Source organism: Mesoplodon bidens (assembly GCF_964165515.1).
Source record: "Mesoplodon bidens genome assembly, contig: HAP1_SCAFFOLD_698, whole genome shotgun sequence".
Lineage (NCBI taxonomy): Eukaryota > Metazoa > Chordata > Mammalia > Artiodactyla > Ziphiidae > Mesoplodon > Mesoplodon bidens.
This window is the reverse complement of record NW_027672657.1, coordinates 31,757-103,845: the sequence shown is the minus strand read 5'-3', so window position 1 is coordinate 103,845 and position 72,089 is coordinate 31,757. Positions and strand designations below refer to the sequence as shown.

At 40.0% G+C, this 72,089-nt stretch overlaps 1 protein-coding gene across 1 annotated transcript; it reads left to right on the top strand.

Moving 5' to 3' along the window:
* Positions 1-27,169: 27,169 nt before the first annotated feature.
* LOC308609851 (neuromedin-U receptor 2-like) lies at positions 27,170-40,806 on the top strand (the record flags this gene model as incomplete). Its single annotated transcript, XM_081259140.1, is given in 5 exon segments — positions 27,170-28,142; positions 28,146-28,163; positions 35,066-35,150; positions 37,610-37,735; positions 40,511-40,806. Coding segments are annotated over 5 exon segments (1,221 nt in total). The 5' UTR covers positions 27,170-27,446.
* Positions 40,807-72,089: the final 31,283 nt, after the last annotated feature.

Here is a 72,089-nt window from a genome sequence, read left to right as displayed (position 1 = left end):
ACAAAAACAGATAATCAAAAAGCAGCAATACTCCAAGGAATGTATCATGTAATGGTATGTCAGGTATTATTACGAAAAGCTTTGTCACTTATTCACTGTGGAGACATAAAGTGAACCATGTCATCTCTCTGGGCCTCCATCTATCCGTTAGTAAAATGAGAATGTTAAGAGTTAGGACAATTCTAAGATAGTTTATTTAAGTGTGAGAGAGAATTTCTAAGCATCCTTGACAATGAGCTGTATTATTGGTCAGTGGCTGAAGCCAGAACTAGTTACGTGTGAAGGTTAAAGGACTGGTCATATCACTGGTGTAAGGGGGGTGTGTGTGTCATAATACTCTGATCTGTCAAATATGAAAAAAATGATAGCCACCTATCTGGATTTATATCAGGATCCTGGGAAGCACGGTCCAGTCACAAAACTTCATTGAAATATGCCCCCTCCTCACTTCTCAGAGCATGAAATTTATCTAATAGGAAACAAGTGCTGTCATTTTCCAGTTACATATAAGGTATATAATTCTGAGATCCAGGCAAGTAAGAGGAGGGAAAAGGAGAGCATGAGAAGAAGGCTAGGATGTGCAGGAGAGACATCTCAGGATGGATGAAGACTGGGAAGGTCTGCATTTCCCCAAAATGCCACCTACTTCATAGTTTTACCGCATACTCGCTTTCTGACTTCTGCATTGTAACTGAGAAAGTCATAGCTATTTTTGTATAATATGTGGTGACCAGTGCCCAAGAGTTCTTAGATGATTTTAAAAAGTAAAATGTCTATTGTTTATCTTCTTATAATGTCAAATATGCCTTTTTGTATTCACTTTAGTATTCTAGAGCTGGAAGGGATATTAAAGATCACAGTCCAAACATCAACTTTACAGATGATGACACAGAAGGTGAATATATCAGAAATAGGTAAAAGTAAGACTCTGATCTAGATTAGAATCCTCCAGTTTTTACTCAAGAAATAAAAGAAATAAAAATTGCAGGTAATGACTGCTTTTTATGGATGCATAACTAAAATATTAGTAGAAGTTATATCGGGGTAGAGGAAAAAGTGAACGATAATTATTTTCATTTTCATAATTGAAAAGTTTGCAGTGAGTATGAATTTTTCTTATAATTAGGAAAGATGACATGGCCATTTTCATTAAGCTGTTTTAACTAAATAAGTAATAAATGAACTAATCCTTTTATGTATTGACTTACATACACTATTTATTTAGTGTATGCTAGTGTCCATGGAAGTTTTCCAATTTGCAGTGACTTTATCACTCTTTGTACTTGTAACTCTCCAAAAAAATGACTTCACTCATTGTAGATAACTTTATTTCAAACCATATGCATCACTTGGGAGTTGTTAAAATCTTTAAATAAATGACTGAAATTTGAAAACAAAACGAAAAACTCTAAGTTATGCATCTTGATTGCTTACCATGGGCCAGAGATAGGCAAAGTATTTTACATGATTATTTGACTTAACCCTGTCAACAATTTATGACCTTGTTACTATTATGATGCTTCTCTCATAGACAAGGTACCTCATCTTAGAATGGTTAAGTCATTATCGCAAGTCTTACTGAATTCAAATCCAGGCTCCTGGTTCCATAGTCTCATCTCTTAACCACAAGACCGTACCCTCCCAGTTTTGCCATTGGATGCAGGGTAATGAGTACTAAAAACTGAATCTATGTCAAACATTTCCACTATTTCCAAAACTGGCTCTAAATGAGGACCTTCCTGCCAGGGCTGATGTGTGTGTAATCTGGGATGAAATGGGAAATTTGGAGGAGTCATGCTGGGAAAATTCTGGCAGACCTACAGAACAGAGCAGATGGAGAAGAACGTGAGGACATAATACTGTTCCCTTCTGTTTTGCCAGCACTCTTGTCTCCTAATGTACTCCTGAAAGGACCCAGCACGCATCAAGAGCAGAGACTATTTTGGCAAGACATTTTGAAGCTTGGTTTCTCCTCAGGGATTGTAAAGTTTATAGTATGACTGTAAACTGATTAACAGGAATTCTAGTTTTAAACAGTATACCCAGACGTGACTCAAGATGACCAACTGCTATTTTAAAAATAATTGCCTTGTGAGGCTGTCTAGATGAACTGATGGAAGGGAAGTCAACAATTTAGGTTAGATAATGCTCCAGGTGGAAAAGATCTTTTTGGCTCATCTAGTCCAATCTCCTCATTATGACCATAGGAGAAACTGAAGTGCAAAAGTAGGGCATCTAACTTATCCAATATCATATTGTAAGCAGAAGCCTTTCTAAGTCTAGAATTCAGATTTCCTGACTTCCAGTCTTGTGTTCTCATCACCAAAACTTGTGGTTTAGTAAATCCTGTATGCCAAACTGAACATATGGCTCAAGCAAGCAGAGGAAAAATGTAAAAGAGAAAACAAAGAAGTCTGTTTGATCGAGACCAGGAAGCGGTAGCCATAGAAGGGATGAGCCAACCTCCTCTCATATTTGTAGCTGAGAGAATAACTAGGAGAGGTGCTGTTAGAGCATATTCCCATCTATCATGAATCTAAAACTCAGAGAGTGACATATCGATTCACTCATTTGGTCATGGAGCAAATTTTATTGAGTGCTTGCTAGGTGCTAGTCATTGTGCTAGATGCTGGAAACACAACCATAAATGGAATGTAGTTCCTATTTTCATGAAGCTTACATCCCAAAAGAGCAGACAGACCAAAGAAGATAAATCAAGTAAACACGATAGAAGAAAGTGATTATTACAAAAGCAATACAAACTGAGATTGCTGTGAAGGTAAGAAACCAAAGACTGTAACACAAAATAATATGGTACACTTGCTTTTAGGAAGGGTGTTCAGGGAAAATCTCTGAGCAAGGGACATTTAAGCCGAGAACTGAAAGAGGAGAAAGAGGCAGTTTTGCAAGGCTCCAGGGGAAAGAACATTAGAGGCTGAAGTAGCTGCACAGGGAAAGACCCTGAGGCAGGAAAGGAAGGCATGCTGGAGGAACTAAAAGAAGTCTTTTGTTGTTGAAATGAATTAAATAAGAATGAGAAAGGAGAAAGATGAGGTAGAAGTGGGGAGAGGCCAAATGGTACAGGACCTTGTAGAACAAGTTGAAGATGTTGGGATTTGTTCTAACAGCAAAGGGAGACTAATGGAGGATTTCAAGCTGGGGAAGGACACGATTCTTTCTGCAGTTTATGAAGATCACTTCTTCAAGATCAGATTGGCTACTTTAAAACCCAGCCAGGACTAAAACTCTGGAATCCCAACTCTGCATGGTGATGAACATGTCAGTTCTCTCTCTCAAGTTCACCTCTCATCATTAGTGGCAACATTAAGTGAACTGATGGATATGAAATCCCTTTGAAGAAGCAATCTGAGCTAAACTACCCCTCAAGAGTAAAGAAACACCTCATATGTTTCTCCACACTGTCCCAGCACACAGGGTGCAGAGTAAAGACTGGAGATGGTGATAACCTCTAACCCAATTCTCTTACATTTTCTCCTCATTTCCTTACAACAATCCTAACAGGATATGCAATTCTGAGCTTGATGCATAGATGAGGAGACTGAGGCTGAGAGAGGTTAAAATAACTTCTCCATCAATAGAAAATCTGCATTTGTTTCTAAGACCTTTGGTCTCTATCCCAAATCTCATTATAATCCTTATCATGTCTCTTCTCAAGCAGAAAGCTCTTAAGATCATCAGCCTTTGACAGTGGGTGAAAAGGCAATACAAAGTTCCAAACCACCCTTAATATTAATAAAATAGATATACATTTCTACCAAGATTTGCCAATGTCTCCAGGAGACCCACATGTTTTAGTTTACATTGTAACTAAGTTTAATAGTAATACTCTGATATCATCCTACGGTGAGAGGTCACCAAGACTTATTACAAATAGCAATTGAGCTCTAGAAGGGACAGAGAGAAATATATCAAAGGATGCCTGTGCTAATGGGTTTGGAGACTAAGAAGCCAGAGATAAAAGAGTCTTGCTGTCAGCTTGACTGGGACATGTATTGAGAAGCCTGCTCTGAGCAATGATACTGCTTATCTCCTCAAGGGTTCAGGCCCATTAGTAATAACTTCAAAGTGAGCCAGGCTCTATTAGGAGGCTTAGGTCAGTAGCTTTAAATGACTAAATCAATCTTAGTGTTGAGAGGGATCTCTGGATTTATTTTTATCTCCATGAACTTTCTTCCCACCAAGGAAGAAAAGGTTTGTTCTCTGAAAGCCTTTGGTTAAAGAAGAATTTAGTGGAAGAGAATATCAGAAAAAGAGAAAGAAAAAAAAAATGTTTCCCATTCTACAATAGATTAATCAACTTGCCTCTTATTTACTGGGTGCCTTAAAGGGGCTCTTCTCATCTCTAGGCCTGTTTCCTCATCGACAAGTGAAAAATTCATTTTAGATTTTATCTAAGGGTTCTTCTGCTCTAATGGTCCTTGATCTTGATACAAACACCCAAATTAACTATTCTCAATAGATCATGAATCTGAGATATTCAGAGTCAGTAAAGTGTTTATAGGAAACCATCCATGAACTCCCAGTTCCAATTGTTAACAGTGATGCATACTCGTGACACTTGGGGTACTGTAGCCTATGCAGTAGAGAAGAGCACAAGACTGTCTGTTCTTCAAGGAACTGGGTAACCTGTGAGCCTTCATGAAATAGCTATGTGAGGGCCTGCATCCATCCCATTTGCTGCTAAGGCCTCCTCTCCAGTAGCTCCAATACCTCTTCATTGAAGAAGCTCATACATGAGGAATAGAGGAGAAGGATTTACCACTCTTTACTGATCCACTGCCTCTAACTTGGGATAAGTTCATGACGGTCTGTATTTTCAGGCTTATGTTCTAGGATCACCATGGCAACACTTCCCATCAGTAAAAAGTGAGATGGCAATGAAGGCAGCTGCTGTATAATGAGCTGGGCATAAACAAAGGCAAAGCTTCTAAAGGGTAAAGGGGAAGGAACACATATTTGTATTCTGGGCTTTATCAGAAGGGTTTCCCTGGGAAAGGTAAATTGTTTATATGCAGTTCTTATGTTAAGACTTAGAGTCAAATGTTACATTTTTGTTGCTGATTTGTGGCATTGTCATCAGGCTTGATCCCTGAAACCTACTATAAATTGCATCTTGATTATCCAGATAAGTGTTTCTCACTCATATTTTAAACGTGCCAATATGGGGGAACTCATTTGGTGGTATATGGAGCTTTATTTGTCTGCAGGGTCCAAGTCTATCTTTTCCTTACTTGTAGTAAATTAGAAGGAATCAAAGAGCTGAAAATCTTCTGGCGATGCAGGAGGGAGTATCAGGTGGGGAAACCCAACAGTCTTACTTCATCTTTCTATCCTCACTATGCAGCACAAGGCCTTGCACTTGGTAGGCACTAGCCACTGTTTACCAGATGCATAGATGGATTGATAGACAGACAGATGGACATCAGGTTTCCCTTGCTGCTACTCTTATTATGCCGTTTTGTGCCTCTGCCAGTAAATGTTGTCTACTTTCTCTATTCCTGCCTCCTCTGACTGGGTAATCAGTCTGATGCTGCAGCACCTCTAGGACTGGGATGTAACTTAGCCATTAGATTAATATAACCAGAGTCTGAATGACAGTTCTGTCTGAATGACAGCGGAATGACAGCTCTGTCTGAATGACAGCTCTGTGATGGCTAGTTTCCCTATTGCATGCCTTTCTGCCTGAACTGCAAGAACGGCTGCTCCATCATTTCCATAGTTGGGTACTACTTACTACTGCATACCGGGACCCTTACACCAGTCACTTGGTGACACTTCAACTTGCTGCCGTCTTCTTCCAGCAGTATGTTCTGCCTTCTAGACAAGAATCTGTCAGAGTACCACCACAGTCTATGTTTCCTTCCAGTGGGTGTGACTACACTCAGTCATCTCAGAGGCCACACATCTCAAACTGCTAGTCAGGAGCCTTGTGGCAGAAGAGAAGAGCTTCCATGTTTCCTGATATGCTTTACCTGGGGTCCACTCTGCATGGACCTGCTTGGAATGTCTCTATTGCATTGTCTCTCCATGAATAGCCAATAGGACAATTCAAAAACTACTACTTCCTCAACTGAAAAACTAAAAACTGAATTTTGAAAAAATTCCGACCAGACAGACCTGGGTTCTCGCCTCAGTTCTACCAATTATTAAATCTGTAGCTTAAAGTAACAAACTCTCTGAGCATCACTTTCCCTATTTGCAAAATGGGATGACACTAATGGAAATATTTTGAAGAATAAACTATATAAAATGCTAGGAATGACTGACCCTCTTAGAAGGAAAAAAAAGCCCAGCTGAGAACAAAGCAATCACATACACCATTCTTTCTCCCTACTCTTTGTGGTTATAACTGATATCCCAGGCATATCTTTCATTCCTCAAAGACTTTGGTACCTGGTTGAGAGTATTCCTCTCTACAAAGTCCATCATCATGTTGGATGTTTCACCTCTACATGTATAAATCCATTCAACACCCTGGCCATTCTATTTCACGACCATCTCCATCTCACCTCTAGTGACCCCCTCCACTCCATCTGAGACAATCTGTCTTGCACCATACTCTAGATTTTTCCTTTAACCATAACTATTCTCTTTCCAAAATCACATATTTATGAATCCCATTCAAGCCATAATTTCCTGTTTTTCCAGTTTGCATCTTCAACTCTTCCCAATGCAACAACCAGTTCATTAATTCTTCATTAATCCCCTTTTTTCTATTTATTTCTCTTATTATTTTAGTCTCCATGATCAATTATTTAAAATGCTCAATGATATTCAAACTCCGTTGTTTCTCTGCTTTTTTTATTACACTTTTCAGACAAACCTCTATCTTCATTTGTAAAACTTTATCTACTGTCTCTATGACTATAATCTGACAGTCAAGTATGATTGGTTAAAATCATAGTGTAAGGAAGAGTAGTTTAGTAAGACATCCATGCTTTAAAGAAACACTAGTTCTCTTGTGGAGCTACGAAGCCTACATAACTCACCACATTGTCACTACGAGTAGATTCCTCAATAGGAGAGTCTTCCCTCTCAATCACTACTATATCCCGAGGCCAGAACAATGTCTGGCTCAAGCAATCTGTGTTGACTGACTGATTGACCAGCCTAAAGCGGGCCCTCATTAACCAAGCAACCTTACAACATTTACTGATTAACTTAGTTTCCTACTTGCTGATAAGCCTGAGTTGTCCTCCACCCTCCCCAAACTTCCACCTGACCTCTGACCCTTCCTCCACTTCAACTCCCTCTGCCTGTCATCTCTTTGATGACTCTCAGCAGCAATCATTTCTTTGTACTTCACAAAGAAACTAGAAGCCACTAGACACTGGCTGGAGGCCCTCTACTTTCTGCTACAAAATCTAGAAACCATCTTCCCTTCTCTCACATTAGAGGAGCTGTCTTTTCCCCTTAGTCTAGGTCAATTCTCCCAACTATAAGGTGTATGTCCCCCTTCCCACCTAGTCAGGAATCTTGCACACACACAGTGTTCCTTTGCTCTTTTCATGTTCTCTTTCATCTTTCTTCCATTTTTCTCTTTCTTTCAAAGGGATCCTTTTGGCTTTTAAATAAGTCTCTTCCATTAAAATTTGTAATAATTACCAGAACTCAAAATTATCCTCTAGTCTCAATCTCATCACTCTTCTTCCCCTTCATAGCCAAACTTCTCAAAATAACTTCTCCAATTGCTGCCTGTTAATAAGTCCCCATTTCCTTACTTCCCTCTGACTCCTAAGATTCAGTGCAATACACACCCACCACCACTATGATTATATAGTTTCACAGAGTCAAGAATAATTGTGTCTTGACTTCTTAGAGGATCTCTTAGGCTCTTGGGCGAGGTTCATATTCTATCTTGCTATTAAATGTTGGAATTTCTCAATGCACCAATCTGTATCCTGTTCTCATCTGCAGTCTTTCCCTAGGCAACCTCACCCACATCGACAGCTTTAATTATCCTCTACAAACAAAGTCTCACACATTTACATCAGTAACCAAGATCTTCTTTATGAGTTCTACTTACCTATATTCAGCCACTTCTGGATTTTTACACATAGCTGTCATCAAGATTTATCAAAGCCAACATGCTTAAAATTAAACATAATTTCCCCCCTAAATTCAGACCTATTCTCAGGTTCTTTATTAATATGAATAGACCTGTATTTGGGCTGGTATAATTTAATAGATTGCCCTCCATTCAGTTACACAAGCCCAAACCTAGGAATCATAGTGGACACTCTCCTCTCCTACACACACTATATCCAAACCGCCAAGTATGTCTGTTTTACTCCTTAAATATCCTCCAAATCTAATTCTCTTTACCTCTACTCCACAAACCTAGTGTAAGCCCTCCTCATTCATCTCACTGACTCCTACAATTGTTTCCTGATACACCCTACAACCACTCCTAACACCTCAAACTATTCATACGGCAACTGGAGGTACTGTTTCCAAATGTAACTTTGGTCATGTCGCTCCCATGCTTACGATCCAACAGCTTCTCACTGTCTTAGGCTAAACACCAGAACCCTTAAAATGACCCAGTAAGTCCCACTTGACTGCACCACACGCCCCAGGATGTTTTCATACCCAACTTTCATTTGCTCTCCGCATTCCAGGCACATGACCCTTCATGTGGTTTCTCAAATAAATCATGCTTCCACTAGGCATGGATTCTTTTCATGCTCATCTGTGCCTAAAATTTTATCCCTGAGCTCCCTTCACCTGGTTAATTCCTACACATCCTCCAATATCCTTACCTCTTCAGAGACATTTTTTGTCCTGCCAGATAAGACCAAGTCTCCATATTACATGCTTTCTATGCCCAGTGTATTTTTCTTTTCATCGCACTTATTCCAATTGTCACCATACATCAAAATTTAAGTGTTTATTTCATTAAATGGCTGTCCTGCCACCAGATTCTAAGGTCCATGGGGGCAGAATTATACCTAGCATAGTGTTTGATAAATAGTTTAAATATTAATACCTGAATAAATTACTCAGTAAATCCTGGTGGTGGTCGTGGTAAGAGTAATTGTAAGAGTGGAGCCGTAACACTCTTTCTATGTAGACAAACAAATCTACGGAAAGAGAATAGCCAAGCCCAGCCACGTTCTCTTTTGTAGCTAACCATGTTCTCATTTTTCTGAGTCCTAAATACACCCATGGCTTAATCTGGCAGATCAAAGAGAAACAGGGAGATGAAGATATAAAGATGTGACCTTCACAGATCACGTCGTGGACCTCTGTCCTTACTGCCTGTCTGGTTCCCTCCTCCCATCTCTGAATGGGGCACTGGACTACCTCTGTAATTCACAGAATTAGGCAAGAAATGTAAGCTAAGCCAATCTCATTCTTTCTTTGGGGAATGTGATTCTTAAGCAGAGATAGAGAATATAGCTGGAATTAAGCATCAGACAACAGTGTCCCAAAGATGCCGTTCATGAGCATCTACTCCTTGGCTCTTCAGAGTTAACCTGGTCCCTTTCCTGCTGGAGGCTAGGCTGTTTAGTTCTGTGAATTACCTTTAATTTTGTGAATTACAGAACAGGCTACAACTAAACAAGTTGTGTTTGTTTATTTATTTGCTTCTACAGCATTATTAGTGCTCTCCATCAAAGAAAATTACCTCATGTAGTTAATAAGAGGAAATTGATACAGATCAGATTTTTTCATATCAAAAATACACCTCCCTTTTAAGTTTTCATACATTTATAAAAATGAATCATAGATCAGACCAAAGAAAAAAACTCAATAATTTCAAAAGGCAGAAGTTGAATCAATATGTTAACATAAAAGACTAAAAAATTCAATCATGTAAAACAACAGCACAGACTTATAAACTGCCTTCAACTAAAATGTGATTGAAGACAAAAATCAATATTATAGTTATGCATTCTACTTCAAACCACTTATTGGATGCCTCCCGGGCACCAGTATAATGGCCATCAATCAAATCTTTTTATTAGTAGATCAAACTCCTTGAACTGTTAGTGCAGGAAAATAGCATTTATTGAATGCTTACTGTATACCAAACACTATGCTTAACTAGTTATATCCATTTTGCCATTTAACCCTCACAACAATGCTAACGAGTTAGGAATGATTAATGCCATTTTACTGATGAGAAAATTGATGTTTAGATAGGGTATGTAACTTGCCCAAGGTAATATAGATTCAAGCAGCAAAATTAAACCTAGGTCTTCCTGACCAGTTTAGTATCATCAAAGAAAGAGCAAAACCTATGAAAGAAACATCAGACCAGAAGACCAGAAAGAAGCTTGTAGAAAACCTGATTATCACAAATAAGACTTTAATGCCACACAAGCTGTCAACCTGCTGTCCATCCAGCTTCCTTCCTTCCTTCTTCTTTCCTTCATGTATATACCTATCCATTTAACCAAGCTTGATTTAGTGCTCTTTATGCTTTTACGTGGCAGCACTGTCCTAGCCATGAAAGTAGAATAGTAAGTAAGAGTGCCCTGCCGTTATTCATCTTAATGTCTTTATTGAGAAGACTGACAGTTTAAAAAAGAAACTACAAAATCTCTTGGAAGCCACAAAGTATTTTCCTAAAGTATTATTGGAACTCACAAAAACCCTGTGAATAAGTGATATAAGAATAACCCAGGGCTTCCCTGGTGGCGCAGTGGTTGACAGTCCGCCTGCCAATGCAGGGGACACGGGTTCGTGCCCCGGTCCAGGAAGATTCCACGTGCCGCGGAGCGGTTAGGCCCGTGGGCCATGGCCACTGAGCCTGCGTGTCCGGAGCCTGTGCTCCGTGGCGGGAGAGGCCACAGCAGTGAGAGGCCCGCGTACCACCAAAAAAAAAAAAAAAAAAGAAGAAGAACCCAAATTTTCCGCATAAGGACACGGAAGTACATCCATATAAAATAACTTGGCCAAGGACCCACCCATTATGCTAAACATTCCTTAGATGGTGGAAGTGGCGTTTATATACAGGTCCTCTGACTGCTGGGATTAGAACTGCTACTTGACTCTTCCCCGTTTTCTTCTCTGGTCTAAATCATGATGCTAGACTCTTTATTGAAACCAATGACAAACCTCAGCTGGAGAGTCTGAGGGCGAACTAAAGAAGAGCATATATTATGCTGAAAAGTGCTGGCATTCTTAGTTTATATTCCTTTCCACTTCAACTGCTGTTCATACTGCTCTTCACAGCCTGCTTTGCTAAACCTGGAAAAGATTCTTTCTGACGTATTTACAATACCCCCCCTCCTTGGGTTTGGTGTTTGACCCTGAGAACAGCCATCAGATTTATCTAAAAAGCAGATTGACTTCAGAATTGTGTGTGTGTGTGTGTGTTAGAGGTGGGGATGGGGAGAAAGAGATGGAGAGGCAGAGAGATCGCAAGCTAGGGAGAGAACAAACTTGGTTAGAAATTGAAATATAAAGAAACTATCATTTGCATTTTAACCTGGGCAAGTCACTATCCCTTTCTGACTTTCAGTGCTTTCTGCATAAAATAAAGCTGTAAACCAGATAATCCCTGGGTGTCTTCCACTCGGAGACTCAACAGTTCAAAATTCACTCTGTAAGAAACAACACTCACTTCTTCCTGTATCACCGCAGGCACTGCTGAGAACTTGGTGCAGAAATGAGTGGAGAAGTTTGAAAAACCCTACAAGCCCTGCCAGCTCAGCAGGACCTCCTCCACTGTCCTCATGCCACGTCCAAGTTCCCTGATCTAGAGATCATACCTGGGCTCACAGGATCATTCCAATTAAAAAAGAACTACAGAAGTTATTTAGTCTAGTGTTCCTCACACTTTAATGTACCAACAAATCTCCTGGGAGTCCTGCTGAAATGCACACTCTTATTCAGGAACTCTGAGCTGGACCCCAAATTCTGCAGGTCTAATAAGCTCTCGTGTGCCACTCACGCTACTGGTCTGTGGAGGACACTTTGAAAAGTAAGAAGCTCACTCATCCTTGTCTGATTTATAATCCTTTTCCAGCAGCTCTGAGCAGTCTCCAGGCTCTCTTAGATATCTTCCCCGCTAGGAAAGTCCCTACCTTTCAGAGAGCTTCCTTTATTTCTATTCAGAGAATTCAGAGAACCATTAGAAATTTTTTCCTTGCTTTAACTTAGTATGTACCTGTTTGTAGCATCATTATTTGGATCAAAGCAGCAGCACCTTGGGAAGACTAAAATGTGAAAAATAAATGAACTTTTTTTTAGTCTCTAACACAGGCTTTACAAAGAACTTACAAAGGGAAGTTACAAAAATATATATTTAGGGTTAATTATTTTTAGTCCTATCTTTTTGACCCAGGAATTCTACTTATATGTATCCAGTTATTGAAAATGGTTTCATTTCAGTTAACTCTCCTTCCTCCTAAATTTGGTAATATGACCATTACTACTATAATGACTTCTTCTACAACTAATACTAAAATAGCTAACACTTACTTAGCACTTACTATGTGCCAGGTACACATGTAAACTCATGATAACCTTGAAGTAGATACTATTGTTTCCAATCTCTACAGAGGTGGAATAGTGACTCAGAGAGGTTAAGCATTTTCTCAAGGTCACTCAGTCAAGCATGGTGGGCTTGGACACAGTAGTCCTGCTGACATTGTTTTCTATTTCAATCTCCTGCCATCATCTCCACTGCCACCATCTAAGTCCAAGTGACCACCATCTCTCACTTGGACCACTGGAATAGCCTGTGCCCCTCATCTTCCCCACCTCCATTCATTTCCTTACTGTAGCCACAAGAAATCTTTCTGAAGATCGTATCATATTCCCCTGCTTAAAAGTGTCATTGGCTTCTTTAATAGCAAACTGAAACAAAACCAAAGAAAGCCCTTGGTATGACCTATAGGTCCCTGCATGGTCCCCATCTCACAGCATAGGCCCCTGATTCAGTGGCCCCTACACATCCTCCTAATGTACTAGACTGCCTCCCTCCCACCACAGGGCATTTGCACATGCTCTTTGCTTGGTTTGGACTGCTCTTCTCCCAATCCTTACCCCCAAAACTTCTTTTTAGTTGCTTCTCATCTCTGAGACCTCAGATCTAGGTCACATCTCGTAGTTAGTTCTGTTAATAAAGTGCCTCTCTTATGTGACCCTGCCATAATTTTACATTATTTATTAGATTAGTTGATTAGTCTGTCTCTTTATATGGATCACCCCAAAACCCTGCATACTTTCATTCAAAATACTTTCCATGGTGACAAGCACACTGTATGGTGTTATCTACAAGTAACCCTGTTGTATAAATAGCACTAATATGGAAAATTGCCATCTACTTTATTCTGTGGACCAATTTATACCAGAACAATCTGGATATGCTTCTATGTGAAAGTTTGACAGCTTCTATTAACTTGAGTGCATGAAATTTTATTTTTTTTAACTTAAATCAAGAGGTCCTTTAAAATGTGAATTCCAGAGTTGAGTACATGTCAGCTATGGACTGATCTTTGTGTGAGTATGTTGTGTCCATTAAGAATTCTCTGTTTAAAGGTAGATATCCCAGAAATGCATGGCTCGGTAGTTCATGTGAGAATAAAATAACATTTGTTGCATGATAATTCTGACTCATGAATCAGGGCAAAGGCAATGGTTAGGTTCAGTTCAGGTCCTAACTCTGATGGTAATTAACTACGTGAGTTCATAAGGCATTTAACCTCTCTAAATCCTGGATATTTTCATCTGTAAAATGGAAGTAATAAAAATACCTCCTCATTGGGTTGTCTCAAGGATTAGATTAGAGAATTCAAGTAAAGCTCTTAGCTCACTTCCTGGCACATAGTTAATACTCTATCATGGAAGCTGGCACTGCTGTTGATTCTACCGCTACTGCTCCCAGTGATGAGGATGAGGATAAGGATGAGGATGATGTTATTTTCCCTCAAAGTGATGAGAAGCTTAAAGAAATGATAAGATTTTAAACACCAATCAGGGCAGGACATTCAGCCAGTGGGGGCTTTTCCCTACTTGTAAATCATACCACATAGTCTGGTGCTGACTTTCACTGAGTCCCCTTCTGATCTGCAGAGAAAACTGCTCTGGATGCTGCTCAGGTATTCACCTTCATAAAGACAATTACTAAACCCTCCATTTGTGAGTGGTTTAAGCACCCTTAGTCATTTTCTGTTTCCAATCAATGAAAGTCATTGAGACTAGGGGACTAGAGCTGAAACTAACTTTATTTCCATCAAATAGTTTAGAAAGAAATCAACAGCTACCATGATTCTCTTCCTGGACATGAGACATCTCCTGCCACAGAAGCCCCCACTGACTTTCTGGGAAACTGTGAATCCAGAGAAGTGTCTGTGAAAATTAGGCTAAATCAAGGTCCTCTTCTTCTTTCTCTCCTGTAAACCTGCCAGAGTGCAGACCCACTGGGCTTTGTAAACAAAGGACAAGATTAGTCATCAAAGGTAGAAGGATTGGGCTTCCCTGGTGGCGCAGTGGTTGAGAGTCCGCCTGCCGATGCAGGGGACACGGGTTCGTGCCCCGATCCGGGAAGATCCCACATGCCGTGGAGCGGCTGGGCCCGTGAGCCATGGCCGCTGAGCCTGCGCGTCTGGAGCCTGTGCTCTGCAACGGGAGAGGCCACAGCAGTGGGAGGCCCGCGTAGAGCAAAAAAAAAAAAAAAAAAAAAAAATAGTAGAAGGATTACCATATTAGCCAAATGCCATCAATAGTATGGAATATTAGTATTTTAGGGATCTTGGCTTGGTGATGAGGAAACTCAGACTTTGAGCGATTTAGTAACTTACTTAGGGTTTACAGGTAACCCAAGACAGAGTCAAGACCATGATGAAAACATTCAGAGATCTACAAGTAATCATGAAATGGATTACAATAATTATATAAGGCAGCATAGATATGGTAAAAAATGAGATGTCAGGTCACCAGGGGTATCTCAAAATCATTTATTAACTAAGCGAGTATTTACTGAGTGATTAGTCTGTCCAAACATCATGCTAAATACTGGTGACACTATCATTAGCAGGACCTGGGTCTTGCCCTTTGGGATACATGGTTGAGTATAATACTATAAACCAGGAGTTTTCTGTAAAGAGCCTGTTATGGGCTGAGTTTTGTCCACTCCAAAATCCATATGTTGAATTCCTAACCCCCAGAACCTCTCAATGTCATCTTATTTAGAGATAAGGTTCTTATAGAGGTAATCAACTTAAAATGAGGTCAACAGGGTACGCCCTAATTCAATATGACTGTCTTTATAAAAAGAGGATATTAAGAGACAGACAGGGACACAGGGAAAACAACATGTGGCCATCAAGGCAGAGACTGGGGTGATGATTGGTGTCTACAAGCCAATGAATGCTGAAGATTGCTAGCAAACCATCAGAAGAGAGAAAAGGCATGATCCACTGTCACCGCCCTCAGAAGGGACCAATCCTGCCAGTACCTTGATCTTGGACCTCTAGATTCCAGAACTGGAAAACAATACATTTCTGTTGCTGAAGCCACACAGTCTGTGGTTCTCTAATATAGCAGCCCTAGCAAACAAATATAGAGCTCAAGAGTAAATATTTTAGGCTTGATGGGCCATTCGGGCTCTGTCACAACCACTCAGCTCTGCCACTGTAACACAAAAGCAGCCACAGACAAAGCATAAACAAATAAATGTGGTATTCTAATAATACTTTATGTACCAAAACATGTGACAAGATGTATTTGGCCTATGGACTGTTTTGCTGACCCCCACTATAAAGTGTTAAGATGAAGGCATGTAAAAGGTAAGAGAGTAGCACACAAGAGGGACACCTCATCCAGTCTGGAAATAAAGGAGATGTCTTCTCATAAAATGTGTTGAACAAACTGAATTCTGGATGACTAGCACATGTTAACAGAGTGAAGGGAGATGAAGGAGGAGGGAAGACCACCTCGAGCAGAGGGAACAATATACACAGAGGTTTCATGCTCTTTGTGGGGCAATTGCCAGCAACATAGTCTGGCAAGAGCATGGTGTATAAAGGAGACTTAGGAACTGAAGATACAGAAGAGGAGGAAACAGATCATGAATTACCTTATGAGTCATATTAAGGCAACTGAGACCCCTGAAGGACTTGAAGTAGAAGAGATATATGATCATATATGCATTTTAGAAACTTTATTCCAGCTACAAGATAAGATGGTATTGGAAAGGGAGCAAAGTAGAAGTGGGGGACCAGCTAGAAGTCCAGTGAAGAGATGATGGTGGCCTGGAAGACTGAAGCGGTAGTAAGGACAGAGAACAGTGGATGAAATACACATATATACACGTATAAACATATATATGTATACATATATATTTGAGATATAATGGTTAATGGACAGGAAGATTTGCACGTTGATCAGATGACACTGGGTAAATGAGAGGGCAGAGTCAGTATGATACATAGGTCTCTAGCTTGGACAACTAAGCACATGGTAATTCACTCACTGAACAGAGAATACAGGAAAAGTGCAGCTTTAGTGGGAACATGATGCATGGACTTGGTTTTAGACATGTTAACTTTTCTTTGTTGTTGTTGTTGTTTTTGTTTTTGTTTTTTGCGGTAGGCGGGCCTCTCCCGTTGCGGAGCACAGGCTCCGGACGTGCAGGCTCAGCGGCCATGGCTCACGATCCTCCCGGATCGGGGCACGAACCCGTATCCCCTGCATCGGCAGGCAGACTCTCAACCACTGCACCACCAGGGAAGCCCTAGACATGTTAACTTTGAGATGCACACTGGACGCCAGGAGGAGATACTGAATAAGCAGTAGGCTATATGCAGCACAAATATGACTCTTTACAGGAACCCCAAAGGTAAACTAATCCTAGTTTCCATAACCTGATAAAATATTAACAGATGGCCACTCAGCCTTAGTTGAGTGCCTTTAGTGACATGGGTGACCCATTTCTATTTTAGTCTGCTCCAAATGCTCAAAATCTTCCTCTTTATACTGACAACCCATTGCTCTCAGTTCTGCCCTAGGAAGTGAATTAGGATAAATTAAATTCTTCTTCCATTAAAACTATATACTTTTAATAGTTGAAGGCAGGGATCATGTCTAAGGCAGGTTTCCTCTTTCCTAGGACAATAACTCCAACTCCCTCTACTATCCCAGTTGTCCTCAATAGACTACGCCAACTTATCAAGTCCCTCTTTAAGTGCGAGAGTCAAAACTGGAGCCAATACTCATTGTCTGGCCTAACTAGTGTATACTGCGACCGATGATAACCTCCCTTGTTTTAGGCACTATACTTTCACTGATGTTATCCAAGGTCACATGAGCATTTCCTGACACGTGAGGATGCCAAAGTTAAAAACTGGGAATGTTATGCCTCTTAACCAAGTTTCTGTTCCCACTGCAGAGTCTCTGGGAAATGTGTTCAAATTGCTCACATCTATAAAAGAAACACTTATAAGATGGTAACAATTTTCCTAATTACCTCTTCAACAAATATGATTTCTTCATAGCCAGTCTAGTTCCTACAATGCCTCTTTATTTATGATCCATTTACTGAGTACATTCTCAATACCCAGAACAGTACTAGATGTTAAAGGATGGGGAAAAGTCCTCCAGAAGGATGGGATTGAGAAGCTACACCCCCATGTCAGGTCTTCCCAACAGTTTTATCATTGTGTTTTGAATGGTAGAATATTCTGTATTATCCTGGAAAAAGATAGTGCTGTACAAAACTTTCTCTCCCCAGTCACAATACACACACAGCACAAAAAAGAAATAAGCTTTTGCTGTTTAAAGTCACTGAGAGTTTGATGTTGTTTGTTACTTCAGCATAATGTAGTCCAATTTATTGACTCAAAACTGCATATGGAAGTAAAGCACTGCTGTAACAAAAAAACTCTAAAATATATGGCATTAAATCAAAACTACAATGAGGTACCACCTCACACCATCATTAAAAGTCAGAATGGCCATCATTAAAAAGTCTACAAATAACGAATGCTGGAGAGGGTGTGGAGAAAAGGGAACCCTCCTACACTGTTGGTGGGAATGTAAATTGGTTCAGCCACTGTGGAGAACACTATGGAGGTTCCTCAAAAAACTAAAAATAGGATTACCATTTGGTCCAGCAATCCCAATCCTGGGCATATATCCAGACAAAACTATAATTCAAAAAGGTACATGCACCCCTATGTTCATAGCAGCACTATTCACAATAGCCAAGGCATGGCAACACGCTAAATGTCCACTGACGGATGAATGGATAAAGAAGATGTGGTACATATATACAATGGAACACTACTCAGCCACAAAAAAAGAACGAAATAATGCCATTTGCACCAACAGGGATGCGACTAGAGAGTATCATACTAAGTGAAGTAAGTCAGAAAGAGAAAGACAAATACCATATGATATCACATATGTAGAATCTAAAATATGAGACAAGTGAACCTATCTACAAAACAGAAACAGAATCATGGACATAGAGAACAGACTGGTGGTTGCCAAGTTGGAGGGGGTTAGGGAAGGGATGGAGTAGGAAGTTGGGGTTAGCAGATGTAAGCTTTTATATATAGAATGGATAACAACAAGGTCCTGCTGTATAGTGCAGGGAACTATATTCAATATCCCATGATAAACCATAATGAAAAAGAATATTAAAAAAAGAATGTAGACACGCGTATCTGCGCGGCCCCTTGACAGAGCAAGCCGCAAAGAAAGGTCCCGCCACATGGCGGGCCTAGCTGGCGGCTGAGGAAGGTAGAGAAACCATGGCTCTGAAACCGTGCCCCGCAGAGTCAGCGGAAGCTCACACCTGACAGGAATTCCTGAGCTTGTGTTGCAGAACAACGGATAAGGGAGCGGCTTGTTCAAACCCCTTTGTTTGTAAACTGCCTTCGCTAAGCTCGCTTTAGGTTTTACGTTCTACTTTCTCTCTTTTTTCCTCTCCTTAATTGCCTACCTTCTCAGCTTCACACAGCGCGCCCGTTCTCCAGAAAGCCGGCGTCAGCTCCCACCAAGCGCAAACCGGCTGAGGCTGGTTTGGACCACGGGCCCTTAAACTGGGCCTGCGCAGACGTCCCGTGACAGGCCTGTTGACTCCACCCTCAGATCACGCAAATCCTCGCTTATGAATATGCAGACGCACGGAACCCCTTTGCGCCTGCGCAGAACCTCAGTTACCGCCCCTCTTCCCTGCCTCCCATCACCTTTCCCCGGTCCTGAGGCCCTCCTGCTTGTCCCATAAATGTCCCAAGCCCCTTTGCCTCTCGGGAGGCGGAAATGAGACTTGCTCTCTGACTCCTGGCTTGGCCGCCTTATGAATAAGCTCTTTCTCGGCTGAACCTCGGCGTCAAAGCGGCCCACTTGCTGCGCATCCGGCAAACGGCCCTGGTTTCTTAACAGCTTGGTGTGCTCTTTTTGTCCTGTCCCTTCTCAACATCTTTGCGCCTTGACTACTTTTGTTATGTTACACTGTCAATGACAATTTTTGTTAATATTCTGATACACTATTAAGTTGGTTTAACATCTCTTTCAGGGCTTTTTTTTTTTTAAATAAATTTATTTATTTATTTTTGGCTGCTTTGGGTCTTCGTTGCTGCGCGTGGGCTTTCTCCAGCTGCGGCGAGCAGGGGCTACTCTTCGTGGTGGTGTGTGAGCTTCTCACTGCGGTGGCTTCTCTTGTTGCGGAGCACGGGCTCTAGGTGCACATGGGCTTCAGTAGTTGTGGCACGTGGGCTCTAGAGCGCAAGCCCAGTAGTTGTGGCGCCCGGGCTTAGTTGCTCTGCAGCATGTGAGATCTTCCCGGACCAGGGCTCAAACCCACGTCCCCTGCGTTGGCAGGCGGATTCTTAACCAGTCAGAGACAATGGGACCCAGAGAGGAATTTTAACAAACTTTGCTAAGTTGCCCTGTCTACACACTTAGTTCCTACTGTAGTCTCTATGGTGACAGCTCCGTTCCTGGAAGAGGCCCTCTGCCTACATTTTTTAGGCAGTTGGTGGGGAGGTCAAAGGTTCTTCCTGAGTCTATTAAGCTTGTTTTCAGCTTGAAATAATCCACATGCCAAAGAAAGATTTTGCTATGGCAAATTTTACTTTCCTACAAATTCTTACAAAACGTTCATATTTTAAAAGATTCCAGCTCTTTTTAAGAGATTGTGTGTGTAAATACACACACACACACACATATATATGTAATTTAGTTGGTTCCTTCTCCTCATTTAAAAGACATAATTTTCACCTTAGCATCATTATTGGAGTACTTTCAAGTCTCAGAGAACAGACCTTCTCCTTCTCCTGCTGAAAATGACTTATGTAAAGTAATAGTGTTTCACTAAGTGTAAGTAGTATTCACTGTTAACTTAGCATCACTGTCTCTCATTTCTTTGTCCTTTCCTTCACTCCCTCCAATCTTTTTTTTTCTTTCTACCTCTTTCCTAATCCTTATGACATTTATTGAATGTGTGCTCTATGCTGTGTTGCTAAGACACAAAAATAAACAGGGCATGATCCCTGTCCAATAGGCATGGAAAGCAGGGTGGACAGAAATGGTATATATCAACTGAGAGAGTGCAGTCATCTGTAAAATGTATTCAACAACAGAACAGATTTTTTTGTTTTCCCCTATAAGACTTTGTCTGGGGCTAATAAATGGTTTTGTTATGTTTTTTTGATTATTTTGTTTTATACCATATTAATTCTTAGGTAATATATTTCAACTATACATGAACAATTGAAAATGATAATTAGCAATTGAGGAAAATTCAGAGTTTTACATTATATACCATTTATAAATGATATCAAAAAGGCTGATTAAATAATATTTTTAACTAGTGTCTTGTGAGTTAAGTAAAAAGAGAGGTCAGCTGAGAGTGACTATCTTTCTGCTTGAAGAACTGGATGCAGGTCTGGGTGGGACGCCCAACTCTCATCACATTTTCATGGAAAGTCACATGGGCAAGTGTCCAGCCAAGAAGGAGAACAAAGACACGAAAAATATGCTAAGAAGTTATTTTAAATAAATGCTACTTCTACTCTTAGATTGCTTTAACTGAAGACATATTCTCTTCTTTCAAAGTTTGAGAAATATATCAAATAAAAGGCTTAATATCTTCTAGTGCATCTAAAGATAATCAACAATGATTCCCATCACTTCAACTTTTGTTCTGATAACTATACAATATTTCCCTCACATAAAATAGAAATAAGTATTTGTGTCTTCTGCTTTCTCATAAAAGTAGAATCCAAATAGTTAAGCATTTTGATGATTCTAGCAATAAATCCTGAAAATGATAGACAGTTTTACTGATTCACTGGAATAAATATAAGTAATTATAATCTGTCATTAATGTTATTTTTAAATGCTATAAAATAGTAGGATGATTTTATTAGATTAATGTAATTTTAGTAGTTTATAAAAAATGTTTCCTTCTATAATCTATGGATAACAAAAAGGAAAAACTATATGAAAAAAATGTTTGAGAACGTATATCTAATATTGACTATTCAAATTAAAAATAAAACTATACTACAATGGAAAGCAATAGGAATTTTGGGGTGTATACTTCATAGTAATAAAGAAGCCAATTTTCTCTAATGAAATAGATGTAAAGCTTGGTCACACACACCAAAAAAATACTAAGAACTCGGGTAGATCATATTAATTTCTGGTACATTTTTAAATAATGAGATTATTTTCCATTTAAAAATATCAATATAATTTTTAAAGTATAACATATTTAAAATAATAGTGGTTCATATTCTGATATCAAAATATTCAGTGATATCTACATGGGGAAGATCACTTGATGAAATGTTAAGTAGCACATTGAAGTAAAATATAAACATACAAATTAATGTAAAATACCATCTAATAATTTTGTTTTAGGTTATAAGGAAATATGAAATCATTTCAGTCTTTTAATAAAAAAATATCCAAAAAGCTGCTAATGACACTATATTAATGAAATCATTTTAGAATATCTAGAGCTAAAACAAATGAACTATCAATGGCTGACACTATCTGATGTCAGTAATCATTATCAAAGAGGTAGGAAGGTCAGATACTAATTACATGGACTCTGGAATAAGGCTCAGGGTTTGAACTCTTGCTCTGTTACTTCTTACTTTTAGAAACTTAGACATATAATCTCTAGCACCCTCAGCTTCCTCATCATCAGAATATAGAGATAAAACTGTTCCCTATTCATGGGACTGTTGTAGGAATTAAATGAGAAAATACAAGTAAAGTACTTAAAACAGAACCTGTCACAGATTCAGCATTTGCTAAATGCCATTAGCATTTTTACAGGACCAAAATGTTCCATTAAAATCAAAACCTAAGAGTCGACATCAATATGTAAACAGAGAGCCCCATAGATTAGTCCCTTGCCCTGTAGCCATATGGCACCTAATAAGAATCAGCATCCTTCCTCAGACCATAAGCAAATCCAATTATACTCCCTGTTCAAACATCACTTTTAAATTGAGGAGGTTGGACTAAAATGTTTTACAAGATTGTAAGCTCCTGGGGCTTCCCTGGTGGCGCAGTGGTTGAGAGTCCGCCTGCCAGTGCAGGGGACGCGGGTTCGCGCCCTGGTCTGGGAGGATCCCACGTGCCGTGGAGCGGCTGGGCCCGTGAGCCATGGCCGCTGAGCCTGCGCGTCCGGAGCCTGTGCTCCGCAACGGGAGAGGCCACACAGTGAGAGGCCCGCGTACAGAATTAAAAAAAAAAAAAAAAGATTGTAAGCTCCTGGAGGGCAGGCAGTTTTAGACTTCTCTGATTCTATGATAAACTCCCAGAGACAGAGTTGCCTAAGAAAAATAATGTTTAGAATATAATAGAAATAACTATGGGTGTCCACTATTTCCTAGGCAGAGTGCTGGATGCATAACTAAGACTTAAAGTATTAAGTAGCTTGCCACAGTTAACCAACCAGCAACTAGTTGGAACTGGAGCCAGGACCCCCTAAATCTTTCCCAGGCTTGAAATTGAAAAAACAAAGAAACAAAGAAACAAACAAAAAAAACAACCCAGTATTTTTGTGAGTTTAAATTCTCGCAAAAGTATTGATCACTGCAAATCAGTAAATGATTGTCAAATAGGAAATTAGCTTCACACAATTTGTAAAATCTTCATCAGTGGTTTCTACTTGAATCACTCAGTATAAGCTACTGTATTCCAATACCCAAACTGTTTAAATTGCACATTGCTACCTACACAATTTAAAGTTTCAAAACAGCTATTTTGGTATCTAGAGAACAGTGACTTGAGCAGACTACTGAGAATCACCCCCTTTTTTCCAAGCTTTTACTCTGCAGGCTGCTATCTCATCTTACCTCTGGATCCATCTAAGAGGGGCCTATTGGCTGCCTTTCCAATGGGCCCCTCTTAGAGTGTGACCTAATGGATAATTTTTATAAATGGTTTAAAGAAAAGTTAAAAAAGGATACTTTAACATTTTTGTGCCATATAGACTAATTGAAAAGAAAAACTAACAAAAATGATACTAAAACATTTTAAAATAAGAAGCTTTCTAAAGAAGGCTACATGCACTCTGATTTGGGATATAACCCGATCAAAATCAAGTGAATAATTCTCCCAACCCAAACAAGATTGATTTAAAATTAAACAAGAAAATCAAAAACCGAAAAACACAAACTTCAGTGTTGTACAAAATTCAGGAAAATGTGAATTATCCTGTGGAAGACATAAAGTCATTCGTGAACCCTCTGAGATCCTGTAAAAGTGTACACAAAATTAATTAAATAAAAATGAAATAACAAGATTGTGCCAGAATTAAAGATTATGTATGTCAGCATCCAATAATTCTATTCCATGCTCAGGGTACCTGAGCCTATACAGCTCCAAAATGAAAAGGCATCTCCACTTAAGCCTCCATTGAGACTGTTGTGACTACAGGCAAGACAGAGTTCTGAGCTCTGCTCCGTATCTACTACTGCCAATAGGCCTGACGTATTATTAAGGACATTCTGAACTGTGATCTCAAAAGGTAACACCATTTTCCACACCCAATGTAACTGTTAGAGAAGGATACCACTCCTGCATCCAATGGAATAATCACCATGAGAGAGAAACACTACTTAGATAGAAACACTGTGACAGAAAACACTCTTGAGGCATCTTAGTGGATCATAATGTAAAAAGTATTAAGAGATTGTCTCAGGAATGTGAGGCAGTAACAGGGGATTCCTGGTCCACTTGGCTGTAGCATGCTTCTTCTTCTTCAAAAAAAGAATGTATATATGTGTATAGCTGAATCACTTTACAGTAATAAACACAACATTGTAATTCAACTATACTTCAATTAAAAAAAAACAAAAGGCATTAGTCTAGGGGTGAGATGGTGGGAAATGAGAAAACTGTTATTAGCAGATGGGAGGATCCACATGGGGAGCTGGTTACATGTCCTTCAGTTTATAGGTCTCAGGGACAGACAAGAGGAGTCACATGTAGATCTGATGGAGAGAATACCATGTATCACCCAGAGTTCCTGGACTTTTAACTTAAAGCTGTGTCTGGATAGGCATGTTGAGGCATCTCTGTTGGGGCAGGGAGAAGCGTATTTTTTCCTGCAAGAAAGAACACAAGCTAAATCTTTGGTATCCAGAGGGGCAGAATGTACAGTCACTAATTCTGTTTGCCAAATACTGTTGGTTTGCTCTTCCTAAACACATGGTAAAATTGTTCTTCTTATCCTTTTGGGGGTTAGGAGTGGCCATGTAATTTGATTTGGCCTATGAAATGTGATTGGTTGTGATATTTGTCTTTTCCAGGAAGAAAATTCAAGAGCCAAGGTCCCCTTTGGGCATCTTCCTTTGGGGATTATGGAAGCATAGATTGGAGCCTGCATCCCAATGTGAGAACAACATATAACAGATGCTACAAGGCAACCCTGAATGGATAGGTAGAATAAGCAGGAAATAAACTTTTGCTTACTTTAATGCACTAAAATTTGGGAATTTTTGTTACTGAAACATAACTTAACCCAAATGCCTGATACACTATGTGAGCTTGAACAAGCCCTATAAGTGTGTGCCTCTGTTTCCTCACCCGTGATGCAGACATAAAAAAAGAACCTACCTCATAGAATTATTCTTCCTAGGCACTATTGTAAATATTTTATATATAGCACATGCAGTCTCTACAATAAGTGCCTAATAAATATTAGCTACTGTTTTTTTTTAATTTGAAAGATTTTCACAGATGACACTGGTACCCCCATATCACATCCCCTTGGCCCACCTGATTTCAGCCACAGAGGGTAGCCCTGTGTTTGCTCAGACTTACCTCTGTTGATAAATTCATGCTGCATTTCTATTGTCTACCATAATATGGAAGCCTGTTCAATCTATGGGCAGAAACAGTCCAGAGACACTGGGGAGTTATTGGCCCCAGGAGCAACCCTCCTGCTCAAAACCCTCCAAAGATTTCTCTGCAGCTTGAATCAGATCCAAAGTCCCTGCATTTTGAATAAGATCCAAACTCTATCAAATCCTAGAAAAATTTATATAATCTGGTCCCTTCCAGTCATTTCAGTCTAAACACTCATACTCTCCTGTCCACTCATTAAGTTCCAGCTATACTGGCCCTCTTGATGTTCCTGAAACACATCAGACTTGTTACTGCATCAGAACCTTTGCACTTGCTATAACTTTTGCTGGGAATACACTTCCCTCAGCTCTTTGATGCTTGACTTTTCATCTGACAGAACTCAGCCCAAATGACATCTCCTGAGATAAATTTTCTTTGACCATTCTTGATAAAAGAATGCCTCCAGGGCTTCCCTGGTGGTGCAGTGGTTGAGAATCTGCCTGCTAATGCAGGGGACACAGGTTCAAGCCCTGGTCTGGGAAGGTCCCACATGCCACGGAGCAACTAGGCCCGTGAGCCACAACTACTGAGCCTGCGCGTCTGGAGCCTGTGCTCCGCAACAAGAGAGGCCGCGACAGTGAGAGGCCCGCGCACCGCGATGAAGAGTGGCCCCCGCTTGCCAGAACTAGAGAAAGCCCTCGCACAGAACTGAAGACCCAACACAGCAAAAATAAATAAATTAATTAATAAACTCCTACCCCCAACATCTTCAAAAAAAAAAAAAAAGTCAACCTGGAATCCATTTCAACATGGAATTGACAAATAACAATTCTCACCTGATACTACTGATTCTTGTTAAAAAAAAAAAAAAAGAATGCCTCCAGTCTTATGTTTGTAGGTCCCTTAGCCTTCTTTTTCTTTACAGCAAAAATTATGATCTGTAATTATATTAATTCATTAGTTTGCTTTTACATTTTCAGAATTCCCTATTATAAGAAAAGTTCCATGTAGGCAGAGACATTTTCCTGCTTGTTCGCTGATGTTTCTACAAAGTCTAGAACACTACCTGGTACACAGTAAATCCTCAAAAAGTATTTGTTGAATAAAATAGAATGAGGGCTTCCCTGGTGGCGCAGTGGTTGAGAGTCCGCCTGCCGATGCAGGGGACACGGGTTCGTGCCCCGGTCTGGGAGGATCCCACATGCCGCGGAGCGGCTGGGCCCGTGAGCCATGGCTGCTGAGCCTGCGCGTCCGGAGCCTGTGCTCTGCAAGGGGAGAGGCCACAACAGTGAGAGGCCCGCCTACCGCAAAAAAAAAAAAAAAAAAAAAAAAAATAGAATGAATGAATCTCCAATTTACAGATAAGGAAATGTGGTTCTGAGAGTTGGAGTCACTTTCCCAAAGTCTTACAGGGTTTCTACAGATGTTCCTGATTTTAAATCCTACTGACTTTTGCAACAGCAAGGTACTGTCTAAAGAGATTGAAGTGTCAGACAGCAGGCAGGGCGAGATGACATGCAGGTGTTGAATTCCATCGTGGACACAATCAAACCCAAAAAGGCATATTGATCACACTTTCCCCAGGGAGCCCTGAATTGCCAACAGAACAAGATAACTTGAGAAATCTATTGATCTCCCATTTTTGTTATGCTGTACAGGTGACAAGGATCAATGAAGATTTGTACTCTTCTACACGTGACCTTGCGACCTAAATTTGTATTTCCACCCAGATTCCCAAAACTTTGCAAAATGCACAGCTCCGAGTGCCCACACCTTATTTAACTTAGTGTCACCGTCTGTGACAGCTCTGCTTTCCCAGCTCCTGTCAATTCAGAGAAACGTCTCCCCGTCCTCTCCTGCTTCCTGCACAGGAAGCTAGCACGCCCCACCCAGCTGTCCTCTTACTGAGCGTCTGACACACACATTGGCCCACAGCCCGCAGAGGGGTGGGGCTTCTGTCTCCCGTGGGGGGCTCTTCAGAAGAGATCTGAGGTCTGAGCAGCCCAACACTGCTGAAGCTCTAGCCCTCTCCCGGCCTCTTTCACTGAGCCTGTGCTTTCCTGCCTGCTTTCTCTTTCTTTTCCGGCTCAGCTTGGGACAGAAGATCATTCCAGAGGAGGCTCAGGTCTTGGATTTTAACGGCAGTGATGGAGAAACATGAGAATGTTTCCTGGATCTACCAAAAGGAACTGGAAGATCCATTCAAGAAATATCTGAACAACACTGATGACTACCTAGCTTTGCTCTGCGGGCCTCCACGCAGCCACCTCTTCCTGCCAGTGTCTGTGGTGTATACTCTGATTTTTGTGGTGGGGGTCGTTGGCAATCTCCTGGTGTGCCTGGTGATTCTTCGGCACCAGACTATGAAGACACCCACCAATTACTACCTCTTCAGCTTGGCTGTCTCCGACCTCCTGGTCCTGCTTCTCGGGATGCCCCTGGAAGTCTATGAGATGTGGCGCAACTACCCCTTCCTTTTGGGGCCCGTGGGCTGCTACTTCAAGATGGCCCTCTTTGAGACGGTGTGCTTCGCCTCCATCCTCAGCATCACCACGGTCAGCGTGGAGCGATACGTGGCCATCCTCCACCCGTTCCGCGCCAAGCTGGAGAGCACCCGGCGGCGGGCCCTCCAAATCCTCGGCATCGTTTGGGGCTTCTCTGTTCTCTTCTCTCTGCCCAACACCAGCATCCACGGCATCAAGCTCTGCTACTTCCCCAATGGGTCCTTCGTCCCGGGCTCTGCCACCTGTACGATCATTAAGCCCATGTGGATCTACAGTTTCATTATCCAGGTCACCTCCTTCCTCTTCTACATCCTCCCCATGATGGTCATCAGTGTCCTCTAGTACCTCATGGGGCTCAAAGTGAGTATCCAAGCTGGCTGCAACCGTTATGGCAGCATCCCTTCTTTTTTCTCTTACTCAAAGTTCGGAGAAACAATTAGAACTGGAGAAGTTCAGAATTGGAAGGGAGCATAGAGAAAAATAGGATGAGCTCAGAGGGGAAACTCGGAAGCTAAAGGACTGGATTCAAATTGGACAAAGAGTAACCACAACTATAACTCATTTCCTTTAACTCACCTTCCATTGTTCTCCCCTCTATACCTGTGGTTCTCAAACCCAGGTGTTCCTACAAATCACCTGGAAACCTCACTATGGGTACCCATGGGCAGGTCGCTCCCTCCAGGAAAATCTGATTCAGTAGGTCTGAGGTTGAGCCTCATTTTAAATAGCACAAGGCAGCTGCCCATGGAGAGACTGTTTCACACCCTGCTGTCTCTTTCCTGCGCTCACCTGCTTTGCCTGCATTGAAATTTTCCTCTGCACCAACTTGGTCTGAGTGTAAAATAAACTATCCCTGCCTATTTTATACTCCAAGACAGACAGAGTTTTAAAGTCAGACCCTTCTTTGTGGTTGCTTTGATCCTTTGCTTGAAATATCAGATTAAAATGTAAAAATATGGCCTAAGTGAGATCAACCTGGACTTCTTTTCAACAGGTGGAGACTGAGGGACGAGGAATTAAACAGAATACATAAAATAGATTAGAAGACAGTGTGAATAAGAGATAGCTGGAATTAATAGAATATTATTACTTAGTTTGCAACATTTTATAATTAGAGCTTTCTCTCCTGTGCTCATCATGGTAAACCGATTTCTTTCTTTTCTCTTTCTTTCTTTCTCTTTCTTGCCTTTCTTTCTCTCTGTCTCTCTCTCTCTCTTCCTTCCTTCCTTTCTTCTTTCTTTCCTTTCTTTTTCTTTTTTCCTGCATCTGAATTGTCTGAAACTGTTGTTTTGCTTTTGATGAAGGTAGGAGTGAGTCTATATGATTCCTTTCCTGGTATATTCTGCAGCCAAATTCATAGAGATGAAATCTAATGATGACAATTTTATACCCATTTAATAGGTAGGCTGTGTAGGAAATAGTCATGAGACCACTCAGACTCCCAGGTCTGAAGCTCACATATAATATGCCTTTAGGTAAAGCCCCTTAATTCTTTCCTGGAGTTAGGTTTTACATTTATAAAATGAAAAGCTTACATCAGATCATCCCTAAGGCTCCTGATAGCTCTAACAGCCTGTGATTCCTTAAAAAAAAAAAGGAAAGGAAAATCTGTGAGTGGGAGCAATGTGAATTATAAATGAAAGGAAAACAAAGCAGACATCACATTCACATCATATGTACCAAGATGGCTCTGATACCCTGTATTATGTGATAATTAATATACTCCCATCTCAGTGCATCTCTGAGAAAGGTGTGTGTCAGAAACGAGTGCTCCACAGATGGTCCTTTCAAATAAATACTGTGCCTAAGCAGAGTGGCAATGTCTAAGGAGAAAGAATAGATTTTAAGTACAACAGATGTCTGGACACAGGAGTAAATCTAATCAGGCAGAGTTATGCCAGTCTCCTGGAGGGCTGGCTCCTATAATTCCCAGAGACAAGTGTCAACCCAGACTAGTTTACAGTCATCGTGTCTTTAGAAAGCCCTGTGTATCCAACTGTGGCGGAAAGGACTTCTGCAGGATTCCAAATATCATGAGCCCTATGAGAAATATCCATCCCAAATTTATCAATACCATCTCTTCAAACAGCAAACAATCACTTGCCTTGGATCAATTTAGAGGAGATATTTAACTGTGAATAGGAAACATGTTTCCTCCTCCAAGCAATTAATTTAAGTGTCACTTTGTTTTGTTGTCATGAATCTACAGCTACCTTGTATCAGGAGCTCAGTGACAGCTCAGACAACAGCTTAGAAACCACCCTAGTTTGCTTTGTGTGTGTAGTGCAACTTATAGCATCCTATTTTCAGGAAGGATGAGGTGTTACCCAGAGGACACCAGGAAAGGAACTATTGCTTAGAATGTCACTGCTATAGTAACATTTAATTTAAAGACCTCTAGACTAGGAATCAGAAGTAGGCCTTAGTCTGTGGCATTGGTCTCAAGACCTTTGCACCTTCTGCTCTAGTTTTGCCAGAAATGTTCCTTCTGTCTACTACCACAATTGTTTTTGCCTTTCTAACTCCCACTGATCCTTTAAATCATACTTCACTCACACTTCCTCCAGGAAGCTCTCCCTGATTCCCTAACTACCTGGTCCCTCTCTAGGTGCTCATGATTCTTAGCAATTTCCCATCATTGCATTTATCACAATTTATAATTCTATATTTGTGGGTTCCTTAACTTCTTCCTCTCCAACTCGACTGTAAGCTCAATGAATGAGTGAATGAGGCTAAATTATTTCCTTTATTGCTGGACTTCAGCTTCTCTACCTTCAAAATGGGAGACTTGGAAACATTGTCTCAAAAAGCCTTTTTGAGCTAAAAGATTTTTGAAGAGATTCAATCAATTCTGAGGAGTACTGATTCTCATGGCAAGTCGAAAGTTATGAATGACTGTGGGCCCCATTGCCTTCAGAAGGCAGAAAACCAAGACTGATGTAATCCCAGGACCAGGGAAGAAGGAGGGGAGCAATATGTATGCTCAAAGCTGAGCAAGCAGAGCTGCTTCATCGTTACAGGACACAAGTGTCCACCGAGCTGCTCTCCAGGGTTCGAACATAATGGAGTTGGGAAACAGGCAATCCCAGGGCAAGTTCCTTCCCACCTGGGAAGCTCTCACTTAGTCCTTTTATCTCCCACATGCAGCATTAAAGCTTGAGCCGAAGCGGATGGATTATGAATTGTAGCAGAATTCAGCCAGGACAAACAGGGTTGGACTGATTTTTTTTTAAATAAACAGATTTTGTTCAGATTCTAGAGATATTTACACAAAAGCTATGATTATATCTTGGCATCCTAAAGCTATATAAATGAATCACAATCTATATAAATGAACAGCTGGTGAAATGATTTTAAGCAGTATAAACAACTGATCAGGATTATACATCAATCTGAATGATAATCAACCTCACGTCTCCCCTTCACCTTTTATCTTACGTAAAAATAACTAAAAGGAGTGAGGTAGGAAGAGTTCTGAACTTCCTATAGAGTGATGACCATTTTCCTCTCCTATTTCTGTAAGTTGACTTTTAAAGTGTTTAGGGGTGGGTGAGAATAATTAATGGATAAATATCTACTCTACCAAATATCTGAAGAGAAATGAAATTATTCAACAAGAAATAAAGCAGCATTTAATGTTGGCTAGACAAACGGTTTGGATTCTATTCTACTATGTCAACCCCTTCAAATTCTGCTGGAACAATGTATAATATGCATAAATATTCTGTTTCTGACTCTTCTTCTAGTTGGCTAGTTGTGTCACTGTGACCTAAGGAAGCTCAAATGTGATGATTAATAGACTCATAATTTTTCTTTTCAGGACAAACTAAGCTGTACAAGAAGCTTGTTCATATAAAGATTGTGTGCACCATTTGCTTGCTGTTTGATTTAAGGAAATTTTTCCCTGGGGTGGAGAAATCCCCAGTGAGAATTGTTAGAGCCACCGAAGAAGTGACTAACAGATCTTAAAACTCTTTCTTTGTTCTTGATTATGGACTGGAATCAAATAATGGAATAACTATCTTGTAATAAGGACAAACTTTTTTAAATGGTATGAAATCATTAGAACATAATTGAAGATGCGTTAGGAAGATGTGCAGTTTGATGCATTGCTCTAACCTTCAACACCAGTGGTTTTCTTCTCAGTGTATCTGGATGCTTCTTTGCATCAGCACGAGTACAGCTTGTGGTGAATGGTACCATGAGAAGGAGAATTACTAGAAGGGACTCAGTAATACACATGAGTGGGCCTACAGCTATAAATAAATATTTCATAAAAATGCCTTTCAAGTAAACCCAGGACAATAATCAGAATCACAATATATGAAACTTTTTTTTTTTTTTGGCCATGCTGTGCAGCTTGCAGGATCTCAGTCCCCTACCCAGGGAATGAACCCGGGCCATGGCAGTGAAAGCCCGGAATCCTAACCACTAGGCCACCAGGGAACTCCCAGAATCACAATCTATAACTTACTGAGTATCATGTGCCAGACATTGAGTTAAGAACTATACCTGCATTATTTTGTTTTACTATTATATTAATAACATCACCTTTAGTTCGCTCCCATTTATTCCTAATAACTGCACAATATTTTCCCCTATTTCGTTCAAGTTCTAGGTGACTCCAAAGGGTCAAATCTCACAGAACTTTAATCCCTCACTTTCTGAAGACACAGGTATATGTAGAGAACACCAATATATCCAAGAGACAGATGGCCAGTTTTGTTAATCATCCACATGGATACTTCAGGGCAGTGCAATGCTGAAAGCAACCTGACTTCTAGGAGCCTACATGTTTGTTAGAGACAGGATACTGATCTGTTGAACTTTGGAGGCAACTATTAATGATCTTTTCTTCCAAGTCTTATTTAATTTTAAATACCTTCTCTAAAATATTCTGTAGGGACTTCCCTGGTGGCACAGTGGTTAAGAATCCACCTGCCAATGCAGGGGACATGGGTTCGAGCCCTGGTCTGGGAAGATTCCACATGCCATGGAGCAACTAAGCCCGCGAGCCATAGCCACTGAGCATGTGTGCCACAACTACTGAAGCCCACGCACCTAGAGCCCGTGCTCGGCAACAAGAGAAGCCACTGCAATGAGAAGCCCATGCACTGCAACAAAGAGTAGCCCCCGCTCGCCACAACTAGAGAAAAGCCTACATGCAACAATGAAGACTCAATGCAGCCAAAAAGAATAAAATAAATAAATAAATTTATTAAAAATAAATAAATTAATTAAATATTCTGTAAAAATGCCATCTAGCCCAGGAAGCTCACTGCATCTTAGAGCATTCTGTTCCACTGTTGCACATAACCACACTAATTTCTTCTCTATCTTGAATCGAAATATGTCTCCCTATAATTCAATAAATTGATCCCAATCTACACTGAGACTATATAAAACAGGTTGAATTTTCCTTCCACTGATGGTCTTAGTTTGTCAAGACTTACTACATTGCTAATGAGGGAACTCCAACTCAATCTGACAAAATATGAAAGAGAGCATAGACCTGAAAAATCCAGAGGGAGAGCTGGCTCTTGGGGAAGATTAATCCAGTAAGACACACAATGTCAGCAAGGACTAACTTTATTTCTGTTTCTTTGATCTTCTTTCTATGGTATTGGTTTCAACCTCCAAATCTGCATAGCAGTCCACTGGTGGCTCTAAGCACATTCCTTATGGTGAGGAAAAAAACAAAAAGCTCCCTCTGGTAGTTCCACTAAAAGAGAAATGAAACTTTCATTCCTAAATGTATAAGCAAATATCTGAAATCTCATTGGTCTCAATTATCCAATCACTGTGACTGAAGGATAGCAGCTAAGTTATCCAGGGACTAAACCTGTATCTGGAGGTGGGATCATTCCCACCCAAATTAATGACTATGAAATGGAGAAGGAGTAAATCAACTAGGAAAATCAGGGCACGATTGGTAAGAGAAGGGGAGAATAAATGCTGGAGAGCCAATCGGCAAATATATACTATATTATCTTCTAGATATATGATGGTAGTTTATCATGAGACCTTAAAGCTTTTTTTATCTGGCTGACTATCACCACAAATTAGAAACATATGAATTAAAGAGAAAAAATTCACAACTAGATGAATGATGTAGATCTTCAGTGGTAAGTGAGTTCAGAGAAAGGAGAGGACAATGGGCTACAGTGGCCACAAAAGTCTTCCAGGAGTAGGTGGGACTTGAACTGGGCAAGAGAGATTGCATGTACAGGAAATGTTAATATTTGAAATTTTCAGATGCTACTTTAAGGATCACCATATCTTCCAACAAGGAAGAGTATATTTTAACATCTAAACTCAGAAACACATATACCCTTATGGGTAATATTTGTAAAGCAGAGTTTCCCAAATTGTGCTTCTCAAGATGGTACCAGGTGTTCCACTGAAATGCGTTGGGAAGGGTATTGTTTAGTCAAAGAAGCACTATCCCCTTTGAGGGTGGGAGATGTGGGATGTGCAAGGTAGGGGTGGAGGAAAGGTGATACATTGTCCCCCATGGAAATGTGTAAAGTCCATTAGCATTTTAAGGCTCTGAGATGACCCAAAATAAAGACTATAAACTTCATGAAGCAGCAATAATACCTGTTTTTGTTTTCTACTGCCTACCCACCGCAAGGCAGAGGGATGTCATTCTTTTTTTTTTTTTTTTTTTTTTTTTTGTGGTATGCGGCCCTCTCACTGTTGTGGTCTATCCCGTTGCGGAGCACAGGCTCCGGACGCGCAGGCCCAGGGGCCATGGCTCACGGGCCCAGCCACTCCGCAGCATGTGGGATCTTCCCGGACCCGGGGCACGAACCCGTGTCCCCTGCATCAGCAGGCGGACTCTCAACCACTGCGCCACCAGGGGAGCCCCGAGGGATGTCATTCTAATAGATGTCTAATAATTATTAAATAAATGAATGGATGAATGAAAAAGCCTATCTAACATTTTTTAACTTCAGAATTTCTTATTTTTCATGGAATATCTATTAATATGCTACAAAACTAGGGTTCTACAGAGTAGCATAGGATAAATGGTTGCCTGGAATTTGGCCACAACCATCTATCCAGTTGAGTTAGGTGACCTTGATCCAACTCCACCTCCAACTTATTGTTAAACATATTCTTACATGTTAACAAATTCTTACATTTCTTTAAGTCCAGTTTTTTGTCTGCAAAATGAGTGTTAGAGTCACACTTCTCAGATCTTAATGGGAGGGAAAAATGTTTCCCTTTCTTTATATCTCTTTGCATTTCTCTTGCAGCTGAAGAAAGACCAACCCCTTGAAGCAGATGAAGTAACTGCAAATATTCAAAGACCATCCAGAAAATCAGTCACTAAAATGCTGTGTAAGTCCTCCATTTTGTATTTTGCTTGTTTGTTAAAGTAAAGGAGTTATATTTGGTATTGATCAAGTACTGCTGGGATCTGGATCAAAATTCTTCTGAAGCACAGTGTCATGTTCTGATCTTCCATGGCTTACTCAAGCACCTAGGACCTGTCTATTTTGTTCTATTTTCGTTTGGTTTTTTTTTTTTTCTTTTTTTTTTTTTGCGGTACGTGGGCCTCTCTCTGTTGTGGCCTCTCCCATTGCAGAGCACAGGCTCCGGACGCGCAGGCTCAGCAGCCATGGCTCACGGGCCCAGCCGCTCCGCGGCATGTGGGATCTTCCCAGACCGGGGCACGAACCCGTGTCCGCTGCATCTGCAGGCGGACTCTCAACCACTGCGCCACCAGGGAAGCCCTCTATTTTGGTTTTTAAACCTCAGAATAGCACTCTAAATCGCAACCATTGTAATACACTCTGTTCAATGCTTAGTAAATCATATCCACTCTAAGAGCCTTTAAGTATCTCTTTTCCCCCCTAAAATGAGCAGGTGGTTCTTAACCGATTTTGTGTTATGGGTTTCTTTAAAAATATTGTGGAAACAGTGAATTCTCTGCTCAGAAAGTGTACAAACAAACATACATCAAATGGTTTACAATCCATTTCAGGGGGATCCTGAACCCCCTGATACCCAAGTTTGGACTCCGTGGGATCTTTTACTTCCAGGATAAGGACTTCTGGCTAAGAATCCTTCTAAGTAGTCATTCCTGCTATGACATTGTATGATTTTATATAAACGGTGCACTCTTTTATGTAGATAAGATATTTTAAAACACATCCAGGCACTGATCCACACTCTCCCAAAAGAATGTTATAAAAATATATGATCCAACTGGTCTAATGAGATACCAATCAATTAGAGAAAGGAGGTTTATAATATACTTTCCAAGTCACAGCGTGAAAGTTGGAAGAAACAAATCCTCCAGGCGAATATGCATATGAAGCACTCACTGTAACTACGTGATGTCTGTGAACCAAACAAACAAACAAACAAACAAACAAACCCAGAAACCTCTGAGGTCACTGTATGTCTTTTCAACTCTACTAATCACCTTCTTGAAATTTTTTAGCCCCTGTTAGCACCTGACTTTCCCTACTAAGAAATCTAGTGTCTTCACTATTTCTCCCCAATTCTCTTTGATCATAATCTCTCAGATCATAATCTCTCACAAAAGGACATGAAGTGTACTCACATTATAGTTACAATGATAAAATATACTGTGAACTATTTGCCTTTGGGGACAGAGAGTTTAATTATAACACGAATTAAATTTTTAACTAGAGGGAATTGTAGGCAGTAGTAAGCAGATTAGGGACTTCTTCTTGGGAGGTAAATTCAGAAGAATCTTCCTGATATTCCTGAAACCACATCATGCAGGCAGACAACTTACTCTGAGTATTTTAATGCCAACAGGAAACATATGTACTATTTACTATGCAAAACATCAAATGTGCTCTTGAGTACAGAGAATTGTAAAATGAACACCAAAATACCCATCACCCAGCTTTAAAAGTTATCAGCTCATAGCTCATCTTGTTTCCTCTATATCCCTGTCTCTCCTTTAGCCCCTACTAGATTATTTTGAGGTAAATCTCAAGCCTCGAAAGGAAAGGAAAGTATTTTACAAATTCAGGGGAGAAAAAAACATACATGTTTATTTTTCTGGAGAATAAATGCCCCTTAGAGAAACTATGGTAGCACCAATCTCTGTCTTGGGAGCTGAAAATAAGAAACTGGAAGGTGCAACTTCCTGTAAATCTGTAATCATTTCAACATAAATGTAAAAACAAACATAAAGGAAGTGGAAGGAATTCCGTGCTCTAGCAATTTATAATATAATAGACACATCCCCATTCCAGTCCTAAGATGCTTGTATTATGCTCATGGTTGTTCGACCTTTCTCTTTCCCTTGGTGACTTACAGAATTTTAAATGATTAAAATCATAGAAACTTCTGATTTTTTTCTAGAAAAACAAGATAAATTCATACTATACTTCATAGTTTGTTATTAATCTATAACTTTAAAGAACACCAAATTGCTTGAACACAATCATTTTACTTATATATCCAGTTTATGTGATTCCAACAGTCTACTTGCAACATAATTTATTTTCCACAATAGAATGTTTTCAGAACTTTGAATACATTCAATACTATTCTAAATATCCTGAAGGAAACTTACATTACACAAGAAATCGTTTACAACCATATGGACAACTGATTCGCAATCCTATAAACTTCATTCTTATGTTTACATACTCTATGTAGAGTCTCTTTAGGATCTAGTTGGACTTTAGCAATTATAACTTAACAAAGATGGAGGGGAAATGCTAGAAGGAATGGATGAACTCAGTGTGGGCACTGTATACCTATTCTCGCTTTGACTGCCATTAATTCTCCCCTTCATCATCCTTTTCCAGTTGCCTTGGTCTTAGTGTTTGCTATCTGTTGGGCCCCATTCCACATTGATTGGCTTTTCTTCAGCTTTGTGGAGGAGTGGACTGAATCCCTGGCTGCTGTGTTCAATCTCATCCATGTGGTATCAGGTAAAATTTAGCTCGTTTGGGTGTATCACAGGTGTCCAGGCAACTGCAGCTTCTTCATCTTGCTTAGAGCAGTAGGTTCTATTTGTATATACCAATTTATCATGGGGATCTGCCATACTGTAATGAAGACACTAGATTTTTATTTTATTTAAGTATTGATTAGGTATGTTACAGGTTCAAAAGAAATACGCCATATTACTATTTGAGACACTACTTTATGAAAGACGTCAACTCTAAGCTTGATGATTACAGCAGGAAAATGGTCAAAGGAATGATTCCTTTGGTTTTCCTTTCAATGGCCATGTGATTTAATTGGTTCTTATTTATTAAACATCCATGTCCCTGAAATCCTGTATTGTCTTCAGCAAGTGTTAGACCCTCATGAAAGTCAGCCAAAGGGTATTCATGGGGCCTCAAGGTCTGCTTTTAGGCTACTTTAATGCTGCTTGTTAAAGACACCACAGAATATGAGAGAGAGTGGTTGAAAGGTTACTAAATCAGGGGATCTGGATTTGTATCTCAATACCACCGTTTATATTCTGAGTGATACGGAGAATATGGATTCCTTCTTGCCAAAGTTTCCTCAACTGTAAGGTGGCAATAATGCCTGCTCTATATACAACACAGGCTGATGGTAAGAAGCAAATAAAATAATTGCTATTGAAGAACTTTTTAAGCTGTAAAATGCTATAGCCTATCTTCTGCAACCATCACAAGTTTGTAAAGTAGATATTATCATCAACATTTTATGGTTAAAAAACAGTTCTACAAAGAAGAAATGACTTGTCCAAAGACACTCAGTTGGCAAATGGTAAAAACAAGGTTCAAGCCTGAGTCACCTAACTTCAAGTTCAGGGTTCTTTCCTCTAAAATGGAGCAAAGAATGGCCACCTGAGTCTTTCTTTCTCAGTCAGTGTAACTATTAGTCTTAGGGTCACACCGCTTCTATCCCTCTACCTCTGCTAGTCACTGGATGGTTCTATGGGCTCTTTATCAAAGACATCATTAAGGAAGAAAGATAAGATCAATTTATGCAAGTTAAGCTCCAGATGTGCACAGAACAAAAACAATAGCATTCATATGCATACTGAATACCATATATATTATCTATTTTCTACAACCATCTTTTTTATTTGTTATCTATTTTATATATAGTAGTGTATATATTATTTAAACACTCCCATTTTCTCAGACTAACCACAAAGATCAGAGCTATAAACAGTTTTGATTTTTTGTCCAGAATAATAAATAGTTTAACATGGAGGAAAGTCCTAATGTCCAGGTATAAACTGTACACAAGCCCTGCTGAGTACCAAAAAGATGGTTGTAGAGTGGACATTGAATGCTTGTCAAACTGGTGAATCAGGGATTTCTGCACGTTCTGCATTATTCTTGCACAATAATCATTCTATAGCACACTGGTGCACGCTAAGCCTTCTACTTGCAGCACTCTCTCCTCTCTTCCCCAAGATCTCCTACCCATTTCATGGTCTCTCTAGAGTCCAATCACCCCCATTAAATTTGTCATGACCATTAGAGTTCTTGTGTTTATGCCATTATGTGAATTTCCATAGCATGACTGTTGGTATCTCTTTTCTTAACAGATACTGTTTGGTATCATCCTTTTGTTAATTACTGAAGTTAGGCATAAATCTTGTTCTGCAATATTATTCCAAGTCCTTGGAGAACAAAGTCTAAATCCACTACCTTCCAATGTGTCTCAAAGTCGTATAATGAGTTCAATCAGTATTTCTTTATTGAACAAATTAACAGTCTATAGAAATATTCCCCTCCTACACTCCTCCCTGCCCAATTCTGTCCACAGGGCATATGGCACTCTGAATGTCCTGAACTATATAAATGAGGACAACAATGAATGTGTTGAGGACAGCACCTATCGCTTGTTTTATATTCTTATCCTCAGCCCTTCTGTAGACAGTATCTCACTTTAATCCTCACAATAATCCAGGGAGGTGAGTTAAAAAGGTGTTATCATTCCCATTTTACAGAGAAAAAGAAATTGAACTGCCAGTTCTGTCCAGGGTCACAGAATAAGCAAAGGCCAAGATCAGAAACGAAGTCCTCTGATTCTCAACCTTAGGCTCCCCTTGTGCCTTGAGAAAATAGAATAGAATATGGTAATAAAGGAAAAGTGTATATCAACCAAGAAAATGCCAGTGTGCAAGACATTTGGTGGAGAAAACAAATGGAAAAATACAAATATTCAATAAGGTTGGAAATAAGGTGGGAAGAGCCATCAAGGGGAAAGGCTAGGTAGGGAAAGGACATTGGGGAATACTTCTTTGAAGAGATATTTAGCATTTTAAGGACTCTCAGCAGAGACTATGCCTTGACTGATTTACTATTCCTCCATTACCTGCAGTTTCAAATTATAGATTTAAGCAAAACTCCAATGAGATAAGAAAACATCTCTCTTTCCTCTGATACTTAAGCACCTCTCGTTAATGCTATGGGAACATGTTCTTTGATTAAACGAGTTGGCATCAAAGGAAGTTGCCAAACATCTCAGAGAGATCCCATGCGAGCCTCAATTTTTCCAAGACTCTTTAATCTTTCTGGGTTTGAATCCTAAGTACACAGCTGGTAGATCTGTTCAGAGTATTTTGTATTCTCATTTAGCGTCTTATGTATATTATCACTTCCAAACGAGGCAATCAAAGGGATTCAAGACCTTTGTTAGATATTTATGCTTCTCCCTGTCGTACCTCTCCCCCAGTTTCTCCTTGGCATGTCTCTTAATCCCCTGCATTCCAGGTGTCTTCTTCTACCTGAGCTCAGCTGTCAACCCCATTATCTACAACCTACTCTCTCGCCGTTTCCGAGCAGCATTCCGGAATGTGATCACTCCTTCCTGCAAACAGTGGCACTCCCAGAACCACCCCCAGGGGCCATCTGTGCAGCAGAACATCTTCCTGACAGAATGTCACCTTGTGGAGCTGACTGAAGATGTGGGTCCCCAGTTCCCTTGTCAGCTGTCCATCTGCAGCTCTCATTTCCCCACAGCCCTCTGTACTGGACAGGCACTAAGAAACAAACTCTCAAAGAGTTGACATTCCTCTATGGCTCCACACTAGATGGAGGGACATCCCATAATTTATGCCTTCCTATATGATATTAAGGAGGTAAAATGACCCTTAGAACTTATATATCCAATTCTAGTTTTTCTTTTTTTAACAAATGTGAAAATTGCTACTTAAATCTAGATCTAAAACCCAGAACCTCCTGATTTTTAGTTAGCTTTCCACTATCTTAACTGCTTCATGCCCCTTTATTAGTTCATGAAAAGAACATGACTAACAAAGCATGGCACCTATACTTTGAGTCATTTCCACTATTGGGAATGGTGTGTTCTGTTATTCACACTTTGAATCAGGCTGTCTTTCTTACAACCAGTGGTTCCTGTGAGACACAGAGGGAGACATGGAGAAGCTGTTTATATGATTTGAGGGGTCCATGCCAGTTCTTCCATAGCAAGCTGTTTACCCTACTGCCTCATATTGTGCCATTATAATGTGATTCTTTGGAGTCCTGACGCCTTTGACTTTAAGAGTCCTCCTGATAACACAGGAATGCTCCTCAGAACTATTATTCCCACTGTTCCAATCCCCAAGTCATTCTCAGACATTCCTCACCAGGGGTGGAATTAGATACAATTTCTGAAGAATGGGAAGAGGGAGAAGGCTATGGTGGAAGGTCCAAAGAATCAAACCATACCAAACATAAACTTAGTTGTCTCATAATTTGGTCTAGACTTGGATTTCTAATAACTTACGCCATAAGTAGACAGAGGTATGTCTACTGTCTCAGAACAGAGACAAGTCAAATGGTGACTACTGGTCTCAAACCCATGAGTGCCCCCTACTCAATCCTTCATTACCTCTATAACACTGTCACTCATATAATATGGGTAAAATCTACCTTCCAGACTCACCTTCCATTGTATCATCACAAATACTATATAGTTCCACTCAGATTGAATTACTTGCTCTTATGAAAACACACCCCAGTTTCCCCAGCTGCATATATATGTTTATAGAATACCTTCTATATTTCCATTCTCCATCTGATGAGATCCTACCCATTCTTCAATGTCCAGCTCAAAGTGGTGCCTCTTCCATGAAACCATGCTTGATTTATTCAAATAGAAGTGGTATCTGACTTTTCTATCAGTTTATGTCCCTTAAGCTCTTTCTTCACACTGCTCTGTATTTCCATGATTTATATTCTTGCTTTGCCAGAATGTACATTTGTCAAAGGCATGAAGTAACCTGTGTTCCTTTTTGCTGTTACTGGAATCCTGACAATATATCGATCACAATGGTAGATGTTCAATTAATATGTGATGAGCTGTCTCACATTCTGATGTACTGAGCCAAATAAACAGCTCCAAATGAAACCATGTTAAAGAGCTGAAAGACTAAGATTCTGTTTCTGACAGGGTCATCTGACCTTCAGTTGGCCGTTTAATCAGCCATGATTATAAAGGCATGCCTGCTGTGCCTGCCATGTGAGAAGGCTCTTCTCAGCACCAGGCTTTAGTGATGCTGAAACATGCAAGCTCTAGCTTTTAGTCTCTGAATTTTTGCCAAGTGGAAAGAACCATTCTACTAAAAAATGAGAACATTGGTCTCTGGCATCATTTCCTAACTGAACAGTCATCTTCACAGTGTTCCACTATATTTTTTAAATCTCTTAGCTAATTTTAAGCCAACTTTAATGAATCTGAATTCTTAGTGATGGTTTATGTTGGTGAGCAGAAATTCTCTGGTCATTTAAGAATTAAGTTGAAAAGACTCAACAAAACAAAACCCTCAAAAATGGAGGAGAAATGAGTTTCCTGCTTGCCTATTGAAGGTCTAGTATGATTATTCTCATCAACATCAACTCCAACTGACCAGGGCTAAAAATATTGCTGCTGTAGCTGGGTGGATAGAAAATGAAACAACACTAAAACTGAAGCTGGTAATTTGGTTGCTTCATTAAAACTTTGGTCTCTTTTTTTCTCCTTGTTTATCTTTTTTCTCTTAAACATTTATATCCAAAATATTATCATCAATTCTTTCATTCAACAAATTTTCAGAACCCATTAGGGAATGTGCATGTGGCATCACCTGGCCTTTAAATTATACATATAATAGAAGAAATGATTATTTTTGAAAATCATTACAAAATTAATTGTTTAAATCTAATTGTGAAGTGTGCCACAAAATCCAAATACAAGTACCGTGTGACTATGTAAAAAAGGTGTTTGACCAAGTCAGAGGGCAATAGGTTTAATTAAGCCTAGCCCTAGAAAAGGGAGAAAAAAGTGTTAATTTTGTCTATATAGACATACATACACATGCACATATGTACATATAGGAAGCTTGTATTTAAAAATGAAGATTGAAGATTGAAATATCACAAGTCCTACAGTTAGCTTATATAATAGTTCACACAAAATTAGTAGAATAAAGGGAGAAATGTTACTCAGTTGAACTCAGTAATGGACCACATCATCTCCTCTTGAATTCCCTGTGATCACTGAATTTTAGAATAATGACAGAAAAGGCCAGATAGTAAACATGATTAATAAAGTATTGGTAATTTAACTTTTCTGCAATGAAATGGTGATTTTGAGCTCTCCAGTCATTCACAAACTTAGTGAACTGAAGCAATGAAATTCACAATGTTGCTTGCCAAATTACTTTGGCCCAAAGAGATAGCAGAGATTATTAATCTGAGACCCATGGACAAGTTTCAGAGGTAGAAGAATCCCCTGAAATCGTATTCATAATTCTTAGTGTGTACTTTATTTTTTTCTTATAGAGAAGGTTTTATAGCTTTGATTAGCACCTCAAAGTAGTCTATGACTTAAATTATTATAATCTTATTCTAAAGGGCCCTTAACAGTCTTACATAAAGGCACTCTCTGAATGTATGAGTTGTAGTTGAATGAAGGCACTGCAGGATAATTAAAAAGCATCATTATTGTACATAATAGTCCAGTATGTACAAGAACTAACTGTTTAGTGGTGTGCTGCCTTGGACTGGCTTGCAAAAGTTTATTATTGCATATTTAGGAATTTTGAGGGGCTGTTGTCAAATGATTGGTAGCTTGAAAGGAGCCCCAGTGGAAATATTTACACCATAGAAATTGGTAAACACTGCCCATCAGAGAGCTGGCTTATCAGCACATGACTATCTATCAGTACGCTGGCAATCTGCCATCTTGCTGGAATATATGTGATTTGTTTGTAGATTAAATCCTCGATAGCACCGTTATAATTACAGACCACTTAAAGCTGCAGTTAACTCCTTGAAAAAAAGTCAGTGGACCATATTTTGACCAAAGAGGTAAGAGATAAACTAAGCTAAAGCATACTAATTATGACATGAAAGTCTCATGAGCATTTTATAATTAACCTAGAGTGGAAGAATTACCCTTGGATGCTGTCCATTAATATTAACACAGAAAATAGCAACAGATCTACTTTTCTTCCCTATACATCTGATTTAAATATCCCACAGGGTTCATTGTAAAAAGATGCAAAATTTCCACATTCTCTCTACTTGGCTGGAGACCTCATTTTTAAATATGTGGAAAGGTACTATATAAACATTGTAAGGAAGCTTAAGCTTGTCCGGGTTTATGCAAGCCAAGTGAAGGTTCAGTTCATCTAAACAATCTATTCCCTCTCTTTTTTTCATCCCTTTAAATCATTACATCACATTTAAACTCTACATTAGATATACATATATGTTATACTTTGGAAATATTTTCTAGGTAATGTGAACATTTGAAAGTTTTAACTAACCTAACACAGCCTAGAAATTGTTGCATATACTCAAATTATACTATTGCCCATTAAATATACACACTGTGAAAAAAAAAAATATATATATATATATACCGTGAATTTAGTAGGCTAGAATGGTTAGGCTGAGCTGGTTAAAAAAAAAAAAAATCAAAAAGAAAAGCACTTCATGGGCTTCCCTGGTGGCGCAGTGGTTGAGAGTCCGCCTGCCGATGCAGGGGACACGGGTTCGTGTCCAGGTCCGGGAAGATCCCACGTGCCGCGGAGCGGCTGGGCCCCTGAGCCACGGCCGCTGAGCCTGCGCGTCCGGGGCCTGTGCTCCGCAACGGAGAGGCCACGACAGTGAGAGGCCCGCGTACCGCCCAAAAAAAAAAAAAAAAAAAAAAAAGCACTTCATTAATTTCAAAAACATGAAATTCCTTTTATGTTAAGAAGCCCACGTTAATGCATGATAAGAATGTTTTGTTAGTAAAAAGATATTTTGAAAATATGTCTTAATAAGCCTTGGGTAAACCTTGTTTATTTAAATATATCAACAGAAGGAATATCATAATTTCATGCTTCCCTCTGTAAACACTGAAAATTTTAATACCGATCCTAACTTGATCACCAATTCTTTAACAATAGAAACTGAAATGTTTTACTTCATAACATTTAGTTGTACTCTTAGCTCAGTAAGTTCTCACAGCTTCACTAAGAGGAAGGTATTGCTATTATTCCCCCTTTACGGTTGACAAAATAAGACTTAGCCTCACTTTACGCTTGGGAAAATAGACAAGCAAGCACAAAGTCTGAGTGAGACATACAACAGTAAGTGTTTACACCTCACTCATATATCTGCAGGGTGGCTGGGCTGGCTCCACTCCAGCTGAGGCTGGGGCACTGATGGGGACCCAGTGGCCACCTGGAGTACGTGCTTCTCATGGCAAGCAAGTCACATGGCCAATCCCAAAGTTAGGGGGCCCAGCAGTACACTCCAATCGCCATGAGATCCTCGCCCCACCAAGGGTGGGAGGTAGAACACTACCAGAGGGGACAAAATGTTGGGACTAAGGACACACATCTAGTAAGCAGTACAGTGAGTATGAACCCAGGACTATCTGACTCCAATGTCTGAGTTCCCCCATTTCACTATACTGATTCCACATGGGACTCTATTCCATCAACATCACTGAAAAAGCTTCTCAGTTTAATGTCATCCCCAAATATTACCTCTTCATTGACTTCCCACTAAATCACTAATACAGATGGGAGAGCAAACACAGAAGTCAAGAGCATGAGTACGAATGTGATGCTCAGAAAAGTTGTGACTTCTGTGAAATTCTTCTATCCATCTTCTTGAGAGAGAGAGACAGACAGACAGACAGAAAGAGATTTATCATAAGGTATTAGTTCATGTGATTATGTAGGCTGAGAAGACCCAGCATCTGTAGTAAACACGCTGGAGACCCAGGAGAGCTGGTTGTGTAATCACAGAGTCTGGGTCTGAAAGCCTGAGAACCAGGTGAGGCAGGGCCATGGTATAATTTCTAGCCCAAGGACAGCTCAATTAGTCAAGCAGGCAAAGTTCCCTCTTACTCAGCCTTTTTGTTCTATTCAGGTCTTCAATTGATTGGATGAGGCCCACTCACATTAGAGAGGGCCATTTGCTCTACTCAGTCTGCTAATTGAAATGGATTCAAATGTTAATCTCATTCAGAAACATCCTCATAGAAACACCCAGAATACAGTTTGACCAAATGTTTGGACACACCTGCTTAATACAGTCATGTTGACACATAAAATTAACCATCACAGGACTAATGTGGACTTTCACACAACCATTTCTGTGGAGCCTGGAAATTATTCTCTAGTAGTTTCCTTTACTTCAGTGGGATAAGGATTTTTTATGGTTAATATGAATAGTGTCCCACCTCCACCCCACTCCCTGACAGTGTCACTAAAAACAGCTTCTCATCTCTAGGCCTTGAATTTCTGCCTCAAAAGATCCCTTCCCTTTTAAACTGCAAATACTTATAAGTTATTAACACTTGTATATTAATTAATTTATAGAATTTTTTTCTTAATGGAAACAAAATCAAAATATTACAGAAAAGGAAATTATTTTTGTATGCTAGATTAATTATAGCTCTGCCTATATCTGTGGTCCTCAAAGTCTGGAGACATTTTTATTGTCACAAAGAGGGGGCTGATCCTGACATCTAGTGAATAGAGGTCAGGGATGCTGTTCCCTATCCTACAGTGTCCAAGACAGCTTCCCCCTCCAACAACAACAAAGAATTATTAGCCCCAAATGTCAACAGTGCTGAGGCTGAGACACTCTTGCCTAAAGGAAAGAGAGTTGGACCCTGTTAGAACAGACTTTTGTTTGTTGCAAAAGAATACCCAAACCAGAATGGATCTTAAAGACTATAATCCCAAATTCCCAACGTGGGATTAACATATACACACTACTATATATAAAATAGATAATCAACAAGGACCTACTGTGTAGCACAGGGAACTTTACTCAATATTCTATAATAACCGATGTGGGAAAAGAATCTGAAAAACAATAGATATATGTATATGTATAACTGAATCACTTTGCTGTACACCTGAAACTAACACAACATTGTTAATCAACTATACTCTAATATAAAATAAAAATTAAATTTTTTAAAAAAAGAGCATAATCAAATTGCCTCTCTTTGTTGACAAGGAAACCAAGGTTCATGACTTAAGTGCCTGAGATGCTGCAGCTGATTGGCACAGAAGAAGGACCAGAACCCCTGTTTACTGACACCAGGGCAAGACAGGTTCTGGTTACTCTGCCATAAAAATGGAAATCTGGGGCTTCCCTGGTGGCGCAGTGGTTGGGAGTCCGCCTGCCGATGCGGGGGACGCGGATTCGTGCCCCGGTTCGGGAGGGTCCCACGTGCCGCGGAGCGGCTGGGCCAGTGAGCCATGGCCCGTGAGCCATGGCCGCTGAGCCTGCGCGTCCGGAGCCTGCGCGTCGGGAGCCTGTGCTCCGCAGCAGGAGAGGCCGCAACGGTGAGAGGCCCGCGTACCGCAAAACTAAAAATAAAAAAAAAAGGAAATCTGATTAAGCACTGAATGCTGTTTTAGTCATTTTTCAAAAGAGCAATGATTTAAAACCATAGAGTTGTAAAATCTGTCTAGTGTTGAGCAGCCTGTAAAATGGCCCCCTGCGATGATCCCCATTCCTTGGAACTCATGTCCTATGTAATAGCCTCCCCTTGAGTGTGGGTGAGACTAGCTTCTACCTGACAGAAAATGACAGAGTGTCACTTCCAAGATTAGCTTACAGAAAGACTCTGGCTTCTCTCCTGGCATGTTCTCCCTCTCCCTCTCTCTTAGCTAGCTTTCTCTGGAGGAGCCAGCTGCCAGTGAGCTTAGAAGCAGATTCTCTCCTAGGCAAGCCCTGAACTGACTGCAGGACTGTGGACACCTTGATTGCAGTCTCCCGAGAAATCATGAGCCAGGGGTGCCCAGCTAAACTGCACCAAGATTCCTGACCCACAGAAACTGTGAAATAATATTCATTATTTTAAGCCACCAAGTTTTGTAGTAATTTTTGTTATTATGGTAAAAAATATAAAAATCCTGAAATAGTTTAAAAGGAGGAGAATAATTCAAGTGTTGGCATATCTTTACAACTCAGGAATTTTCAAACCATCTCAGGACTATCTCAGTGCATTGAATTTAATTGAATGTAATGAAACTACCATTATAGAATTAACTCAAATATCATTCAGCTTCTGGGCATATATGTTGCTGATAAAAGTTTTAATTTGTATGTTTTTAAATCTTTGGGCATTACAGGAAAAAAAAGGAAATGAAATCTGTGGTTGCTCATAATTCCTATTGTGTTTATGCACTAGAAGAAACTGTCACTTACAAAATACAAGAAATAACACAACATCTAGTTGGTACTATTTTCACTCACATGTGTACTCATGTATTCACAGAGAAAATGCTGAAAACTCCCTGGAGATACTGAAAAAATACTTTACTACCCCAAAGGGGACATATTATTTTTACAGAAATAAAGTGCAAAATTGACGTTGTCTTCGAAAAACAACAACAACAAAATGGTATGCAATGATTATAAAGAAGACTCAGAATCTCAGAGCTGGTTGGGACTTTAAAACTTTAAACTTTAAAATTTAGAATCCTAGAACGAGTGAGATATTTGAATTACCTCTACAATTTATCTTATGCTTGTACATTTTTAGTTATATAAGTTTGCTACCTACCAAGGCAGCTCATTCTCTTTGCAGACAGCTCCATTTAGTTACTCTAGTAAGTCTTCATTTCTCCTGCAAACTGTCTGCAAACCACGCAAGATCTTTCATGTCGCCTACACTGTTCTTAATGTTCTTAGTGATTTCCAGAAAAGGAGATGCTACAACTCTCTAGAAAACATATTCAAATAATGCAGAGAAATGGATTTTAACATTTCTTGGATCTTACCCTAAAAACCTTCCAACACTGCTTCCTTTGTGAAAATGACTGAACTGTTCCTAATATACAAAGAACCCCTGTAAAAAATTAATAAACAGGGGCTTCCCTGTTGTTGCAGTGGTTAAGAATCTGCCTGCCAATGCAGGGGACACGGGTTCGAGCCCTGGTCCGGGAAGATCCCACATGCCGCGGAGCAACTAAGCCCATGCACCACAACTATTGAGCCTGCCCTCTAGAGCACGTGAGCCACAACTACTGAGCCTGAGTGCCACACCTACTGAAGCCCATGCACCTAGAGCCCGTGCTCTGCAACAAGAGAAGCCACCCAATGAGAAGCCCGCGCACCACAACAAAGAGTAGTCCCCACTCGCCGCAACTAGAGAAAAGCCTGCAAGCAGCAACAAAGACCCAACGCAGCCAAAAATAATAAACAAATAAATAAATAAAATTTAAAAAATTAATAAACAGAAATCTTAATTAAACAGTCTTGGGATACCAGGAGGGGGAGTTCTCATGCCCTCCAGTGATAGTAGAACCCTACAGGAAGAAGAAAGATTCCTCTCCTTCCCTGGCAAGGACTCAACCAATGAAAACCCATGGACTCTTTGTTAACCACAGCCATCCCAACTTTATTTCCCCCTCTATAAAAGCACTTTCCTTCCTTTGCTGTGTGGGGCTCACTTGTGTCTCGCCATGGTTGCAGACCCTGAATTGCAATTCCCTGCTGATCCTGGATAAACCCATCTTGGCTGGAGAAATATCTGGCAGTCTATTTGTTTTTGGTCTTTTTTTTTTTTTTTTTTTTTGGTGGTACGCGGGCCTCTCACTGTTGTGGCCTCTCCCGTGGTGGAGCACAGGCTCTGGACGCGCAGGCTCAGCGGCCATGGCTCACGGGCCCAACCGCTCTGCGGCATGTGGGATCTTCCCAGACCAGGGCACGAACCTGTGTCCCCTGCATCGGCAGGTGGACTCTCAACCACTGCGCCACCAGGGAAGCCCCTAGGTCAACATTTTGATGTCCCATACAGGGACAAGACAAGACACCCCAAAGGCCCCAGGGCTGGTGAGCAAAATAGGTATGGTACCCAAAATTGAGCCCACTGAGCTCATTGCTTTTCTTGCTGATCCCTGGATCTTTCTCCTGGATCCAAACTTACAACCTCTTTTCATTTGAAGTTCTCCAGGCTCTATTAGGGATCTGTTTTAAGGTTTCATCTTTTTGGTTAAAGCCTTCTTCTGTATGCAAATACTCACTTGGCACTTCAGTCTAATTTGGAGATCAGGTTATTTCAGTCGAAGCTGGCTGAGATGCCTTTGGCCCATTCCTTCAGGAACAAGGGCTGCTTCACTGAAACTATACCAGTTCAGCCATTGACCCACTCCTTTGGAATAGGGGCTGTCAGAGAATAAGCTGTGTCCTTAGAATTGGCTGGTGTTAGGCCTGCAGGCATATGAGTTGCAAGCTGTTTGAATTGAGCTGTTTGAGCTATGTGAAAATTACTCTTTTACTGTAGAGAAAAACCTCTGAGAAATGGTATCCCAGTAATCTAAACATTTTGAAGGTGCCCCCCTGCAAGGACTCTGATAGATTTTATGTTTAAAAACTGTGTTCCTTCCTCATGTGCATTTTTAACTGAATGGACCAACCTGACCAAAGGTGATTTAGAATATCATTGACCATTATGGGGAACTTTTGAAGTCCTCAAACTTAAATTTCTTAAAACCAAATCAGATTACAATAGTTCAAAAATGTCTAGAATTGAATGGAATGCCTATTTCAACTGGTATTTTGAGGCTTTCCAACCTTTTCAGGAGTCTAAAATTGCCTCTCTGCAAAATAAGATTCTAAATTAACTGAGATAAACAAATCATTCAAGAAACCAAAAAATGGCCCTTAAAGCCTCAGTCTAGTCTTCCTCGGCTCCTTTGTCGCAGGCTTGCCTCTGGCTCCATTTTGTTTCTCTCCCTTCATTCCTCATGATCAGACTCCACCTCTGGTGCAACCCTTTCCTCTCCCTTCTACGCCACCTATGCCTCTTCTATGCCCTCAATTCCCCCATACTAATTCTCTTACTGAACTTCCCTTTTCCTCTGAACATCTCAGAAGCTGTCCCTTTAAAATTAAGCTTTCTAAGGATCCAGAGGCTAAACCCTTAATTTCTTATATTCCCTGGACTAAAGCTGATATGTGAGCCACAGTCAAAGGCTTTTCCAAAGTAATCAAAGATCCTTACAGATTGGCTGGGGAATTTAATATAGTCATTCAAACGTATCAACCTGGTTTCTCTGACTTGTATCAGCTAGTTCATATGCTTGTCAGTGAAGGCCAGCCCAGCGTTGGATGAAAACTGCTGATTGGGAAAATCCTAAAAGGTCTCTAGAATTACAACTGGGAAACCAGTCCACTGACTTATTATATGATCAGGCTAGGCAACTTCACTGAGCAATTCTTAGGGCTTTTCCAAAGCCTGTGCATTGGAACAAAATTTTTAAGGCCTTAAAGGAGAGTTTGATGAACCTACCTGCCCTTGGGCATCCCAATTATCAGATTCTCTTTTTCCTTTTTCTCTATGAAAAGGAAGGGATTGCCCTTGGGGTACTCACCCAAAAACATGGGGACCACCATAGATTCACAGAGTATTATAACCAGCAACTGGATCCGGTGGCATGGGGATGCTCCCTTGCCTAAGAGCCATTACAGCCACGGCTCTTTTGGTTAAGATCACCAAGAAATTTGCTGTGGGATCCCCTTTAACCATTTTTGTACCTCATGCAGTAGAAGCTTTCCTGAATTCTTATCACACTCAACATTTCTCATTCAGCCACTTCACCTCCTATGAAGTCCTTTTGTTAACTGTTCCTTGCATAACTCTTTATGTTGTAATAACCTGAACCCTGCTCCTCTTCTGCCCTCCATCACTGAGGAAGTCCCTTATGACTATTTAATACCAACACACCACCCCTGACTCCTCGTGAAGATCTACAGGAAATTCCCCTGGGGAATACTGACTTCTCATGATTCAATGATGGTTCTTATTCAAAAGATGACAATGGCAAATATTGTGCTGGGTATGCTGTTGCAACTCATTTTGATGTTGCTGAGGCAGCATCTTTACCTATGGCTACTTCAGCCCAACAGGCCGAATTATATACTCTTACACAGATTTGTACTTTAGCCAAGGGCAAAACTGCCAATATTTAACTGATAGTAGATATATTTTTCAGAGTATCTCATAATTTTGGAATGTTATGGAAGCAACATGGCTTCCTTACTTACAGCAAAAGTACAATTAAAAATGGTCCCTATGTTCAGGAATTATTGGATGTAATACTTTTACCTGCCACTTCAGCTATTATTAGATTCTAGGACAGTCTAAACTTGACTCTCTGGAAGCTAAAGGAAATCATCTTGCTGATATTTCTGCAAGAAATTCTGTCCTTAAAGGAATCAAGAGCACTCAAACCTGTATCATGGTCCAAAGGGATATTTCCCCAAATGATAATTTGGAAAACATGATAAGAGAAACACACAATTGACCTCAGAAAAGGAAAAATAAGATTGGAAATTCAACAACTGTTAGTTTGATAAAAAGAGAAAGCTCTGGTTTGGACCAAAATCCAACCCAGTTCTACTAGAAACTCTAAAATTTCCACTCCTCCCCACTCTACATGCATTAAACTATTGGTCTACTAACAAAATGACAGCATTCATGAATCAATACTGGTGGGGAAAATGAACAAGGCTGCAAAAAGCACTTACCTCACTTATCCCACTGACCCCAAATACAACCCAGGGTGGCCTACTTGCACTACTATTGGACATTTAAAACTGCCTAATGGACCATTTGCGATCTGGCAAATGGATTTCATACAACTTCTTCCATCTAATGGATATAAATAAGTTTTAGTTATGAACTGTATGATTTCTCACTGGACTGAAGCCTTCCCTTACAGATGGGCTATTTCCTCTTCTGTGGCCAAAGTCCTTTTGGGAAAGATTGTCCCTACCTGAGGAACTTCTGTCAAACTTCAGGAGTCTGTGACCAAGTGACCAAGGAACCCATTTTACTGGTCAGGTACTTCGAAAAGCATGTGCTGTTTGGCTGGTTTTACACTTTCATTGCACTTACCACCCTCAATCCTCTGAAAGCATTAATGGCATTATTAAGACTTAATTGGCAAAATTTGTAGACCCTCAAAATACCTTAGCCACACGCACTGACCTTGGTCCTTCTAAGTGTCAGATTCACCCCTTTTGGAATTAATTACCTCTTACCCTTTGAGATAGTCACAGGACACCCAATGTACTTTTCTCCTGTTTCTTTTGACCCACAACTGATAGAAGGAGAGATACTCCAATATGCAGAAGACCAATTGCTTCTATTAAAAATAACCATATTTTGGACGAGCTATCTTTTCACAGTGCACCCTCAGAAGACAGAGACCTGAAGCATCACACTTGGCAAACGGGAGACTTCATCTATTGGAAAAGATACCTCTGGAAGAACTCTTTTCAACCTGGCTGGAAGTGCCCCTATCAGGTTTTGCTAACCAACCCTAGTGTAGCCAGACTCCAGGGAATAGGCTACTGGATTCACACCTAAAGGAAGCACCAAACCCTGAATGGACCTGCACATTATCTGGTGACCTGAACATAAATATTTCCCAGAATTGAAGCAGACAGCATCTGATGAGACAGTTTTCCCAAGATATCCAGACCAGTCTTGCTGGAAGTTTGTTGTCAAACTTTTGATGATGACATAATGCTTCAATGATCTCCACTGTCTATGTTCTTGATAACATACGGACTTTAGATAAAAAGTGCCTGACAAACAGATGTATATGTATGACTGATTCACTTTGTTATAAAGCAGAAACTAATTTAAAAAAATAAAATAAAATTAAAAAAAAAAAAAAGTGCCTGACAGGGCTTCCCTGGTGGTGCAGTGGTTGAGAGTCCGCCTGCCGATGCAGGGGACACGGGTTCGTGCCCCGGACAGGGAAGACCCCACATGCCGCGGAGCGGCTGGGCCCGTGAGCCATGGCCGCTGAGCCTGCGCATCAGAGCCTGTGCTCTGCAACGGGAGAGGCCACAACAGTGAGAGGCCCGTGTACCGCCAAAAAAAAAAAAAAAAAAGTGCCTGACAGTTCTCCCTCCTAACCTCTCTTTGTTACTCATATCTGACCTCAATAGGTTTCCAATCTGTGCACTTTTTCTCCAACACTAAACCCAGGAATGGTTCTTCCTAGTATTGAGGGACAAGAAGACACTGAAACTGAAAAATACGACTCTTGATCAGTGATGCTTTTAAAGAAAGACTTTGATCAAAAGAAGGAATTTATAAGAATTAATAAACAGAAACCTTAATTAAATAGAGTTGGGAGACCAGAAAGGGAGCTCTCATGCCCTATAATGATAACAAAGCCCAACAGGGAGAAGACTCCTTTCCTGGCAAGGACTCGGCCAGTGGAAAGACATGGACTCATTGTTTAGTATATAGCCCTGCCAACTTGCTTTTCTCTCTTCCTTCCCTTGCTTCCCTTGCTGTGTGGGGACTTGCATGGGGCTCACCATGGCTGTAGACCTCAAATTTCTATTCTCTGCTGAACTCGAATAAACCTATCTTGGCTGCAAAAATATCTGGCATGTTGCTCCCCATTCATTCCCTTCAACTTCCTTTACCCATGAGTCTGGCATGAGATGGTTATATTCCAAGATTTAAATCAGGGGGAGGATAGAAAGCCTTATGTGCCTTAAGTTATAAATTGTGTGTTTCACTGTGGTCATTTACTGGAGAGCCCTGCATTGGAGTTTTGGACACCTGAGCAACTATTAATAAAGTGGCATTTTGTTCTCACTCCATTTTTCCTTATACATATTACTTGTCAAGGGAACTTATGGAAAGAAGTTCTTTCAGGCCAGAACTGGGCATTTTTAGGAATCAGAACCATAATGCCATCCTAATTCCCCTAAGATTTGATTCTTAAACGTGTAAAGCACATTTTATCCCCCTTTCAGAGACTCACATTTATAGTGGCATTTTAAGGCTCTGAAAGTCCTGCAGTGAGGAGATTTGCTTAACCTCATTTAATTTGGAGTTCTCATGCCTGTGTATTCATTGTATCCCACTGTGGTAATGTCACTGAGGACACAGTTTAGGAAATAGTATAGACTAGGGGGTCAGCAAACTTCTTCTGTAAAAGACCATATGTATTATATATTTTAGGTTTTTACAGCCATACACATTCTTTCACAACTACTCAGTACTGTCATTGTAGCATCAGAGAAACCACTGACAATATGTAAATTAATTAGCATGGCTGTGATCCAATAAAACTTTACAAAAAACAGGTAGTAAGCCAGATTTGCTGTATGGATTATGGTTTGCTGACTCCTGGTTTGGACTAAAAAAAGTCAACTGACTTTTTTTTTTCTTTTTACATTTTCTCCTAGGTTCACAACCTAATCCTGTTTTTTAAGGTCTTATTTTTTTGATGGGGAAAAACATTGGAAGAAAAAGAGAGAACTGATTCATCATTTTGACCTAAACTAATCAGAGTTAGTTTTTGCTTTGGATTTTATTGTTTTGGTCTCTCTGTCTCTCTCTCTCTCTCTCCCCACCCCCTTAATCTATAATTAGTTCTGACCAGGACATGGGCTTCCCTGGTGGTGCAGTGGTTAACAATCCACCTGCCAATGCAGGGGACACGGGTTCGAGCCCTGGTCCGGGGAGATCCCACATGTTGCAGAGCAACTAAGCCTGTGTGCCACAACTACAGGAGCCTGCTCTCTAGAGCCCGGGAGTCACAACTACTGAGCCTGTGTGCCACAAGTACTGAAGGCCGCTTGACTAGAGCCCGTGTTCGCAATAAGAGAAGCCACCACAATGAGAAGGCTGTGCACTACAAGGAAGTGTAGCCCTCACTCACCGCAACTAGAGAAAGCCCGCGGGCAACAATGAAGACTCAACGCAGCCAAAAATAAATAAATTAAATAAATTAATTAAAAAAAATAGTTCTGGCCAGGACAGCTGGCTTTCTGGAAAGTGAAATACAAAAGCACTGGGCAGGGTTTCCCTGGTGGCGCAGTGGTTGAGAGTCCGCCTGCCGATGCAGGGGACACGGGTTCGCGCCCCGATCCCGGAAGATCCCACATGCTGCGGAGCGGCTGGGCCCGCGAGCCATGGCCGCGGAGCCTGTGTGTCCGGAGCCTGTGCTCCGCAACGGGAGAGGCCACAGCAGTGAGAGGCCCGCATACAGCAAAAAAAAAAAAAAAAAAAAAAAAAAAAAAAAGCACTGGGCAGAAACCCAAAATAGAAGAAAAGAGTATCATGGCCAAGAAAAAATGAGAACAAGAGGGAGAGATCCTAAAAGGGAAAAGAGAGCCTTTGCCCAGTACATAGCTGTTTTTCCCTTTATGCTTTACTGTAGAACCTTTACCGTTAGCAAGGTGGCCTGGCTGGTACTTAGAGTCTATTTCATCCCTTATCCATAGGGAAGGTCTTTCTCCTCCATGTGGATAGAAAGAGGTTAACAGAGTAGAGAACAAAGACAGTCTCAAGGGTCCATTTAAGATTAGAGTAAGTGATCAATAGTTATAAATAAATCCATTCCCTCCCTTGAGTGTTATTTTTGAAAATTTGGTTCATTAAACAATCTTTTTATGGACACTACACACTTTCCTTCCATTTATCTGCTTCTCTTTTATAGCAAAATTACATGAGTCTATATTCTCTGCCTCTACTTCCTCATCTCGCACCTTCTCTTGAAATCACTCCAGTTGAGCTTTTTTTCCCACTACTCCAGGGAAACCACATTTCTTAAGCTCTTCAGTGACTCCAGGTATCAATTATCAAGCCTCTCTTTGCTCACCCTCTCCACGGGAGGAGGACTGATTTGATCCTCCTCCTTACTGAAATACTTTCTTCACTTGACTCCCTGGACACCACACTCACCCTCCAGCCGCTTCTCAAACATTTCTTCACTACCACTCTAATCCAAACCTCCCTCCCTTACATTATCTATCAAGTAGCTTCGTAGTTTGTTTTCTTGATTCCGCTTTTGTCCCCCATAGACTATTCTCTACACAAGAGACGCAGTGATAGTTGATTTGATGCTTTAAAAAGTCTCAATCTGTTCAAAATCTACTAATGACATGCCAACACACTTAGAACAAAACCCAAAACTAGTGCATGGCCTACAGAGGCCCTGCATTTAATGTGATCCTAACAGCTCTCTGACTTGCTCCCAAACGCACTCCACCCACAGGACAATGGCCTTACAGTTCATTCCCATCTCATGGCCTATGTGCCTCCTGTCCTCGCTCCCTGTAACACACTTCTCCCAGATGTTTTGCTGGCTTGCATCTTACTTCATGCAGATCTCTATTCAAACATCACATCTCAGAAAAGCTTTCACTGACCAATACTCCATCTTCACTGTCTATCTTCCTTATATGACTTTAATTTTATTTGAAATACTTAACACATCTTAATTATGGCATAATTTATTTCTTGGTTGGTCTGTCTTCCCCAATAGAAAATGAGCTCCACGAGGGCAGAGACTCGATATTGTTCATGACTCTATTTACAGCACCTAGAATACTGCCTGGAATATAGATGTTCAGTAAATATTTGTTGAATGGGCTGGGCACTGGGATATAAAATACTTATAATACTTGGCCTTAAAAAGGCCCTGTAAATCTAATTCAAAATATGGAATAGGAAGCAATGGAGAATCATGCATACAACTGGAAAGATATAAGGCAGAGTTATGGCTATAAATAAAAGAATAAGTTATATTTTATAAAAGCATGGTTGATTAGACATTACCTCTTACTAGGGAAAGACTTGACAGAGCAGATGACATTAAGCTGAATGTTAGCGAATGCATAGTGTTTTGCTTGAAATAAGAGGAAGAAGGAATAGTCCCTAAAGGTGACCCCAGCCCTGTGCTGAGTCTTTGCTCAAGAAAATGAAGCTCTGCCAAACCACAAAATGTGCATTGGTCCAACTCACACTGCCAAAGCATTTTCGGTAATTCTCCACTTATTCCTTTCTGTAGTTTTCCACTTTCCTACAGCCCCCAATTCCTTTTCGTTCCCCCTTTTTTACTTTCCCATAGCCCTTTTGTGATCTCTCTCTGTTTTCCCTTTAAAAATCTCAGTTACCTTTGTCTTAGCTGGAGTTGAGCTCAGTTTATACTAGAGTCTCTCTCCCTTACTGCATCAGTCTGAATAAAATCTGCCTTGCCACTTTTAACTTTTAAGTTTTTGGTGCTACTGCTCTCTGATCAAGTAAAGAAAATAGATTTCAGAACTAGAATGAAACATCATGATGAAGGATTATAAGTAGGGAATGAACATAAGGAACAAATCAAGGTTGACTCCTGGGATTTCAGCCTGAATAGTCTCTGAGTGGGTTCTCAGGTAGATGAAGGTTCCATTTAATGATATGAAATTGTCTTGGTGGGGGTGGAAAGCATGGAAGAAGAGGAAGGAAAAGTTTTAAATTCTGTTTTGAAAATGTTCATTTGACATGCCTATCGTATATCCAATTGTAATTAGTAAAGAATCAGATGGATATATTAACCTGGAACACAGGAAAGAATACAGGATGCAGATACAGATTTGGGAGCCATTTTCATCTATTTGGTATTTAAAGCCATGAGGTAGATGAGATCACTGTAGGAAAATATATAGCCAGAGAATTGGTCTGGGACCCATTAGTGGAGAACTCAAACAAAGGTAGGATTGAGACGGTAAAATCAGGGGAATAAAGGGGGATATAAAGAGACAAGTAAAATATTATGAGAGGGTTGTATCCTAGATACCAAGATAAGAGTTTTAAGAAGGAAAGTGTGGTCAACAGTAAATGACGAGTAAGAAGTTTGAAGACGTGTCCATTCGTTTTGGTAACATGATGACCATGGATAAGAAAGGTTTAGAGAAGTAATGATGGTGAAAGCCAGATTGAAGTGGATTAAAGAAATAGTGGAAGATAAGGACCAAGGTCCAGTGAGTGTAGAACAATTCTTCAACATTTACTGTGAAGGAGAATAGAGAAATATGATGGTGGTAGAAGTCAGATCATGAGAAGGTAAATTGTGAGAAACTGGAGTACATCTATATGCAATGGGAATGATTTGGATAAAAGGAAGAATTTGTGATGTGGGAGATGGGGAAACTACAGAAACACTTATTATGAAAATGCAAATGAAAACGACATACTACCATGTACCTATCAGAATGGCTAACATAAAAATTTAAAAAACAGATAACACCAATTGCTAGCAAAGATGTGGAGCAACAGACACTCTCATCCACTGCTGGTGAGGATGCAAAATGGTGCAGGTACTTCAGAAAACAGTATGGTATCAATAGTTTCTTATAACACAAAACATAGTCTTACCACACAATCAAGCAATCATACTCTTAGGTACACAACTGATTAGAAAACTCATGTCCATACAAAAACTTGCTCAGAAATGTTTAGAGAATCTTTGTTAATAACTCCAAAAACTGGACGCAATCAGGATATCCGTCACTAGGTGAATGGATAAATAACCTATAGTATGTTCAAACAATGGAATACTATTCTGTGATTAGAAAAGAATAAGCTATCAAACCTTGTAAAGACATGGATGAATTTTAACTGTATTGTGCTAAGTGGAAGAAGCCAATCTAAAAAATCTACAGACTGTATGACTTCATGTATACCATGTACATAAAAGAGTTAACATAGCAGGCCTGAGACTTGTATCCTTCGAAAGACCTGCTTGCAAGCTGCTCCTTGGCTGGTATCTCAAGAAGTAGATTTCAGAAGGATTCCCAACATTCCAAGAATTCATAAGAGTGGATCATTATGTTGAAACTGCTTGTGAAAACAATGTGGTGTATGCTGAACACCTTCTTTTCTTCTAAGAATGTGGAATTTTGGTATGTGCTAGACAGAGAGTGCCTGTGTGACCAGCCTCTGATAAATCCTAAGTCTCTAATGAGTTTTCCTGGCAGACAACACTTCACACATGATGCCATAACTCATTGCTGGGGGAATTAAGCACATCCTGTGTGATTCCACTGGGGGAGAACTCTTGGAAGCTTGTGCCTGGTTTCATCTGGACTTTGCCCCATGTGCCTTTTCCCTTTGCTTGTATTACTTGGTATTCTTTCACTGGAATAAATCTTAGCTGTGAGTATTACATTCTGAGTCCAGCAAGTTCTCCTAGTAAATCATCAAACCTGGGAATGTCTTGGAGATCACAATACATATTACATTCTGGAAAGGCAAAATCACAGAGTCAGTAAACTGATCATTTGTTTCCAGGAGTTGAAGAGGGTGATTAAAGCACACTGGATTTTTCAGGGCAATGAAACTGTTCTGTGTGATACTGTAATGGTGGATATGTGACACTACACCTTTGTCAAAACCTATAAAACTTTGTAGCACAAAGAATGAACCTAACATACACAAACTTTTTAAAAATAATGATTTAGGAAATCAGGGAATCTCAGGATGGAATGCAAAATGTGACGGAGGAATCTAACTGTATTGCAAATGTATGAAGCATCCTTACTTGTGGGAATGGAATAAACCTAACTTTGGAAATTAGTGGAGCCTGAAAGATTAAAGGGAAAAGAAACTATACATAAGCACTGGATTCTAGTTGATAATTTTTTTCCCCATGGGGGTGCAGGTCAACTCTGAAACCATTAAGCATGTATACTGGAGTGGAATAATTAAGAAATTGAATAACAGATGGTGGGAGGAAGGTTCTTCATTGGTGAAATCAGAAATTATACATAAGCAAGGGGAGAAGCCTAAAATCATCTATGTGGAAATGGATTAGAGTTGGAGACACCAAGATGAACTCTTATTTAGCTTAATATAGATATAGACAGTTAAATATAGAACTATTTATAGATATGTATATATACACCAAGTTAGTATATTTCCTTGCTCTGTCAGCTGAGACTGCCTAGCAACCATGGCGCCCTAGTTGCAAAAAGCACATCTAGCACCCAGATCTTGGTTCCAATATCATTCATACACATACACACACACACACACACACACACACACACACACACACAAACACAGAACCAACTATGCCTCTTTTGTAAAAATGGCTGATTCTACTAATTCTAGGACTGGGACAGGAAACGTATAAGATGAGCCTGAAACATCCTACAGTGCCAGAAAGTAAGGAAGTACTAATTTACTAATAAATAAATCAATACCCACAATGATAAAGGTATGTCAAAAGAATATAGGAAACAACTTAAAAAGCTCCCAATGGCCAAAGATGGAATAATTTGAGCAACAAAATAAAATCACATTGAATAATAACAATAATTATTATTATTATAATACCTGGATTTCTGGTACAAGCTTTCCAAATGACCACATGCAAGCTATTACTTCTCAGGAGTAAAAGAATGGTCACTCCTGCCTTTCAGTGGTTTTGCTTGGTTCACAGTGTCCTTGAAGATTCCTCTAAAACTCCCACTCTGCTATCCCAATTTCAGGTTTCTCCCTCTAGGATTTACAGTTCAAGCATGACTTGATTCTATTGTTAAAATAGATTCTTGTTGGAGAGAGCGATTTCTGTCCAGGTCCTTACCTGACAGATGAGCAGCAACTGACTGACCTTCCATTTGGATCCAGCTTCATGTTGCATTCTATCTGGTGCCATGTGGGTTCAAGCCATGATTCTTCTCCTTACAAAGTGGGGAGTTTGGAAGCATCATTTTCCCCAAGTGTCAGAATCTTCACCTCTGAAAAGGAGATCATTCAATTACCATGTTCATGAAAAGGTTGTCACAGTCAAATGAGAAGATGAATGGCAATAAACACCATGAACTGCAAACCCTTACCTACCTATGAAGGTAAAGGATGACTCCCTTATACATATACACATCACTCACTTCCAAGGATGTGCTAACAAGATCATCCTCACAAAGAGCACAACCAACTCTCCTTATAAAAACTAACCCAACTCTCAAGGCTTACCTCAAATACTACTTCTTCCATGAACCCTTCCTCAGTTCCCAAGTCAATACTCCCATAGTTCTCAGCACTGTTTCTTTACTGCTAATAAACCCTTCCCTTGTACTTCATTTTCTGTCCTGTAGTCGTCATCTCATTCGAGAATTATCTGAATGGTATTCTTTTTTTTTTAACATCTTTATTGGAGTATAATTGCTTTACAATGGTGTGTTAGTTTCTGCTTTATAACAAAGTGAATCAGTTATACATATACATACACTTATTATTATTTTTATCTCTCTCCCCATTGGACTGTGAGTTCCTTATCAGATAAAGAAACAAATGAATGAAGTCTATACCATATTCCAGGAAGTTCCATCACCAGGGTGGTTTGTGCTAAGAAAGACTGCTCTGAAGCTAGTATTTTCCTTTTGAAGTACCTGGGCCCATGGCCTAGTTTCTGGAAAATTAGCCTAGTTTATTATAAACTATAAGCTAGTCTTCCCCTGGTTGTTGGTGACCTGGAACAAATTAATTTCAAATACTAATGTGTTACTCAAGGACTTTATGTCCTAAAGCCAGCTGGAGGGCTGATAAAATAATTTAATTCAGTGAAACAAGGTATTACTTACAGTCACTAATTAGGTGTTTTCAAACCAAATTGTTGTCTCTGCCAAAAAGAAAACTGTCCAATTTCACAGAATCAAATTCCTGGCCAGGTGGCCCAACACCTCCACATTTTTCTCAAGAAGCCAAATGACATCCTCTCATGCACGGGCTGAGTAGATGGAAAACTACCCAGTGTGCGATGAGGGGTAAGGAGAAGGCCTATGAGGAAGGCCCCTACAGTGCCCCATCTAGGAAAATCTTTCCCCTTTAGAGAATTTTTGATTCCAAATTTGCTAACTCATTCCTTTCACTAGGTCTGGACACCTAGGATAAATTCTAGTTCTGCCCTCGATGGAGTAGATTGTATCAGATTTAATCTCTCCTATAAAAGCTGAACTATATATATATATATATATATATATATATATATATATATATAAAATTGTTAACAGATATTGGACAATTACTAAAGCAGGGCTATTAGAAGGAAAGCACATGAGGTAGAACCCCCCCCATTCACACCAGCTTTTTTCTTGAGGGCATTTTCCAAATTGTGATGCACAGAGAGTCAGGCAGACAGCAACAGTTTTGCTGCAATGAGGAAAAAGTTCAGAGTTCACTGCTGCTAAGACGACTGGGATTTGAGGTGCAGAGAAAGGAGAGAGCAGCAGAGAAGGAACCCCAAAGAGCTATGTAAAAATCCCTCTTGGGTCCTGGAGTGGCTGTTAGCAATCATGATAAGGACAGACTATGTCCTTTGTAGACATAAAATTTATTGACTTTTATCTACTTCTGGGCATTTATCCAAAAGAAGTGAAAGTAGGATCTGGAAGAGATATGTGTTTAACCATATTCACTGCAGCACGACGCACAAGAGCCAAGAGGTGGAAGCAATGCAAATGTCCATTAATGGATGAAGAAAAATGTGGTCTATACACATGAAATGTTATTCAGCCTTAAAAAATACGGAAATTCTGACATATGCTGCTACATGGATGAACCATGAAGACATCATGCTAAGTGAAATAAGCTAGTACAAAAAGATAAATATTGTAGGATTCCACTTATATTTAATGTAGTCAAATACATAGAGACCCAGCGTAGGATTGTGGTTGCCAGGGGCTGGGAGAGGGGGTTGGGTAGTTTTTGTTTTATGGGGACAGAGTTCAAGTTTTGCAAAATGAAAACGTTCTAGAGATCTAGTAAATATAGTTAACACTACTGAACTGTACACTTAAAAACTGTTTAGATAGTAAATGTTATGTTCTGAGGCATTTACCACAATTAAAAACAAGCAATCTTTTAAAAAAATCATCCAAGTTTTAAAATTGCTTACACACACCTCACCTCACTAACCTTTATAACAATCAATGCAGAGGAGGTGAAATGAGGAGAGGAAAACTCAGAAAAGCTTTAACTCATAATGAAACACATGCTTTTAGTCAGTAGAAGAACTAGAACCTATAAGAAGGTGATGAGACTAATAGTAACTTATTTACAAATATGGCATATATATTTATAACACTAATAATTATTTTGACTAACATTTATTGCCCACCTCCTCTATGCAGATACCATGCTAAGCCCTTTCCATCCAGTACCTCTTTTTAATCAGCAAATCTGCTCTAAGAAGTACTATTACACCGTGCTCCACCCTCATCACCAGAGCCTTTGCCTCCGGTGCTTTTTCATGGCAATATGACTTTGTATTTGTGCTTCCTTGGAACTGAGATTGTCAGAAACTGGACTCATTAACACCATTAGTTTATTTGTCTGGATGTGAGAAGTAAATCTGTTTCCTAGCAACTCTGTCCCCTGCTCCCTCAATTCCCCTTACTCATTATCTTTCCCACGATCAACTACAAACTAGCCAAATTATGGGCAGGTTTTAGACCTCCCAGAAACAGAAGGGGCACTTGCAAACATTTTTCTTTTGGCATAAAGTAGTTCTGAAGACCCATGCTTCCTGAGGACAAAGCAGGGAAATGGAAGTTAATCTTAATGTGCCTACGGATTTGGGAGCCACGTCTCCCAGGGTGGTCGAAGTGCAATCTTTTGGCCATTTCATGTAAAAACTAATGTTAACCCTAAAGGAGTCATCATTTTGGTTCAAAAGGGATCCCCATGACAGTAATTGCCACTATGGTGGTTTTACTCTCAGCTCTATTGTGAAATCCCTAAATGACCACCCCCATTACACCTCCCACACTTTAGTATCTTGAGAATCGGACAACTATTCAAACTGGCCCGCCAAATACCCCTGTAGGAACATGAAAAAATGACCCCTATATCAATACAAAATGCAACTAGGGACTCATGCAGCCCATATCCTCCTCAAGCTCAGGGCTTTCCAATCATGAATAATCTACATTGATTACACATTTAGGAAAATTTGTCCTTTTTCCCAAATGTAGTCCTTTCTGGAGTTATCTCCTAAAATGTTCCAACAAAGAGAATTTCAGAACTGTGTCCACGAACCAAGGTTAACCCTGGGTGATACATGTTGTTAGTTTACTTTCATATATTTATCCCTTCCTCTGTTTAACCAATGCATATTTTTAAGCACCTACCATGCGCCAGACACTATTCTAAATGCTGGAGATGTGGCAGAAAACAAGCCAAAATCCCTGTGCTAGGTTTTATGAATGGGTCTCTTCTTTCAGGCCCATAGTAGGACTACATTTCCCTGACTATGTGAAGTAAGGGCTTGATTTGGCCAATGAAATATGAACTATACCGATGTGTGTCACTTGGGTGTAGAAGCTTTAAAACCCAAGGTATTTTTGCCATGCTCTACTTTCCCCTTGCCTCAGCAACTAACCTCGGTCCTGGAATTAGGAAAGCTCATAGGAAAACTCCCAGGAGACGCAGCATAGATATATAACAGCAGCAATAAAGTCTTTGTCAATGTATGTCACTGAAAAACATTTTATTAAAATATAACCTTTTTTCATTGATAGAGCCCATTTGCTATGGACAGATATATTCAAAATTCAATCTCTTAAAGCTGAACCTGAGTTCTACTAGCCTGATCATATGGCATAAAAGCTAATAGTAGCCCAAGACAAACCCTGTTTCTCTGATATAAAAGAATGTTGGGATGTCCTTCTTCAACTCTAAAGGCAGCAGAAAGATATAAAGAAAGGAGTCCTAGACTAGTGAGCAAACTTAGGCTCTTGCTGCTGTAGCCTGGCTCAGAATCTAGTGTATGCAGGCAGCTGGGTGCCTAGTAAGTCAGTGCTTTCTAAATCTGATCCGCCATTAGATTCACCACCTGATTTTGGCCAAAAGCATTCCCTAAGCAGATCACTAGGTCTGGGCAGGTGCCCTGAAATTAAGCTCCCCAGGTGATTCTGATGCACCATGTAGCTTTTGCTGTCATTGCTGTAAGTCATAAGCCTTCTAATAACACATGTCACATTGGCCCATCCATGTGATACAACCTCTGTGTTGGTTCCTGATTTGCATACCCACTACCATTCTGAGACTGGGATCCCGTTCTGAACCTAAGCTTACTAGGCTGGAGCCTTGACCACACACATCTCAATATCTTTGTTCTGGTAACTGAGTCCTTTCACCCAAACTCCCAGCCACTGGTTTGAGCCCTGCTTAACAGAGATGACAGGGGACAGACACATGACACCTCTGTGATTCAGGGTAATAGCACTACTTAAAGAAGAAGCCCTGCTGAGACTCACTGTGGGATGTAATGTCCGGATAGAAGTAAGCCCACATTCTCTTCTCAGAGAAATTCCCTCCCAACCCCTGTTGAGGGGTGAATAAAGGTAGGTGTGTTTTAGCATGTGCTCCACTACAAGTCATAGCCAATTGTACAACCTAACACTCAAAAAAGGCAACACAAGAAAAGCCAAGCTACTGATTGGCTAGCAAATAATTAGTGCTCTTCCTGGAGAACTTGAACAAAGAAAAGAAAAAAAACTCTATAATCCGAGCCGGGAGTATGTTTAGATTGAAAAGGCATGTGGAGTCATGGAGTCGTGGAGTCATAGACGGGATGGTCATTTTCAGCTACATTTGCACTGAGAACTTGTCTTAGAAGGTTGTATTACAGAAACCAATCAACAATTTTTAATACAACCAGAGAAAGAAAAATGGACAGAGGAGGAAACTTAATCCTTAGGACCTTTTCAGCAAAACATGTGCCTTTCTGAAGCAAAGCACAGTTGACTCCTGAACAACTTGGGGAGTAAGAGTGCTAACCTTCCACACAGCCGAAAGTCCGTGTATAACTTTACAGTGGCCTTCTGTTTCTGTGGTTCTGTGTCAGCAGATTCAACCTACCGAGGACAGTGTAGTACTTTTCAATGCATTTATTGAAAAAAAAAAACCCAGTGTAAGATGACCCACGCAGTTCAAACCCGTGTTGTTCAACGGTCAAAGTATACAGCTGCATTTCATTTTTGTGAATGCCCCTGTAAACTTTTAAAACTCTCCTTTACTTGCACCAGCTTGAATAGGTTCAGTGCTTTGCAAATAAAAAGATTTGCCTATGTTGAATTCCCTTAAGTGGTGAACGTTGATCTTATTCAAGCCTGGAGATGATTCTTGGGTATGACAAATTAGACTATCACCCAGACTAAGGCCATCTTTTCCCAACAGCCTGGCCACTGAAGTCTAAACATTACTCTCAGCTGAGTCAATCTTAATTATGCAAACATTTTCCCAGCTTTCTTGATTTATAATTGACAAATAAAATTGTAATATATTTAAAGTGTACAACATGATGATTTGATATATATAAACATGAAAGGATTCACACCATCTAGCTCATTAACATATCTAGTACCTCACATTTTTTTTTGATGAGAACACATTTTACTCTGTTAGCAAAATTCAGTTATACAATACAGTATTATCAACTATAGTCACCATGTAATATATTAGGTCCTCAGATCCTATTTCTCTTATAACAAAGTTTGTACCCTTTTACCAACCTCTCCCCACAACCCCCACCCCTAGCAACCACCATTTTACTCTCTGTTTCTATGAAGTCAAACTTTTTTTTTTTTTTTAAAGATTCTACATATAAGTGATACCATGCAGTATATGTCTCTTTCCGTCTGGTTATTTCATTTAGCATAATGTCCTCCAGATTCATCCATGTTGTTGCACATGGCAGGATTTTCTTCTTTTTTAAGGCTGAATAATATCATTGTGTGTATGTACTTATATTTTTAATCCTGAGGAACCTGCATACTGTTTTCCATACTGGCTGTACCTATTTACATTCCCATCAACAGTGTACAAGGGTTCCCTCTTCTGCATATCCTCGCCAGCAAATTTCATCTCTTGTCTTTTTAACAAAAGCCACTGTATGAGGTATGAGGTAGTATCTCATTGTTGCTCTGACTTGCATTTCCCCGATGATTAGTGATGTTGGCCATTTTTATGTATTCTTTGAAAAAAATGTCTATTCAGATCCTTTGTCAATTTTTTAATTGGGTTATTTGAGTTTTTTGCTCTTGAATTGTTTGAAGTCTTTGTATATTTTGGATATGAACCCATTATCAGATAAGTGGTTTGCGAATATTTTCTCTGATTCCATAGATTGCATTTTCATTTTGTTTCCTTTGCTGGAAGAAGCTGTTTAGTTTGATGTAGTCCCAGTTATTAACTTCTGTTTTTGTCGCCTTTGCCTTTGGTGTCAAATCCAAAAAAATCATTGCCAAGACCAAAGTCAAGGAGCATATCTATTATGTTTACTTCTAGGAATTTTATGGTTTCAGGTCTTACATTCGAATCTAATCCATTTTGAGTTAAATTTTGTGCATGGTATAAGGATCCAGTTTTATTCTTTTGCATGTGGGTATCCAGTTTTTTCAGCACCATTTATTGAAGAGACTGCCCTTTCCCCATTGTATATTTTTGGGCACATTTATGAAAAATTAATTGACCATACATGCAGGGTATTTCTGGGGTCTCAATTGTGTTCCCTTGATCTATGTGTCTGTTTTTATGCCAATACCATACTGTTTTGATTACTATAGCTTTGTAATATAGCTTCTGTGTAGGAAAGGCAAACTTCTCCTGTGTTTCTCCTTTACTCTCACACTACTCTACTGTACTTCACTTCATTTCTGACATCAAATGTATTTGATTTCCACATATCAAGCAATTCTACATAACATCAACTGTGTGTCCTACAATTTACCTCAATGCTGACACTATTTTCCTGGACATAGCATCAGATTCCACAGGTTAAGGGCTCAGAACCACAAGATTGCCCTCCAACTTCAGATGCCAATCATAAGTCCAGGTTGTTACTTGTGCTTCTAATCAATGGCTATAAGTCAGAGGTTCTCATGACACCCTCTTCAGGTTAGATTAATTTGCTAGAGTGGCTCACAGAACTCAGGAAAATCACTTACTTAACTATATTCTTGTTTTATTATAAATGGATATCACTCAGGAACAGCAAGATGACAGACATGCATAGAACAAGGTATGTGGGAAAGCGTGCAGAGCTCCCATGCTCTTTCCCAGTATGCCACTCTCCTGCAACCTGCATGTGTTCACTGATCTAGGAAGCTCTCTGAGCCCTGTACTTTGGGGATTTTTACAGAGGCTACTTCAAAAAAGCACGACTGATCATTAATTCAATCTCTAGTTCCTCTACACTTCCTGGAGGATGGGAGTGAGGATGAAAATTCCAAACTTCTAATTATGGTTTGGTCTTTCTGGTGGTCAGCCCCCGTCCTGAAGCTATACAGGAGTCCACCAAGAGTCACCTCATTAGAACAAAAGATACCCTATCAAACAGGAAATTTTAAGGGATTTAGGAGTTCTGCATTAGGAACCAGGGTCAAAGACCAAATATTAGACTAAAAGCTGCTCCTAGTGCTCTTATCACTTAGGATAAGTGCCAGGATAAGGGTTTTAGGATCTCTGTGCCAGGAACCAGGGGCACACACACACACACAGACACACACAGACACACACACATATTTTTTCTATTATTTCACCGTTTGTTATCAGGAAGTGTGATGCCTTCAGCTTTGTTCTCTCTCAAGATTGCTTTGGCTATTCAGGGTCTTTTGTGGTTCCATACAAATTTTAGGAGTTTTTATTTTTTTTTCTAGTTTTCTGGAAAATGCCCTTGAAATTTTGATAGAGATTGCACTGAATCTGCATTTTCCACAGCTCCCTCTGCCCTGGGGAAGGTGGAGCTGTGCGGTGTGCTTGTGCACCTATTTAACAATTGCTTCGTTGTTTTCTACAGTCTTGTGGGACTCATGAATGCATGCCTCACTGGCTCTCAAAACTAGGGGATTTCAGGGACTATTTCTCCACCCTAAAACTTGGGGCGCTATATGTGTGGTCCAAATCCTTTGCTCCTCAGGGAGAAGCTGGGAGTTGGGGGATTCCTCCTAATTGTAAGGTGCTGTGCCAGGGACGGGGTTTATAGTGAGACAGTGTCTCAACCTTTCCTACTCATTTGGATGTGAGGTATTTTCTCAGATGCTCAACACGCAGGAGTCATTCAATTAGTTTCTGGATTTGGAACTGACTCATGTACAGTTATATATTCAGTGCATTTACACGGGGAGGGAGATTCAGGACCTCCTATGTCACAATGTTGGTGACGTCCTCCCAAATACTAATTATGCTACTCTACCAACAAGATTATTTGTTTACTTTTACCTTCCCCTACTCCTAAATTGAAATAGCTTTATTATTCTCTGGATGCTTTTGGAAAGTTATTAAAACAATCAATTGGTAACAAAGTATTAAATACTTGGGTGAGGTATAGGATATGAAAATACATCCTAGTATCTTAAGAAATTTGCCCCATGCTTTCTTATAAATCCATATGTGCCCTGATTTAAGGAAATTTATAACGATAAATATTGCTACTTGTAATAAATGATGAGGTAAATTTGCTTTTCTAAATCAACTCTTCAAATTTAGAGCACTCTCCTTCCACATATAGGCGTATATTTCAAATATAAAAACTACCCAGAAAAACTGGGTGGGAGAGGGAGAAAAGACAGCAGGGCTCACTGAAGACTATCTTAATGACCTGTGAATATCAATAGGAAAGCAAGATTCGATTTGCATAGATTTCCAGGACATGCCACTTATTAGTGACAGGCAACCCACAGAGCCTATGACTCCTGAGACTCTGGAATGAGTTTCGCTGGCTCTAACCTCACTCGAACACACTCAAGACAATCCCCAGAAAATGATGTCACAGCGCTATTTTTTTCTAGGAATTAAGTCTTACTGCGAGCTGGCTACATTTGTCTCCTCTTTGCACGGCACAGATATCTTAATGTTAAGAGCCCTGGCTGCCTCCACATCTCTTTTTTTTTCTTCCAGTTTTTTAAATAAATAAATAAATAATTAATTGATTAATTTTGGCTGCGTTGGGTCTTCGTTGCTTCACGCAGGCTTTCTCTAGTTGCGGAGAGCGGGGTTACTCTTCGTTGCGGTGTGCGTGCTTCTCATCACGGTGGCTTCTCTTGTTGCGGAGCATGGGCTCTAGGCGGCACATGGCTTCAGTAGTTGTGGAATGCGGGCTCAGTAGTTGTGGCGCATGGGCTTAGCTGCTCTGCAGCATGTGGGATCTTCCCAGACCAGGGCTCAAACCCATGTCCCCTGCGTTGGCGGGCGGATTCTTAACCACTGCACCACCAGGCAAGTGCCTTCCTTCCAGTTTTGTTGGGATATAATTGACATAAAGCCCTGTTTAAATTTAAGGGGTACAGCACAATGATTTGACTTAATACATCATGAAATGACTACTACAATAAGTTTAGTGAACACCATCCTCTCTTATAGATACAAAATTAAAGAAACAGGAAAAAAATATTTTTCCTTGAGATGAGAGCTCTTAGGATTTACTCTCCTGAAAACTTTCATATATAATGTACAGCAGCGTTAGTTATATTTATCATGTTGCACATTACACCCCTAGTATTTATTTATCTTATGACTGGAAGTTTGTACCTTTTGGCTACATTCATCCAATTCCCCTCCCTCCACCCACCTCACCACCTCTGGTAACCACAAATCTGATCTCTTTTTTTTTATGAGTTTGTTTGTTTTTGATGTATAATTGACCTACAACACTTTTAGCTCCTGGTATATAACATAGTGATTTGACATTTCTATACATTTCAAAATGACCACCATGATAAATGTAGTTGTCATCTGTCACCATACAAAGATATTACATAATTATTGATTATATTCCCCATACTGTACATTTGACACCTGTGATTCATTTATTTTGTAACTGGAAGTTTGTCTGTCTTACTCTCCCTCACCTATTTCTCTCCTTCCCCCACTCACCTCCCCTCTAGCAACCACCTGTTTGTTCTCTGTATGTATCACCCTGTTCCTGTTTAGTTATGTTTGCTTATTTGTTGTGCTTTTTAGATTTCACATGTAAGTGAAATCATCTTAATGTACTGATTACTTCTTCTTACTGAAATGCAACTAGTATAACCT